General features: G+C 45.0%; 2 protein-coding genes across 2 annotated transcripts in view; one reads left to right on the top strand and one right to left on the bottom strand.

Annotated features, from left to right (window-relative positions):
* TCN1 (transcobalamin 1) overlaps window positions 1-11346 on the bottom strand; it is a 14755-nt gene extending 3409 nt beyond the window's left edge. Inside the window, exons 1-6 of the mRNA XM_065945478.1 lie at window positions 11236-11346; window positions 8620-8799; window positions 7509-7649; window positions 5427-5582; window positions 4024-4205; window positions 844-1027 (exon numbers count right to left, since the gene is read on the bottom strand). Coding sequence (XP_065801550.1) covers window positions 844-1027; window positions 4024-4205; window positions 5427-5582; window positions 7509-7649; window positions 8620-8799; window positions 11236-11314 — 922 coding nt within the window. The 5' untranslated portion in view covers window positions 11315-11346. The remainder of the gene's footprint in view (window positions 1-843; window positions 1028-4023; window positions 4206-5426; window positions 5583-7508; window positions 7650-8619; window positions 8800-11235) is intronic.
* A 42359-nt stretch (window positions 11347-53705) lies between these two features.
* Window positions 53706-61403, top strand: OOSP1 (oocyte secreted protein 1). The gene is made up of 5 exons (XM_065943827.1): window positions 53706-53781; window positions 57197-57378; window positions 59017-59123; window positions 60397-60483; window positions 61364-61403. Exons 1-5 carry the CDS (start codon window positions 53706-53708, stop codon window positions 61401-61403), a joined length of 492 nt encoding a protein of 163 aa, XP_065799899.1.
* The last annotated feature ends 10686 nt before the right edge of the window (window positions 61404-72089 follow it).

The following is a 72089-nucleotide window of genomic DNA, read 5'->3' as shown; positions in this document are numbered from 1 at the left end:
TCTTCAATCCTTACTAATGCCTGATACATACTATTATCATTTGCATTTCTTATAGTAGAAAACTTTTAAGCTTAAGTTTTTGTCCAAGCTCCCTAAACCTACATGTGGCTGAACCATAAATGACCAATACAGAAGGAAAAGTCTCCTTTCTTTATACCTTGTTGCAAATCAGTGGTTTGATTAATGGTTCAAGCTGTAATTTTCTTTTAACACTGCCACATTCTTTCCCCATTAACGGCACGTCTCTGGGTGTGCACGAATCAATCCTAATGAGAAGCCAGAGACGTTATACTTTTTAGGTTGGGAAATGATGCTCAGAAAATCTCTCTGTATCCAGAAATCAGAAAGCACCCCTTGAGAGGCTGACACCCTTTAGTCACTTCCCAGCTGGCTTCGTGGCAAAGAATCCTCCTGCCAGTGCAGGAGACCTGAGAGAGGCTGGTTTAATCCCTGGGCAGGGAAAATCCCCTGGAGCAGGAAACAGCAACTCACTCCAGCATTCTTGCCTGGGAAATCATGTAAACAGAGGAGCCTGGTGGGCTACAGTCCAGGGGGGTCCCAAAGAGTGGGACACGACTCAGCAAGCATGCTTATCCTTCAGTCAGCGCTACCTTGTTGTCAGTGTTTGAACCAAGAAGAGTGTCTACTACCTTGATAAGGACAAATCCTCTGGCAGTCATGGTCCCTGATGACATGGAGGACGGAGTTCTGTCTGGGATCTGTCTGGGAACTGTTATACTTTAGAGGTTTAACTGGTCCCTTTTGGTTCCCGAGGACGTCTCAGTCTTACACACTTTGGGTGTTACGCTGAAAGGCAGAACAGTCTGCTCATTAGTGCTATACCTGGATTGTGGCTGCAAGAAGTGTTGGTGACATCCAAATAGGTCTTTCCCATCAAGGCAGGTAAGATCTGGGCTGCAGCAATCGGCAGGGAAAATGCTTTCTGAGAAATGTTGTAAAATACTGTGCGTAGAGTTTCTTGACAATTTGTTTCACTTTTGTAATAGTCCGATGAGACAAAGAGAGCCTAGTGTGTGTGAGAGAGAGAGAAAGAGAGAAGGAGAGAGAATGAGAATGAATGGGAGAGACTTCACATCGTGGGAAAGCTTGAATCTAATTGAGTAAATCTATTTTGGACATTGACTACTGGGAACCACCTTAGACCATTAAGATACCTTTCAAGAAGCTTATGAGCTAGTTTGGGTGGGGAGGTGGGGATTGTTTAATCACTCAAACTTTCATAGTGTCCATGAGAACAGTCTTTCTCTACCGTATTTACTCTTTATTGCTGACACTGAAACCATATGAGATAGTGTTAACTATGAGATAGTGTTAACCGTATGAAATACTGTCAGATAGTGTTAACAGATTCTTGTAAAGGAGTCCCTAAGATAAAGGCCCTTAGACTGGTGTCTCCAACCCCCACCCCCACCCTGGGGACCGCGCAGCAGGGGGTGAGCGGCAGGCAAATCAGGGAAACTTCCCTTACCCCTCCCCATCGCCCACCTTACCTCCTGAACCTCTGCCTGCATAACTGTCTGAAACGTCCCCCCACCCCCTTCCACGGAAAAATGGAATTGTCTTCCATGAAACTGGGCCCTGGTGCCAAAAAGGCTGAGGCCCTCTGCCCTAAGAGAAGGGCTTCCCTGGTAGCTCAGCTGGTAAAGAATCTGCCTGCAATGCAGGAGACCCTGGTTCCATTCCTGGGTTGAGACGACCCCCTGGGGAAGGGATAGGCAACCCACCCCAGTATTCTTGGGCTTCCCCTGTGGCTCAGCTGGTGAAGAATCTGCCTGCCATGCGGGAGACCTGGGTTTGATCCCTGGGTTGGGAAGATCCCCTGGAGGAGGGAATGGCAACCCACTCTAGTATTCTGGCCTGGAGGATTCCGTGGACAGAGGAGCCTGGCGGGCTACAGTCCATGGGGTTGCAGAGTCAGACATGACTGAGCGACTAAGCACAGCGCAAGCCTAAGAGAGGCGCCGAGCGGCATGGTCCTCCTGAAGGGGAAGAGCTCCTAAACATTAGCGAGATGGAGGAAGGCTCGGCAGAGAAGGCGATACGGGAACAGGGCTCGGCGCCGTGGTGGTGTCTCAGTAGGCGACATGCGGAGATGAACAGGTGACTGAAGGGCGTAGGAACGGCCAGGGCCTGGCCTGTTTGTGGTGACAGTGTCTGAGTTTCAGGAAGCTCCCCAGAGGATTCCTCTTGGCTTCGGAGGACTGGTGTCGAGAGCACACGCAAAGCATCGCAGGAGGACAGCCTGGAGACAAGGGCTGGAGCCGGGTCGGCCGACCCTGAGTGTCAGGGGGTGATTGCTGGACAGTGGGGAGTCTGAGAGGTTCTTGAATGGAAACCCTCCAGGCAGCAGATGTAAAGTGGACTCAAGGGGCAAAATTACAGGGTAGGAAAATTTAAGAGGGTATTAATTAATTTCCTGGGAAATCCCATGGACGGAGGAGCCTGGGGGCTACAGTCCATGGGGTCCAAAAAGAGTTGGACAGGATTCAATGACTAAACAACAACAAGAGTAAGACAAGGACTAAGATGGACTGAGCTTGAAGATATTGTTCTGGAGTTTCTCGAGGAAGGACAGTTCCCCTTTTCATCTTTTCTTGAAGACTCTTAAAGATAACCAAGTGGTCAATCAGGGTTTTGTGTGTGTGTTTGTGTGAGTTATTAAAAACAACACAGAAAGAAAATTTATAAGGGACTTCTCTGGTGGTCCAGGGGTTAAAACTCCATGGGTGGAGTGGTTGAAACTCCATGCTCTCAATGCATGGGGCACAGGTTTGATCCCTGGTCTGGGAATTAAGATCCCACATGCTTTGGGACATGGCCAAAAAAATAAATAAAAATTAAAAAGGTCATCCTGAAAAAACTCATCACATTATATCTTCTTTTATAAACAATGTGGTGGGTAGGCAGCTCTTGATCCTGCCATGAATGAATACCACCTATAGGCTGATCAAGACCAAGCCCAGCTCCACACCTGAAATTGTGTATTAACTGATTAGTGTGGGGTGTAAACATGAGCACTTCCTGAAAGCTCCTCTCCTCTAGGGAAATCAGATGTGCACCCAGAATAGGAAACCACTGCTCTATATTAATTTCTAGCAGAGCAAGTGTAAAGAGGAACAGCAACATGGACAGTCTTTAAGACTGGACCCTGACTTACATCATCAGCCTCATCTTGTCGTTCTTTGCAGGAGCCCTGTGCTGACTGGGCTGCACGCTCTGATCTTCCTCAATTGCCGAAGGTGCCTCTGCACTTTTTTCCTCGATTCTGCTCTCCCTATGAAAGTCCTCTCATCTCGGGTCAGCCTGGCAGGCCCCAATTCATACCAAAGACTTGGTGAAATCCTTTTTTCCACCTATGTGCTTTTCCTCATCTCTTCTTGTATGTACCCCTTAGAGTTGAGCTGATCAGTGACTAAACTCAGGAATAAACTCTTGGTCTTCAAAGAACATATACAGGACTGTGTAAGCATTGAGTGTGAGTTTTGACACCAGTTATTTTGGTCCTATCCCCTCTCCATCACCCTTTGGCTTTGTTCTATTAGGCAATTTACTGGTACTCTGTGATTCATGCTCTTATTCTAGGAAACGGAGGTAAAAATTCTTTCTCCATTGGGTGGTTGTGCATTAGTGACAATGTCAATAATTATCAGCTGCTGTTACTGCCACTACTACTACTTATTTCCATAACAATAACCTAATTTGGGAGGTAAGATGAAACACTGAACAATGGTATGTGGTAAAGCGGGAAATGACGTGTTAAAGAAAAACAAAATAGATTGCAGTAGGCACTAGCATCTCTCAATGTAGTCAGGGAAAGCTGCGTAGAGACATCGGGTGTGGAGAGTGACAGAGAGGGGGTACATTTCAGGCAGGGGAGGGACACCACGTGACTAAAGCAAAGTCAGGTGGATAGTAAGTCCTCAGGAGACCAAGAGGGAGGGAGGAAGGGGCTGCTTCTGCTGTGACCCGGTTCTCTGGCTCCTGTTTTGCCTTCTGACTTACCTGCATAGCTTCTCCCGTGCTAAATATGTTTCCGAAGAGACCCTGTTTTCCCTCGGACTGGATCTTGCTTGCCAGTGTTGCTGTATAATTTCTGATTTTATCCTCTGTACTTGCTTCCATTTTCTTTTGTGTTTTATTCCCCTGCAGACAGGTCAGAGCAAGAACGGCCATCGCTCCAGTATCTGTCAGGAAGCAAAACGCTGGTGACTGTGTGAGTAATCCTCCCGGGTTCACCCTGGGCTAAGCAGTTTCCTGGTGTGTGGGGCTTTCAAAACTCACAGTAGGAGGACTCTGGGCAGAATGGGATGCTTGGTCATGCTGGTTAATGATGCAAGAGAAGACTTTCCAGATACAGTAGCCATCCTCTCGCCCTGACCTCTCAAGTATGTCAAGATTCCTTCCTTATGTGGGTAACCACGAGCCTTGCACTCAGGGACTCACATCTTGGTCATAGAAGCACTTATCAATTTGTCGGCGCAAACACACAAACAGTCTGCCTTTACATTGTGGTTGTTCTCATCTTTTTCATCTTTCAACCACATTGGCAAAGAAATTGAGAAAACCGAGGATGACATACCGAACAAAAATGTCTCTAAATTTCCAAGATTTTCATTAGACTGATTTGAAAATAGCACTTAGGAGAACTGTTTATTCAGTAAACACCCTTAATGGGGAGGATATGGCAAGAGATTAGAAGAATGGGATGAGATCTGTTTTTCTGGCTCATTTCTTGGTTCCTTCTGTTTTCTTTAGGCCTGGTGCTGTCTCTCTCATAGGAAAAGAAATATAAGAAATTCACATTCTCCTTGTTACTCTGAGACACTGAATGGTGGCTTCTTGGGGAAAAATGAGTTTGTGGATCTGTCTAAAGGGAACTTCTTTTTCGATGTGTAAGCTGATCCAGTGGGAAATTTCTGGTCCTTTTCCGTGATGGATACACACTTTATTGATCAAAATATTCCATCTTACCACTGGAGAGATTGTTTTGTTCAAGTAAGCCCATGCATCCAAATGATCCCAACGGGTTAGAGAATGATGCAGGGTTGAGATGAGTGAATTCCACCACACCCCCTTTCTCTAACATTTATGCTTCCTAAGATGCCTTATTGATCCTCATGATCTAGCCTCATTTTACAAGTGGGAAAATTAAAGTTGAGAGCTAACATCCATTGGCTACTCAGAGAAAAGGGGGAGAAGGAACTGGGTCCTTTCACTGTACTGCACACCTAGAAAGAGGCTTAAAAACCATCCCATATCCACTCTCCTAAAAAAAAATTCTCTTCTGAGAAGACTAGGGTAGTGAGGAAAGAAAAAATCAAGTACTTATTGTAGAAAAATATAAAAGACAAAGCCTCCTGGTGCCCATGTCCTTGAAACCAAGGGAGTTGGGTTCAATGACTTACCTACTGAGAACTGGTCCTCAAAATAATAGTTCTTATTTTCAGGAGTGAAGTAATAAGTAACACTGGTGATTGAATAGCTCCCATTGAACAGACACAAGGCCAACAGGGCCAGGCTGAGCTGGTAATAGTTAGTCAGTGGATTGCCATCGTGTGTTTCTGTCGGGGAGCAAAGGAATACCTTATTCACACGGGTGGTACTGGAATAGTACATTTTAAGCTTATTTCTACTTACTCTATCTCCATTTCTTTACATTTAAAGAGAGATGAATGAGAGAGGGGAGAGATTGGTCAGAGAAACAGCGAACTTGAGACATTTACAGGCTTTTAAGGTCCACCAAGGGCTCCCCTGGCAGCTCAGATAGTGCAGAATCTGCCTGCAGTGCAAGAGATCCAGGTTCAATACCTGGGTCAGGAAGGTCCCCTGGAGAAGGGAACAGTTACCCACTCCAGGATTCTTGCCTGGAGGATCCCATGGACGAGGAGCCTGGCGGGCTACAGTCCACGGGGTCTCAGAGTCAGACATGCCCGAACAACTAACACTTTCACTTTCCAGGGCCACCAAATTCAACTCAACTCCTTTTATTTTATGCCTGAGGCAATTCAGCATGAAAGAGATAAAAGTACTGTTCTCCCAGCAATCCCAATCCTGGGCATGTATCCTGAGAAAACACTAATTCAAAAAGACATGTGCACCGCAGTGTTCGTTGCAGCGCTGTTTACAATAGCAAGGACATAGCAGCAAGCTGACAGAGCAATGCGTAAAGATGTGGCGCATATATACAATGGAGTATTACTAAGCCATCAAAAGAACAGAGTAATGCCATTTGCAACCACGTGGATGGACCTAGAGATTATCATACTGAGTTAAGTCAGACACAGAGAGACAAGCAGCATATCATGTCACTTACACGTGGCATCTGAGGAAAAGGCACAAATGAACTTACTTACAGAGCAGAAGTAGAGACGTAGACGCAGAAAACAGACCTATGGCCGTACCACGGGGTGAGGCGGCGGGGAGGGGTAGACTGGAGACGGGTTGACTGGGGCAGTCACGCCCACTCCGTGCAGCCCCATGGGCTGCAGCCTCTGTCCGTGGGCTTCTCCAGGCAGCGCACTGGGGCGGCAGCAGCGAGACTGCACCCAGGCCTGGCACGTGGTGTGTGCCCAGTGCTCAGTCGTGTCCGACCCCTCATGACCCCCTGGACTGTAGCCCTCCAGGCTCCGCTGTCCTTGGATTTCCTAGGCAAGAATACTGGAGCAGGTTGCCATTTCCTTCTCCAAGATCAAGCCGGGTCTCCTGCATTGCAGGCAGATTCTTTGCCATGTGAGCTACCAGGGAAGCCCATATCCACACTACTGTATATAAAATGGATATCTAATATGAGCCTGCTGTATAGTACAGGAAAGCCTACTCAGCACTCTGTAATGGCATATATACGAAAAGAATCTGAAAAAAGAGTGGGCAGACGGCTGTTAATGTATAACCGATTCACTTTGCTGTACACCTGAAACGAATACAGTATTATAAATCAAACACCTTCCAGTAAAAATAAAAAAAATACTATCTTGATGTTCAGATGGTTACGGAGCTAGAACTAGAACCCAGAAATGTATCTCACTAGTAGCCGTGATGATCAACTTATTTTTCACTACTTTTGCCATCTTTGTTCTTGTACTAGAATCATTAAGTGTACACTTTGGTACTTATGACACAATGTCTCATCTTGATCAGCTATTTCTGGTGTAACTTGTCCAAAAGCCAAGCTTCTGAAGGACTAGAGAACTGTGACCTGTGTGTTTGCATGTGGGTGTGTGTATTTATCATCCAGTGTAAGGTAAGCTTGACATAGGGTCAATGCTTAACTGAAGATATTGGAAAAGAAAACTCAAGACACATTTGAAAGAAAAAAGGGAAAGTGGTCTTCAAAGGAACAGGGGGAGGTACAAAGGGAAGACCTTCATAGGTACACGTGGGATGAGTGGAGTGAAGAAGAGAAGGAACGAGTAGGTAGAAACTTCATGCAGTTCTGAATCAGTGGAGGAGACAAAGACATCCAGGGTCTCTGAGCATGTGATTCTCACCCATATTCTGAATTTCTGCTTGGAATTTGTCTCCAAGTTTGCTAACCAGATGAGCACCACGTATAAACTCTTCATCTGGATTTTCACATGCTCCCAAAGCCAGAATACCCAAGGCAAGCTGTCCCGAGGTCAACTCCATCTCTGAAAAGAAAAGTATTCAAGTTAAACAAGGCACATGCTTATGATTTTTTTGGCCTCCTGTCTTCCTTGTGATTTATATTGCTGTCACTTTTTTGTCCTGTTCTACTCTTTATTAATGTTTTATTGTCCTCCTCTTTATCTCCCCAAACAGAGCCTTTTCTAGCAGTACTGTGTAAATGCAGCCTAGATCTTAGTCTTTCCCATGAAATTGCGGGCTCTTTTTGGAATCAAGAAATCCTTGAACAAAGAATAGAAATAGATAAATAATAAAGCCTTGGGATCTTCCTCCTTGAGGGTGCCTTCTCGCCAGGATAGGAATAATTGACTTGTATTTAAAATATCCAAATTCTCAGGCTCCTCCTATCCTCACAATAATATTGTTGGGTAGGTAGCAGTGGCTATATTTTCCCCTTATACTCATTAGAAAGCTCAGTGTTGAAAGTTTCAGTATGGAATCTGGTCTCAATTCCAGTCCATATCTCCACAACTCTATGGTCACCTCTCTGCTGTCAGCTTTCTTGGTTGTGGCTCATGCTCTTGTCTGGTCGTGAACTCAACTTAATGATGTAAATCTCAATGGATGAGAGTGTATGATTTCTTTTGCTTTTCCTATTTTCAGGGCCCAAAGAAGGAAAGCTTCACTCTACAGTAAGTGGCAGGGGGTTGAGGATTTGAGGTACCTTTTTGTCACCTCAATTTTAAAAAATTTTATGTAAACTTTATTTAAAAAAAAAAACCCACTACATACTTGGACTACATTTTTAAAAAAAAATTTAGGTAACATTTATAACATTATATAAGTTTCACGTTTACAATATTTTATTTCTACTCCTGTTCATCTCAAGTTTTCTACAGCAAAGATGGATGTACCAGGGATGACTTGGACACACAATTTTTAGGACTCACTGGAGATGATCTTTATAGATGGGTAAGTCTTTCTGTAAATATTCTGGGGAATATAGGCACTCACCTTTGCTATTTATGTCTTCTTTGATTTGTTGACTCAGCTGTTGTTCTAGGCTTTGATTCTTAATCCCAGCAAGTCTGAGGGTCAACAGGACGTTGGCATTTTGGATCCCTTTGGTGTAGTTTGCCTTTAGCATTGTGTTTATCAGAGGTTCTAGACACCTGAAGTCTGCTGCATTTACCTCTGTGGAAGGGAGAGAGGAAATAAGAGGCACACACATAGAATATTAGGGCTAAGAACAGGAATGATATTAAAATATTTAGTAACATATGGCATAGACACAGACCCATTTGGTAGTCACTGGCAATGTTGCTGGAATGATGCAAGGGAAGTCTGGCGCCCCACTCTGCCATGTATTGTTTTTTTGCCAACCAGCATGGAAGTGTTAAATATTTAAACAAGTGGTTCAGCCTTACCATTGTGTCCTTCCTGTTAGCTCGTGTGTGTGTGTGTGTGTGTGTGTGTGTGTGTGTGTGTGTTAGCCGCTAAGGCCCAGAGGGAGTCCTTAAGGGGCCTTGGTAATTGGAGCTCTAACTGAGACTGCAATGCACATCTTCCAAGTCCCCGCCTGTAACCCAGTCTGCTTTCTGGATTTAGTCATTTTCTCCTCCATCTTCTTCTTATTCACCTGGGTTAATGCTGACAAGAAGGAGAGAGAAGAGAAGGCAGAAGTTCTACATGTCATTAGTGACTGACTGCAGTGACCCAGAGCTGCATTGTCTGATTGCTCAACTGCCCAGGCATCAAGATCAAGGCATTATTCAGCAGGGAGGACCCTTTGAAAACCTTCCAGTTTTAGCCTACAATGTGTCCAATTCCCAGGGGCAAGGATGGAGGGAGTCCTCCTATACTGTGGAATTAAAAAGAGAATCCAGAGCTCCCAATAAACCTGGAGGAGAAGAAGAGTTAACCATCACTGAAAATATTTCTCAGCATACCTTGACCATCACCTAAGAAAATCCTTCCCATCTCCAGATTATCTCATGGGCTTGGGGAATAGTGAAAAGAATGTGAACCTTGGGCTCAGGAAGATCTTTGCTGGGGTCTTTATTCTTTAACTTATAACTGGGGGTAAGTTATGCAACTTTCCTGACTTCAAGGAGTCAAGAAATAGCCAAAGATAATGGACAAGAAACCACCAAATAAGCTATAAGATACTGTATGTATTATTACTTCTAGCTCAACTCTAGTTTCTGTCACTATCCTTAGCGAGTCCAGGAAATATTATTTTTCTTGCCCACCTGCCTTTAATAGAGAGTCAGGAAGATCTGAACAGAGTGATTGAGAAAGGTCATGGCTTGTTAACAGGCATAACTGGACAATTGTGAGTCACCTCTGAGATTCAGTTCAGCAGAATTTTTGGGCACTGAAATAGACTTCTTTAGTTCCTGGTAAAGGAACAACTGCAGTCAACTTCCTTACCCACTAAAAGCAAAGTTAATTATTTTCTACTGTGAATGAAGCTTCCAAAGCTCGATGGAGAACCCCTGTTCTTCCGCCACAACTGAGGAAATAACAGGCCAGGAGAAAGAATTAAGAGCTGGCAGATTCTGAGCTTTCATCTTTCAGCTGTGGGATGGGTTTCCTCTTGTAGGCTAGAGAGACCAGGGAGATGTAGCCACAGCTGGTACCACATAGTGGCATCACCTTTGGCCTGGTTTGAAGCTCAATTCCACGGTAAAGAATTCCAATAGAGAAATCATACCTGTCAGCTATATAATGCTTTAACAAATCACCCGCTTCAACAACCTTCTCTGGTTATTCTTCATTTCTGGGTGAAGTTAAAATGATCCATGGGACTTCCCTGTCAGTCCAGTGGTTCAAATTCTGTGCTTCCAAAGCAGGGGGTCCAGGCTCAATTCCTGGCCAGGGAACTAGATCCCACATGCCACAGCTAAGACCCAGCACAGCCAAATAAACAAATAAACATTAAAAAGACACTGGTACATTCAGTTACTAAGGGGTCACACTAGACCTGAGACCAGCTTTTCTTTCTCTCAGTATTTTTTTAATAGAATCACATACTCTCTGGAGCCTATACCCAAAGGAGAGATGATGGGTTTTTACCCATGTCCTCTGGGGAAGAGTTGAAAAGAGGAAGATGTACCGCTTAGAATATCTAAACTCAGTAAGGACTAGAGAGCAATCTTCTTTATTTGAAAGACATGATTAACATTACTTTCTTCTGTGTAGTTACAAGGAGTTAACCCAAAACCTCTGGGTTGAACTTCTTAAAAATAGATTGTATCTCAAGGTCACAAGATATCTTTCCATGATCTGAAAACTTTCTGAGATCATGAGTTTTCTGTTCTTAAAAAGGAACGAGCAAAGACAGGTCCTTGACAGGGCTGTTGTGGGAGAAAGGATCTTAGTCTAGGAAGAAGAGTGAAACACGTAAATCCTGAAGCTCTGAGCCCACTTAGAACAGCACGCATCGTAGACCTGTCCCCATCACCTCCTGCCACCCTCCAGTCACGCAGAGTCCAGCGATGCCCAGCGCTGGAGTCGAGCCTTTCCTCAGGTAACGACACAGTAGCCTCCAGGAACTGTCGTGCTGTTTTTAGCTCATAGCTCAAAATGCTCAAAGTTTCGAGCAGTTTTAGCTCAAAGCATACTCACTACAGATCTGGCATAGTTGACCTGGAATAAGAGAAAAGAATAGCAGCCCCATTAGGGGCAGCTGGCGTGGTGGTATCATCTCTCCAGCTCGCTCAGGAGTGGTGAGGCTGGGCTGGCTCTTTATGGGTGATGGACAGAGGGTTCTGGGCACTCCTCCTTCCGTTTGCCTCAGTCTCTTTCACTCAAGCAAACATTGAGTAATGTCAGGAGGTGTGGTCATGTGCGCTTGCCCAAGTAACGTAATAAACCAGGAAGACTTGAAAGGTATGGCTAGGGAGAATGAGGAAATAATATTTCTTTGTTTCCCATCTTAAACCATTAGGGTTCAAATTCCCTTCAGTCCAATGAGAATAGAATATGTGAATTACTGTTTTCGGTACTGTTTCCTCCTTCCCATTTCACTCTGGATGTATAAGCAAATTACGTCTGCTGAGAGATTAAGTGTGGTGGGGCAGGGCTTACAACATGTGAAAATGGAAACAGAAGTTGTAATTCTGAAGTTGGAGCAGACAGGATGGGGCTTGGCATATGGGAAGATCTTTGGCATAGTTGTGTTTTTTTTTTTTTAAACATTTTAGGCACAGTGGTTTTTGACCTAAGATTCTTTTCCCTAAGAGTTTTCCCTGAGAGTTTTCTGGCCCAGGAGGAAAACACTGAGATATACATCAGATGTGGATTTGCAGGGTGCCAGGAAGAATGCTCCACACCACGTGTAAGAAATGTCCATCCTGGCTCTTCCAAAAGCAGCTAATGAATACTCTGGCTTTAAGAGGTTTGCTCAGGGTCAGCAAGGTGGCGGAATACAGAGTCTCTGATACAGCCCCCAGAGAAATAGCTATTTTAGCAGTCATTCGTGGACAAAAGTTCCAACCTGAAAGCTTCAGAACTGAGGGAAGAAGAAACTCCCTGATGTTTGCCTTGGCAATGGTTTTTTTGGATATGACACCAAGGGTGTAAATACTAAAAAGAAAAATAAACAAGCAGGACGATATCGAGCTGAAAAGCTTCTGCACAGCAAAGGAAATCATCAGCAAACCAAAGAGGCAACCTAGAGAATGGGAGAAAAAATATTTATTAGATACCTTATATCTGATAAGGTTGTTGTTGTCCCTCAGTCATGTTGTGTCTGACTCTTTGTGACCCCTTGAACTGCAGCACGCCAGGCTCCTCTGTCCTCCGCAACCTCCGGGAGTTTGCTCAAATTCATGTCCGTCGAGTCACTGATGCTATCTATATTATCCTCTGCTGCCCCCTTCTCCTTCTGCCCTCAATCTTTCTCAGCATCAGTCTTTTCTAATAAGTCAGCGCTTTGCATCACGTGGCCAAAGTATTATAGCTTCAACTTCAGCAATAGTTCTTCCAATGAACATTCAGTGTTGATTTCCTTCAGGATTGACTAGTTTGATCTCCTTTGCAGTCCAACGGACTCTCAAGAGTCTTCTCTAACACCATAGTTTGAAAGCATCAGTGTTTTGGCATTCAGCCTTCTTTATGGTCCAACTCTCACATCCATACTTGACTACAGGAAAAACCATAGCTTTGACTAGACTTTTGTCAGCAATGTAATGTCTGGTCTTTTTAAACCTAAACGCTGTTTAGGTTTGTCATAGCTTTTTGTTATGAAAAACAGCATGCATTTTCTTAAGAAATAAAAAATAGAACTATTGTTTGATTCAACAATCTCAGTTTGGGGTGTATATCCGAAGGAAATGAAATCAGTATTGTTGCAGAACTCAGACTCTGTTGCTTGCTCCTCAAGAAACCTTACTGAGAGACAAGTGCTGGGTAAACGAAAAGTAGCTTTATTTTAAGGAAGTTTGCAACCTGGGGAGAGGTGGACTACTGTCCGAAAGAACCAACTCCCAACGCCCCAGGTGTTATCCGGGATTTACACAAGAAGGGAAGCAGGAAATGGCTGCAGGTTGTGTGCTGGGGCTACGCTGCTCTTCTCATCACGAGATGCCTTGATGTTGGAACTTGATTGTGGTCATTACATCGTCCAGATCAGTATGTTTGTTCTACGGGCCAGTAGTCATATATTTCCCGAAAAACAGGAACAAAGGCAGAAAGAGAGCAAAAAGGTCTAAGTAAACAAGGAACCAGTCCACCAAACCCCTGAGCTTTAACCATGAGCAATTCTTTGGTTGTGAAACAAGCATGGTTACAGTACCTCAAAGTGGTATCTGTAGCCCCATGTTCTTTGCAGCATTGTTGACAATAGCCAGGATTATGGCATCAATCTAAGTGTCTGTCAACTGATGAATGAATAAAGAAGCTGGATACACACACACACACACACACACACACACACACACTGGGACATTTTTCAGCCATGAGAAAGAGGGAAATTCTGCCATTTGTAACAGAATGAATGGATCTTGAAGGCATGCTAAGTGAAATAAGTTAGAGAAAAACAAACACTGCATGATATCAGTTATATGTGGCATCTAAAAAGAGTCAGACTCATAGAAGTGGATGGTAGAATGGTAGTTGCCAGGGGCTGTGGCTTGGGGGAAACAGGGAAATGTTGGACAAAGGGTACAAGCTTTCAGCTATAAGATAAATACATTCTGGGGATCTAATGTACAGCGTAGTGCCTATAGTTAATAACATTATATTGTAAGCTTAAAATTTTGCTAAGAGTAGATCTTACATGTTCTCCCCCTCACATACAAAAAAATGGTAACCATATGAGATGATGGATATGTTAATTACTTGGTTATGGTGACCATTTAATAATATATGTGTATATTAAAATCATTTTGTTGATCACCTAAATGTATATATACAACTTTTGACAATTATATCTCAATAAAGTTAGGAGAAATAGAATCTATCAGCTTAGCTATGGACTTAATTATGTTGTCTTTTCCTCCATTTTTTTTCTTCTGCTAAGGCTAATATATTGATCATCTCTGGGTTTGCCTCATTTGCCCATTACAATGGACAGATTCACTTACTGGTAATATTCTACCACCTCTGTTTCATTTTGTCTGTATTACTTGTACAGTTCTCCAATCTCTTCAAAATATGGTTTTTAAAATGTGTCATGCTATCCTTGTTATTATATCAGAAACAATGTCCTACAGCTACCAACTACTTTCTCATTTCTGTCTTAAAGCTGTTCTGTTCAGACCTGAAATCCCCTACCCCTTCTCTGAACCTGGGGTGTGGTGGGGTGTTCAAGTCACAAGCACATGTCACTTCCACACTGCTGTGTTCAACATGGTTTTAAAATTCTCATTTACCTCACCTGAGAATTGGGTACTCTTTTTCTCGTTAAAGACTTACTCTAATAGTCTGGAACACCATCCTTTTGTGGAGCTTCCCCCCTAATTTTCTGACTGATCCTTTTTGGTTTTCTCTCACTGGTGTACCCTAAGGTGCCTGATTTTCTAAAAGTTATAACATTCTAGGGTTCAGTTCCTAGAATTCTTCTTTTTCCTTAGAGATCTCATTAAATCTCAAGGCTTTTTAAGATTTTTTTTTTTTTTTTTGATGTGGACCGTTTTTAAAGTCTTTATTGAACTTGTTACAATATCACTTCTGTTTTATGTTTTGGTGTTTTGGTCATGAGGCATGTGGGATCTCACGTCCCTGATTAAGAACGAATCTGCACACCCTCTGCTTTGGAAGGTGAAGTCTTAACCACTGGACTGCCAGGAAAGTCCCTAAATCTCAAGGCTTTAAGAGACACCTGGTTATGAATGTTTGTAAAATTTATATCTTCACACCAGAGACCTGCTTAATCCTAGACTTGAATTTGAGCTTCGTCATGTGAATCACTTGGATCCACAGGAAGTCAAAGCTATGGTTTTTCCAGTAGACATGTATGGATGTGAGAGTTGGACCATAAAGAAGGCTGAAGGTCAAAGAATTGATACTTTTGAACTGTGGTGTTGGAGAAGACTCTTGAGAGTCTCTTGTACAACAAGGAGACCAAACCAGTCAATGCTAAATGAAGTCAACCCTGAATATTCATTGGAAGGACTGATGCTGAAGCTGAAACTCCAATGCTCTGTGGCCACCTGATGAGATGAGTGCATAATTGCACTCATCTCACACGCTAGCAAAGTAATGCTCAAAATTCTCCAAGCCCAGCTTCAAAAGTCGTGCACTGTGAACTTTCAGATGTTCAAGCTGGATTTAGAAAAGGCAGAGAAGCCAGAGATCAAATTGCCAACATCCATTGGATCATCAAGAAAGCAAAAGACTTCCAGAAAAACATCTACTTCTGCTTTATTGACTACACCAAAGCCTTTGACTGTGTGGGTCACAACAAACTGGAAAATACTTAGAGAGATGAGAATACCAGACCACATGACCCACCTCCTGAGAAATCTGTATGCAGGTCAAGAAGCAACAGTTAGAACTGGACATGGAACAACAGACTGGTTCCAAATTGGGAAAGGACTATGTCAAGGCTATATATTGTCATCTTGCTTATTTAACTTCTATGCAGAGTACATCATGAGAAATGCTGGGCTGGATGAAGCACAAGCTGGAATCAAGATTCCTGGGAGAAATATCAATAACCCCAGATATGCAGATGACACTACCCTTATGGCAGAAAAGAAGAACTAAAGAGCCTCTTGATGAAAGTGAAAGAGGAGAGTGAAAAAGTTGGTTTAAAACTCAACATTCAGAAAACTAAGATCATGGCATCTGATCTCATCACTTCATGGCAAATAGATGGGGAAACAGTGGAAACAGTGGCAGACTTTATTTTTGGGGGCTCCCAAATCAGTGCAGATGGTGACTGCCGCCATAAAATTAAAAGACGCTTACTCCTTGGAAGGAAAGTTATGACCAACCTAGACAGCATATTAAAAAGCAGAGACATTACTTTGCCAACAAAGGTCCATCTAGTCAAAGCTATGGTTTCTCCAGTAGTCATGTATGGATGTGAGAGTTGGACTATAAAAAAAGCTGAGCACCAAAGAATTGATGCTTTTGAACTATGGTGTTCGAGAAGAGTCTTGAGAGTCCCTTGGGCTGCAAGGAGATCCAAGCATCCTAAAGGAAATCAGTCCTGAATATTCTTTGGAAGGACTGATGTTGAAGCTGAAACTCCAATACTTTGGCCACCTGATATGAAGAACCGACTCATTGGAAAAGACCCTGATGCTGGGAAAGATTGAGGGTGGGAGGAGAAGGGGACGACAGAGGATGAGATGGTTGGATGGCATCACCAATGCGATGGACATGAGTTTGAGTAAACTCCGGGAGTTGGTAATGGACAGGGAGGCCTGGCGTGCTGCAGTCCAGGGGTGGCAAAGAGTCAGACACGACTGAGCACCTGAACTGAACTGAACTGAACTGATGTGAAGAGCTGACTCATTGGGAAAACCCTGATGCTGGGAAAGACTGAGGGCCAGAGGAAATGGGGATGTGAGAGAGGATGAGCTGGCTTGAAGGCATCATCAGCTCAATGGACATGAATTTGGGCAGACTCCAGGAGATAGTGGAGGACAGAGGAGCCTGGTGTTGTGCTGTGGTCCATGGGGTTGCAAAGAGTCGGACATGACTGAGTGAACAATAACAAATTCTTAAGTCTTTATTGAACTTGTTACAAAAGTGCTTCTATTTTATGTTTGGTCTTTTAGCCTCAAGGCATATGGGAGCTTACCTCTTGGAGCAGGAATTGAGTCCACACCCTCTGCATTGGAAGGCAAAGTGTTAGCCACTGAACTGCCAGGAAAGTCCCTAAATCTCAAGGCTTTAAGTGACACCTGGATATGAATGTTTGTAAAATTTATGTCTCCCTACAGGAGATCTGCTTAATTCTAGGCTTGAATTTGAGCTTGGCAATGTGAATTACTTGGGTCCACAGGAAGTTAGAAAATGTGGTGCAACAGGAAGGTTGAAAAATTGCTTTCGCACTGAGTTCTGTTGTGCGAATCTGAAGACCTACTGCATGTGGATAAAGCTCGCCTACTGGAAGGACCACACAGTGAGGAGCCGAGACAGTCCAGCTGTCAGGCTGCCCACTCCTGACACGGAGAGAGGTGATTTTAGATCATACATCAGCTGAGCCACCAAATGAATCAAATAACATGAATAACTATTGAGCTCAACCCAGAGCAAATTGCTGACCCAGACGTTTAAGAAAGTGATTGTTAATCCACTAGGTCTAGGAGTAGTTAGCTATGCCACAGTATATAACTGATACCATGCTTAGATACCGTGCTTTTCCAGTTATATAGTTCAAGCAATACTTTTGTAAGCTGACCATCTATTTAATTTCTAGCTACTTCATTATTCGTTAAATAATGTCTATCAGGCAAAACACTCTCATTGTCACTCTGGTTCTGTTACTAATTATAGTAATTGCTCCAATCTTGTCTTTGATGGTTAAGTACTGTCATCTAATCTTGGCTAATTTAGGATCCCCTAAAGCTTTCACTTTTTTCCTAACTTGACCACTTTTTTAAAAAACCAGATTTTTGGTGGGGAGATATAATTTACATCCTATACAATTGAGCCATATAAGGTAGTTTCAATGGTTTTTGGTTCAGTGGTCTTCCATGTATTCAGACAGTGCAGCCATCACCACAATCAATTATAGAACATTTTCACCACTCCAAAAAGATCCTTTGCCCATGTTTAAATTGGATCACTTATCTCCTTGGTATTCTGTTGCAGAGTTCCTTGTTTATTCTAGATACAAGTCCCTTATATATGATTTGCAAATAAGTTCTCCCATTCTGTTGGCTGTCTTTTCTACCTGAACTCTAAAAGCCTTGAATATAGCTGATGCTCCAATTTGAGACACATTTCCCACATCATTTCTTTAGCAATAGCACCGACCTCCACCCCTGATTGTCCTCTGTATTCTTTTTGACTGCTCCTTCTTTGTCCTCACTGTATATATATTTAAACTTTACATGCTTTATGTTCTCAGGGCTTTGTATTAAACTATTGTTTTTTCTCAAGCTGCATATTCTAGGTGTTCTCACATCCAGGTCAAATCCTTCAAATATTCAAATATTTCCCAAATTTTTATTCCTGTCTTAGATCCTCTTCTGAGCCCCAACTTATAGTCAGTTGTTTTCTCCACATTTCTGCTTGCATAACTCAAAGAATTATAACTTAAGAATCTCAAAATTAGAGTACCTGGAGTTGAAATATTTTTCTTCTCCTGCTAACTTGCTCCTTCTTCAGTACTGCCATCTTTGCTGTGCTGCCCTGCTGGCTCAGACAGTAGAGAATCTGCCTGCAATGCGGGAAACCTGGGTTTGATCCCTGGGTTGGGAAGATCCCCTGGAGAAGGGAACAGCAGCCCAGTCCAGTGTTCCGGCCTGGAGAATCCCATGGACAGAGGACAGAGGAACCTGGTGGGCTACAGTCCATGGGGTCACAGAGAGACAGACACATGTGAGTGGCTTTTTTCATTTTACCATCTTTGCTATTTAGCAGCTGTGTGATCTTAGATATGTGCCTTAATCTCTTGGGATCTCAGTTTCCCTGTCAGTAAACTGTAGATACTAACAGCTCTTGTCTCCTAAGATTTGTAAAAATATGATTGGTTACCATAAGGGTGATTAGAATAGTACCTAGTACATAAAAGGCAGTGCATAATTGTTAACTCGTTTTCTCACTAATAACTATCAACTCAGTTGTATATACCTGACATCTCGTTGTCAAGCCTGATAACCTCTGTCTTCCTCAATCACTGATCTTACCAGTGTCAAACATTGTGCCTTTAGGAACCTGCATCTTTCAGCCTTTACTGCCATGACTCTAATCTAAATGACCATAATTTATGCACCCTCATCATAACTTCCAAATTTTTGTCTTAGCCACTTGTTCAGTTCAGTCACTCAGTCGTGTCCAACTCTTTGTGACCCCATGGACTGCAGCACTCCAGGCTTCCCTGTTCATCACCATCTCCCAGAGCTTGCTCAAACTCATGTCCATCGAGTCCATTGAGTCCAAACTCATGTCCACGAGTGATGCCATCCAACCATCTCATCCTCTGTCATCCCCTTCTCCTCCTGCCGTCAATCTTTCCCAGCATCAGGGTTTTTCCAATGTGTCGATTCTTCACATCAGCAGGCCAAAGTATTGGAGCTTCAGTTTCATCATCAGTCCTTCCAATCAACATTCAGTACTGATTTCCTTTAGAATGGACTGGTCTGATCTCCTTGCAGTCTGAGGGACTCTCAAGAGTCTTCTCCAACACCACAGTTCAAAAGCATCAATTCTTTGGCACTGAGCTTTCTTTTTAGTCCAACTCACATCCATACATGACCACTGGAAAAACCATAGCTTTGACTAGATGGACCTTTGTTGGCAAAGTAATGTCTTTGCTTTTTAATATGCTGTCTAGTTTGGTCATAGCTTTTCTTCCAAGGAGCAAGTATCTTTTCATTTCATAGCCACGTGTACACCCTTCCAATTCATTCTCCATCCACCTGCTAGAGCAGTAATTCTCAAACTTGGCTAATACATAGACACCATATAAAGGAAAGGAATTCTCAAGGAACACAGTTTGACATACACTCCCCTAAGATTTTAATGTATGAAAATGTCAGTTTTGAATTTTCCTTGCTGAAGAGATATTTTATCATTGTGCTGATCTAGTGTGAAAAAGTCCTTTAAATCCCCTTACAATTGAAAATATGTCTATGACTCTTTGGGCGTGGAGTGTTCAGTTTCACACCTAAAACCATAACTTTCCAGAACCATATTTATGATTAGTTGTTTCCTGGTTAAAATCTTGAAGGAGAAGAGGAGCCAAGATGGTGGAGGAATAGGATGGGGAGACGACTTTCTCCCCCACAAATTCATCGAAAGAACAATTAAATACAGAGCAAACTTCACAAAACAACTTCTGATCGCTAGCTGAGTAGCCCAGAAAAGCAGCCCATTGTCTTCAAAAGGAGGTAGGACAAAATATAAAAGATAAAAAGAGAGACAAAAGAGCTAGGGATGGAGACCTGTCCCGGGAAGGGAGTCTTAATAGAGGAAGTTTCCAAACACCAGGAAACCCTCGCACTGGAGGGTCTGGGGGAAGTTTTTGAATCTTGGAGGGCAACCTAACTGGGAGGGAAAAATAAATAAAACCCACAGATTACGTGCCTAAAAACAACTCCCAGCAGAAAAGTACCCCAGATGCCTGCGTCCGCCACCAGCAAGTGGGGGTGGAACGGAGAGGAGCGGGCAGCATTGCTTAGGGTAAGGACCGGGCTTGAGTGCCCTGAGGGCATTCGGAGGGAGCTTTTGTGAGACAGCAACTTAAACTGTGGGATAACAAAAGAGAGAGAGAAAATTAACCGGCCCAAACACACTGCTGGCCGTTCGCAGAACAAAGGGTCTGAGCAAGTCCAGAGAAGAACTAGCCTGCGGCAGACCGGCCCTTCCCCGCCGGAGGCAGGAGGCAGGTGGGAGGGGAAAGGGGCAAACTCGACCCCAAAGACGGCATCCCCTACCGCACTGCAAACAGGCCTCCAGTTTATATCCAAAGACCTCCTGAGATTCTGGATGATCGACATCCGCAGGGAGGGTCGCGGCTAAACTCAAGGCGTATGCACCCACCCGGTGCGGGTGGAAACTGAGGCTGGGACCGCGGAGGGGAGAAGGCGCCCCGCACCCGGGGAGAGTGCGCCTGACAAGCTCCTGGCTGCCTGAGCTGCTTGGGCCGGGGAGGGCACAAAACGCAGGCGCAACCGAGTCTGCACTTTTGTGGAATACCCGAAGACTGGAACCGCACACAACGCAGGGCCGGCTCCATATAGAGCAGTCAGGAGCCTGAGCAGTGTAGACGGGGAAAGCAGCGTCCCTCCCTCCCCGCAGCGCGACGGAACTAGCGAACCTGAACTAGAGACCACCTCCGCCCGCCTGTGTCAGGGCGAAAATTAGGCCCTGAAGAGACTGGCAAACAGAAGCCAAATAAACAAAGGGAACCGCTTCAGAAGGGACCGGTGCAACAGATTAAAATCCCTGTAGGTAACACCAACTACACTGGAAGGGGCCTGTAGATATCGAGAAGTGTAAGCTGGAATGAGGAGCAATCTGAAACTGAACCGAACCCACACTGATCGCAACAGTGCCAGAGAAATTCCTAGATATATTTTTACTTTTTTTTTTTAATTAAAAAATTTTTTTTCATTTCTTTTCTTTTTTATTTTTTCCTCTTTTATTTTCTTTGAAAATTCCCTATTACTCCCCCATTACTCCTTAACTTTCATTTTCATATATTTTTACGATTTTTTTAATTAGGAAAAAAATTTTTTTTCTTGTTTTTTTTCCTTTTTCTCTTATTTTCTTTTAAAGTCCTCTATTACTCCTCTACTACTCCTTAATTTTCATTTTCATTTCACTATAACCTTGCAAAAAAAAAAAAAGGAGAGAAGTCCTATTTTTAAACCGAACTTCATATATATCTCTAAAATTTTTTGTGTTTTTGTTTTTAATATTGTATCTTTAAGAGTCTAACCTCTACTCTAGATTTTTAAATTTTGTTTTTCAATATGTGATATAAACTTTGGACATTTAAGAATCCATATATTCAGTTCCCATTTTTATTCAGGAGTGTGTTGATTACTCTCTCCCACTTTTCACTCTCCGTTTTCTACCTCAGATGACCTCTTTTTCCTCCTTTCCCCTTCTCTTCCCAATTCAATTCTGTGAGTCTTTCTGGGTGTCTGGGCTACGGAGAACATTCTGGGAACAGACAACTGCGTAGATATGTCTCTCTCCTCTTGAGTCCCCCTTTTTTCCTCCTGCTCATCTCTCTCTCTCCCTCCTCCCTCTCCTCTTCTTCATGTAATTCTGTGAACCTCTCTGGGTGTCCCTCACGGTGGAGAATCTTTTCACCATTAACCTAGAAGTTTTATTATCAATGCTATATAGTTGGAGAAGCCTTGAGACTACTGGAAGAATAAAACTGAAATCCAGAGGCAAGAGACTTAAGCCCAGAAGCTGAGAACACCAGAAAACTCCTGACTACATGGAACATTAAGTAATAAGAGACCATCCAAAAGCCTCCATACCTACACTGAAACCAACCACCACCCAAGAGCCAGTAAGTTTCAGAGCAAGACATACCACGCAAATTCTCCAGCAACGCAGGAACATAGCCCTGAGCGTCAACATACAGGCTGCGCAAAGTCACACCTAACACATAGACCCATCTCAAAACTCATTACTGGACACTCCATTGCACTCCAGAGAGAAGAAATCCAGTTCCACACACCAGAACACCGACGCAAGCTTCCCTAACCAGGAAACGTTGACAAGCCAACCATCCAACCCCACCCACTGGGTGAAACCTCCACAATAAAAGGGAACCACAGACCTCCAGAATACAGAAAACCCACTCCAGACACAGCAATCTAAACAAGGTGAAAAGGCAGAGAAATACCCAACAGGCAAAGGAACATGAAAAATGCCCACCAAGTCAAACAAAAGAGGAGGAGATAGGGAATCTACCAGAAAAAGAATTTAGAATAATGATAATAAAAGTGATCCAAAATCTTGAAAACAAAATGGAGTTACAGATAAATAGCCTGGAGACAAAGATTGAGAAGATGCAAGAAATTTTTAATAAAGACCTAGAAGAAATAAAAAATAGTCAATTAAAAATGAATAATGCAGTAAATGAGATCAGAAACACTCTGGAGGGAACCAAGAGTAGAATAACGGAGAGAGAAGATAGGATAAGTGAGGTAGAAGACAAAATGGTGGAAAAATGAAGCAGAGAGGAAAAAGGAAAAAAGAATCAAAAGAAATGAGGACAACCTCAGGGACCTCTGGGACAATATGAAATGCCCCAACATTCGAATCATAGGAGTCCCAGAATAACAAGACAAAAAGAAAGGCCATGAGAAAATACTCGAGGAGATAATAGCTGAAAACTTCCCTAAAATGGGGAAGGAAATAGCCACCCAAGTCCAAGAAACCCAGAGTCCCAAACAGGATAAACCCAAGGCGAAACACCCCAAGACACATATTAATCAAATTAACAAAGATCAAACACAAAGAACAAATATTAAAAGCAGTAAGGGAGAAACAATAAATAACACACAAAGGGATTCCTATAAGGATAACAGCTGATCTATCAATAGAAACCCTCCAGGTCAGAAGGGAATGGCAGGACATGCTTAAAGTAATGAAAGAGAATAACCTACAACCTAGATTACTGTACCCAGCAGGATCTCATTCAGATATGAAGGAGAATTCAAAAGCTTTACAGACAAGCAAAAGCTGAGAGAATTCAGCACCATCAAACCAGCTCTTCAACAAATGCTAAAGGATATTCTCTAGACAGGAAACACGGAAAGGTTGTATAAACGTGAACCCAAAACAACAAATGGCAATGGGACCATACCTGTCAATAATTACCTTAAACGTAAATGGGTTGAATGCCCCAACCAAAAAACAAAGATTGGCTGAATGGATACAAAAACAAGACCCCTATATATGCTGTCTACAAGAGACCCACCTCAAAACAAGAGAGACATACAGACTAAAAGTGAAGGGCTGGAAAAAAATATTTCATGCAAACGGAGACCAAAAGAAAGCAGGAATTGCAATACTCATATCAGATATAATAGACTTTCAAATAAAGGCTGTGAAAAGAGACAAAGCAGGACACTACATAATGATCAGAGGATCAATCCAAGAAGAAGATATAACAATTATAAATATATATGCACCCAGCATAGGAGCACCGCAATATGTACGGCAAACGCTAATGAGTATGAAAGAGGAAATTAATAGTAACACAATAATAGTGGGAGACTTTAATACCCCACTCACAACTATGGATAGATCCGCTAAACAGAAAATTAACAAGGAAACACAAAATTTAAATGACACAATGGACCAGTTAGACCTAATTGATATCTATAGGACATTTCACCTTTTTCTTTCAACTTCACCTTTTTCTCAAGTGCACACAGAACCTTCTCCAGAATAGATCACATCCTGGGCCATAAGTCTAGTCTTGGTAAATTCAAAAAAATTGAAATCATTCCAGTCATCTTTTCTGACCACAGTGCAGTAAGATTAGATCTCAATTACAGGAAAAAAAATTGTTAAAAATTCAAACATATGGAGGCTAAATAACACGCTTCTGAATAACCAACAAGTCATAGAAGAAATCAAAAAAGAAATCAAAATATGCATAGAAATGAATGAAAATGAAAACACAACAACCAAAAACCTATGGGACACTGTAAAAGCAGTGCTAAGGGGAAGGTTCATAGCATTACAGGCTTACCTCAAGAAACAAGAAAAAAGCCAAATAAATAACCTAACTCTACACCTAAAGCAATTAGAGAAGGAAGAAATGAAGAACCCCAGGGTTAGCAGAAGGAAAGAAATCTTAAAAATTAGGGCAGAAATAAATGCAAAAAAACTAAAGAGACCATAGCAAAAGTCAACAAAGCTAAAAGCTGGTTTTTTGAAAAAATAAACAAAATTGACAAACCATTAGCAAGACTCATTAAGAAACAAAGGGGGAAGAACAAAATTAACAAAATTAGAAATGAAAATGGAGAGATCACAACAGACAACACTGAAATACAAAGGATCATAAGAGACTACTACCAGCAGCTCTATGCTAATAAAATGGACAACTTGGAAGAAATGGACAAATTCTTAGAAAAGTATAACTTTCCAAAACTGAACCAGGAAGAAATAGAAGATCTTAAAAGACCCATCACAAGCAAGGAAATTGAAACTGCAATCAGAAATCTTCCAGCAAACAAAAGCCCAGGCCCAGATGGCTTCACAGTGGAATTCTACCAAAAATTTAGAGAAGAGCTAACACCTGTCTTACTCAAACTCTTCCAGAAAATTGCAGAAGAAGGTAAACTTCCAAACTCATTCTATGAGGCCACCATTACCCTAATTCCAAAACCGGACAAAGATGCCACAAAAAAAGAAAACTACAGGCCAATATCACTGATGAACATAGATGCAAAAATCCTTAACAAAATTCTAGCAAACAGAATCCAACAACATGTTTAAAAAATCATACATCATGACCAAGTGGGCTTTATCCCAGGGATGCAAGGATTCTTCAATATCCACAAATCAATCAATGTAATACACCACATTAACAAATTGAAAGATAAAAACCATATGATTATCTCAATAGATGCAGAGAAAGCCTTTGACAAAATTCAACACCCATTTATCATTAAACTCTCCAGAAAGCAGGAATAGAGGGAACATACTTCAACATAATAAAAGCTATATATGACAAACCCACAGCAAGCATTACCCTCAATGGTGAAAAATTGAAAACATTTCCCCTAAAATCAGGAACAAGACAAGGGCCCCCACTCTTACCACTACTATTCAACATAGTTTTGGAAGTTTTGGCCACAGCAATCAGAGCAGAAAAAGAAGTAAAAGGAATCCAGATAGGAAAAGAAGAAGTGAAACTCTCGCTGTTTGCAGATGACATGATCCTCTACATAGAAAACCCTAAAGACTCTTCCAGAAAATTACTAGAGCTAATCAATGAATATAGTAAAGTTGCAGGATATAAATTAACACACAGAAATCCCTTGCATTCTTATACACTAACAATGAGAAAACAGAAAGAGAAATTAAGGAAACAATACCATTCACCATTGCAACACAACGAATAAAATACTTAGGAGTATATCTACCTAAAGAAACAAAAGACCTATACATAGAAAACTATAAAACACTGATGAAAGAAATCAAAGAGGACACAAACAGATGGAGAAACATACCGTGTTCATGGATTGGAAGAATCAATATTGTCAAACTGGCTATACTACCCAAAGCAACCTATAGATTCAATGCAATCCCTATCAAGCTACCAATGGTATTTTTCACAGAACTAGAACAAATAATTTCACAATTTGTATGGAACTACAAAAAACCTCGAATAACCAAAGTAATCTTGAGAAAGAAGAATGGAACTGGAGGAATCAACCTGCCTGACTTTAGACTCTACTACAAAGCCACAGTCATCAAGACAGTATGGTACTGGCACAAAGACAGAAACATAGATCAATGGAACAGAATAGAAAGCCCAGAGATAAATCCACGAACCTATGGACACCTTATCTTCGACAAAGGAAGCAAGGATATACAATGGAAAAAAGACAACCTCTTTAACAAATGGTGCTGGCAAAACTGGTCAACCACTTGTAAAAGAATGAAACTAGAACACTTTCTAACACCATACACAAAAATAAACTCAAAATGGATTAAAGATCTAAATGTAAGACGAGAAACTATAAAACTCCTAGAGGAGAACATAGGCAAAACACTCTCCGACATAAATCACAGCAGGATCCTCTATGACCCACCTCCCAGAATATTGGAAATAAAAGCAAAAATAAACACATGGGACCTAATTAAACTTAAAAGCTTTTGCACAAAGAATAAAACTATAAGCAAGGTGAAAAGACAGCCCTCAGATTGGGAGAAAATATTAGTAAACGAAGCAACAGACAAAGGATTAATCTCAAAAATATACGAGCAACTCCTGCAGCTCAATTCTAGAAAAATAAATGACCCAATCAAAAAATGGGCCAAAGAACTAAACAGACATTTCTCCAAAGAAGACTCACAGTTGGCTAACAAACACATGAAAAGATGCTCAGCATCACTCATCATCAGAGAAATGCAAATCAAAACCACAATGAGGTACCATTGCACGCCAGTCAGGATGGCTACTATCCAAAAGTCTACAAGTAATAAATGCCGGAGAGGGTGTGGAGAAAAGGGAACCCTCTTACACTGTTGGTGGGAATGCAAACTAGTACAGCCGCTATGGAGAATCGTGTGGAGATTTCTTAAAAAACTGGAAATAGAACTGCCATATGACCCAGCAATCCCACTTCTGGGCATACACACTGAGGAAACCAGATCTGAAAGAGACACGTGCACCCCAATGTTCATCACAGCACTGTTTATAATAGCCAGGACATGGAAGCAACCTAGATGCCCATCAGCAGACGAATGGATAAGAAAGCTGTGGTACATATACACCATGGAATATTACTCAGCCATTAAAAAGAATTCATTTGAATCAGTTCTAATGAGATGGATGAAACTGGAGCCCATTATACAGAGTGAAGTAAGGCAGAAAGATAAAGAACATTACAGCATACTAACACATATATATGGAATTTAGAAAGATGGTAATGAGAACCCTATATGGGAAACAGAAAAAGAGACACAGATCTACAGAACAGACTTTTGGACTCTGTGGGAGAAGGCGAGGGTGGGATGTTTTGAGAGAACAGCATGGAAACATGTTTACTATCTAGGGTGGAACAGATCACCAGCCCAGGTTGAATGCATGAGACAAGTGCTCGGACCTGGTGCACCTGGAAGACCCAGAGGGAGCGGGTAGAGAGGGAGGTGGGAGGGGGGGATCGGGATGGGGAATACGTGTAAATCCATGGCTGATTGATGTCAATATATGACAAAACCCACTATAATATCGTAAAGTAATTAGCCTTCAACTAATAAAAATAAATGAAAAAAAAAAACTTGAAGGCTTCTGTTGCTCTTTGAATAAAATCCCATATTTTACTTTTTCATTTTGAATCTTTTTATTGAAATACAGTTGTTTACAATGTTGTATTAATTTCTGCTGAGCAAAGTGACTCAGTTTATATACAGACAGACATTTTTTATGTCCTTTTCCATTGTAGTTTATCCCAGGATATTTAATATACTTCCCTGCGCTATACAGTAGGCCCTGTTGTTTATTCCATATATAATAATTGGCTTCTACTAAACCAGACTCCCACTCCGTCTCTCCCCCGTCCCCTCCCCCCTGGCAAGCACAAGTCTCTTCTCTGTATCTGTGAAAACTCCATAGTTTACACGTGGTCTCCAAAGACGTGTCCCGTCTGACCTTGGCCTCTCTCTCCGGCGTTCCCGAGCCCTCCGGTATGTTAGGTCCCAGCCTTGCTCTCTCCGGTTTTTCTATTGAGCCAGGTTTCTTCCTGCCTCAGGCGTATTTGCACTTGCGCCTTCCTCCTTAGGATGCTGGCTTTCACGCGGTGATGCTTCCTGGTCTCTCTTGGCCAGCTCCTGTGCGAGTGCCTGGTTGCTCAGCCGTGTCCCACGCTTTGGGACCCCATGGACTGTAGCCCGCCAGACTCCTCTGTCCGTGAGATTTTCCAGGCAAGGATTCTGGAGTGGGTTGCCATGTCCTGCTCCAGGAGAACTTCCTGACCAGGGATCAAACCCCCATCTCCTGCATTTCCTGCTTTGGCAGGCTGATTCTTTACCACTGAGCCCCCTGGGAAGCCCAACCTTCAGCTTAAATACCACAGTATTTAAACCCCCTGCGGTTTCAGTTGTGTCTGACTGTTTGTGAGCCCATGGACTGTAGCCTGCCAGGCCCCTCTGTTCATGGAATGTCCCAGGTAATAACACTGGAATGAGTAGCCACTCCCTTCTCCAGGTGATCTAACTAGGGTCTGCTGCATTGCCGGTGGATTCTTTAATGTCTGAACTACCAGTATTTTTAGTTACCTGTGAGCCCATGGTATAAAAATGTTAAATGGAAAATTCCAGAAATAAACAATTCATAAGTTTAAAATTGTGTGCACTTCTTTGTAGCATGATGAACTCTCACACCAATGGCTACATCTAGCCTGGGACCTGACTCACCCCTTTGTCAGGTGTATCTGGCCCATCAGCCAGCAGCTGCCAGGTTCCCAGACTGACTGTTACGGTATCATGGTGCTCCTGCTCAGGGAGCTCTTAGTTTATTTAATGGTGGCCCCAAAGCGCCAGGGTAGTGATGCTGGCCATTCCCGAATGCCAAAGGGAAGCAGTAAGTGCTTCCTTTAAGTGAACAGATGAAAGTTCTCGGCTTAATAAGGAAAGAAAAAAAAATCATATGCTGAAGCTGCTAAGACTGACAGTAGGAACAAATCTTTTACCTGTGAAATAGTGAAGAAGGAAAAAGAAATTCGTGCTAGTTTGCCTGTCACACTTCAAACTGCCAAAAAGGTTAAGGTCACAGTGCATGAAAAGTGCTTAGTTAAAATGGCAAGGGCATAATATTGGCACAAGATGTCTTGGAACAGAGAGACCACATTCACATACTTCTTACTATAGTATGTTGTTATAGTTGTTCTATTTTATTATTTCTTTTCTTAGTTGTTTACTGTGCCTAACCTGCACATTTATCTTTATCTGCGTGCTGTGCTTAGTGGCTCAGTCGTGTCCGACTCTTTGCGACCCACGGACTGTAGCGCCCCAGGCTCCTCTGTCCATGGGGTTCTCCCAGCAAGAATACTGGGGTGGGTAGCTGGTCCCTCCTCCAGGGAATCTTCCCGACCCAAGGATCCAACCCATGTCTCCCGCATTGCAGGCAGATTCTTTACCATCTGAGCCCACCAGGGAAGTCAAACTTTACTCCAGCAATGTACCTATAGGGAAAAACAATATACGCAAAGTTTGATATATTCTCAGTTTCGGTCCTCCACTGGGGGCTTGGAACACATCCCCACTGGCTAAGGGGACTGCACTTCCTCAGGGTCGCTCTCTCTGCATCCCGAGACTTGGTTATGTTCCCCTGTTATCTACTGTCTGGGTAGTCTGTACTTTCCTTTGCAGCACTTATGAGAATTACTATTAGTTATCTGCAGAATTATTTAACTGTGTTTATTTAATGTGTATCTCTCTGCCAGACTGTGAGTTCCTCAAAGGCAAGGTTATATCTTTCTTTTAATTTTATTTTTAATTGGAGTATAATCACTTTCCATTGCTGTGCTGGTTTCCGTCATACAGCCGTGTGACTCAGCCACCAGTACACATATGTCCCTTGCCTCTTGAAACTCCCTCCCACCTCGCACCCCATCCCACCCCTCCAGGTTTTCACAGAGCGCCGGATTCGAGCCTCTGTGCCACACAGCAGCTTCAGATTAGCGATCTGTTTTACACATGGTAATGTGTGTGTCTCAGTGCTCCTGTCTCAGTGCATCCAAGCCCCTCCCCCCCCCCGTGCCCACAAATCTGTTCTCTACATCTGCATCTCTATTTCTGCCCTGCAAACAGGTTCAAAATCCTTCTTGTTCACACTGTATCTCCTATTGCACCATGCAAAATACTTGCCATGTGAGAGGTTGTCAAATATTTGCTGAAAGGAACTGCCCCGGATGCTTAAGCCAAATAATAAATTAATAATGTGTATTAGCTGATAATCACATTAGAATAAATGTTGTATGTTTACTAGAAAATAAAAGATTGAGGTGGATTCCAGCAAGATTGAGAGAGAATTCAGACTTTAAGCATCTGAGGTTTGGAGTCAAGGTCACCCATTATTCAGAGTCATCTATTACTTGGTATTTGTTTATCTAATCAAGCAGATCCATTTGAGATAATCTGTACTCTGTATTCCTTTTGTTCTGCTTCTGTACACGTTGATAAACAGGACTTATGTAATTCTGGTTATTTGCTTAATTGACTAGAGGTGAACACTGAGGAGTGAACCAAGATACCTAGTAAAACCCAGATCCTTCAAGGTCATTGGCTGAGCTACACAAGATCTTAGGAGCTTCCAGGTTCAGCTTGGGTCAGTTCAGTCGCTCAGTCATTTCTGACTCTTTGTGACCCCATGGACTGCAGCATGCCAGGCCTCCCTGTCCATCACCAACTCCTGGAACTTGTTCTAACTCATGTCTGTCAAGTCGGTGATGCCATCCAACCATTTCATCCTCTGTCATCCCCTTCTTCTCCCACCTTCAATCTTGCCCAGCATCCGGATCTATTCAAATGAGTCAGCTCTCCATATCAGGTGGCCAAAAGTGCTGAAGTTTCAGTTTCAGCATCAGTCCTTCCAATGAACACCCAGGACTGATTTCCTTTAGGATAGACTGGTTGGATCTCCTTGCAGTCCAAGGGACTCTCAAGAGTCTTCTCCAACACCACAGTTCAAAAGCATCAATTCTTCAGCACTCAGCTTTTTTTATAGTCCAACTCGTAACATCCATACAATGAATACTGGAAAAGCCATAGTTTTGCTGAAGAAGCTGAAGTTGAATGGATCTATGAAGACCTACAAGACCTTATAGAACTAATGAGAGAGTCAGTTCCTAGGTAGGTTGATGAGTAGTCCAGGGGTCCCCAAGGAGAGAGGGGAACTGGGGTTCTCAAGATGGAGGAAAGGGACAAACGTCTTTGTTTTCTCTGCATTCTTTATTTTTAGTCACATAAAATGGCTTTTTCCTTTAAATCTGAATCTGATGATTACCCAACAAACAACTCAGTTTAAGCTCTGTACTAGGGGTTATCCCACAACAATAACAATGTGTCCTGCTTGAGGACAGTTTCTCCTTCCTGAAAACCTTCTCACTAAACCTGATATCTTAGAACGTATATTATGGGAGTGGGTCTGGTAGGATCTTTCTACTGTTAAGTTCTAATCCTAAAGTGTAAACTGTGGGAGCGGGTCTGGTAAAATTTTCACAAACTTGAGACATTCTTTTGATTTATTGTAATAACTAATTAAAAAGTATGTAGCTCCATTGCTAACTCTAGTGAGGGGGCACTCCCGTCCCCCTTCTGATGTCTACGTCAGAAGCTTTCTCTGTCCTTCTTATGCTTTAATAAAACTCTGCTACGCAAAAGCTCTCGAGTGATCAAGCCTGGTCCCTGGTCCCGAAGCTAAATCTTCTTCCTTGGAGATCAAGAATCCAACACTGTTCACTGTAAACTAACACCAAAAAAAATGTCCTTTTCCTTACAGGGGGCTGGAGTGCAAAAGTAGGAAGTCAAGAAACACCTGGAGTAGCAGGCAAGTTTGGCCTTGGAGTACAGAATGAAGCAGGGCAAAGGTGAACGGAGCTTTGCCAAGAGAAGGCACTGGTCACAGCGAGACCTTCCAGGTAGATCAGCGTATATGACCTGGAAAGAGCTACTCTGAGCTGAGCCCAAACGGCCCAGAGTCTGTTCCTGTTCAGCTTGTACGGAGACAGCAGCAGGCGGAGGCACCATTATGAACCAGTCATAGCAACCATTACCCAGGATACATTCTGCCCTCTTACTTTTTAGAAAATGGTTCACTTTATTATTAATTTTTGGCTGCACTGGGTCTTGCCTGCCGAGCCGGGCTTCCCACTGCAGAGCCTGGGCTCTTGGGCACGCAAGCTCAGTAGTCGTGCTGTGTGGGCTGAGTTGTCCAGTGGCAATCGTCCTGAACCAGGTATTGAACCTGTGTCCTCTGCATTGGCAGATGGGTTTTTAATCACCAGACCAGCAGGGAAGTCCTGCACTCATGTTTTGACAAACCAGCTCTCATAATTTGGAATTTTCGGAGTCCTCGTGAAATTGTGATTCAGACTGGGACTTGCACCCACAAGGCAGGGACTCGAGCCCGGCCAAACCCTCCCTGGGGCTGGAGCCTACTCTTTCAGCTGAGATCACACAGTTGGTTTCAAGCCTTGATGAAGTTCAAGTTCTTGCTGTCTCATCACAGAAAGAATTCAGTGAGAGACAAAGTGACAGGTAAAAAGTGGATTTACTTAGAGATACACAGAAATACGGCATGGTTAGTTTTCGTAGTACTGGAGAAGACTCTTAAGAGTACCTTGGACTGCAGGAAGATCAAACCGGTCCGTCCTAAAGGAAATCAACCCAGGATAGTCATTGGAAGGACTGACGCTGAAGCTGAAGCTCCAGTACTTTGGCCACTTGATGTGAAGAGCTGATTCATTGGAAAAGACCCAGATGCTGGAAAAGACTGAGGCAGGAGGAGAAGGGGCCAACAGAGGATGAGATGGTTGGATGGCATCACTGATTCAATGGACATGAATCTGAGGAAACTCCGGGAGTTGGTGAAGGACAGGGAAGCCTGGCGTGCTGCAGTCCATGGGGTTGCAAAGAGTCAGACATGACCGAGCGACCGAACAACAAAAATATATTGACAAGTTGCTTCAGTCACATCCAACTCTGTGACGCTTTGTGAACCGATAGTCTGTAGCCCACCAGGTTCCTCTGTCCAAGGAATTCTCCAGGCAGGAGCAGTGGAATGGGTTGCCATTTCCTACTTCAGGGGATCTTCCCTACTCCAGGGTCGAACCCACCACTCTTATGCCTCCTGTATGGCAGGCGGGGTCTTTACCACTAGCAGCACCTGGGAAGCTTAATATACTAACTGAGTGCATACAGAGGCCCAAGGTCTAGTGAAAGCCGACGCATCCGCCATCTGGGACCCATCTGATTCTGATCAGTTTGTGTCATGTTTTCGGGCTGTGTCTTCTTTTAGAGTTTGTGCCGCCCCTTCCCTCCCGGTTCACTCAGAGTTCCACGTCAGGGCACTGCAGCGAGGCCAGGCCCACCACCCACTCCCGCCCCGCTCTCCCCGCCTCCCCCGGGGACTCGCTGCCCCTCTCTCCCCTCCCCTCCGCTCTCCCCGCCTCCCCCGGGGACTCTCTGCCCCTCTCTCCCCTCCTCTCTCCCCCCCTCCCCCGGGACTCACTGCCCCTCTCTCCCCTCCCCTCCGCTCTCCCCGCATCCCCCGGGGACTCTCTGCCCCTCTCTCCCCTCCTCTCTCCCCCCCTCCCCCGGGGACTCACTGCCCCTCTCTCCCCTCCGCTCTCCCCGCATCCCCCGGGGACTCACTGCCCCTCTCTCCCCTCCGCTCTCCCCGCCTCCCCCGGGACTCACTGCCCCTCTCTCCCCTCCGCTCTCCCCGCATCCCCCGGGACTCACTGCCCCTCTCTCCCCTCCCCTCCGCTCTCCCCGCCTCCCCCGAGCACTCACCGCCCCTCTCTCCCCTCCGCTCTCCCCGCCTCTCCCGGGACTCGCTGCCCCTCTCTCCCCTCCCCTCCGCTCTCCCCGCCTCCCCCGGGACTCACCGCCCCTCTCTCCCCTCCTCTCTCCCCCCCTCCCCCGGGGACTCACTGCCCCTCTCTCCCCTCCCCTCCGCTCTCCCCGCCTCCCCCGGGACTCACTGCCCCCTCTCCCCTCCGCTCTCCCCGCATCCCCCGGGGACTCACTGCCCCTCTCTCCCCTCCCCTCCGCTCTCCCCGCCTCCCCCCGGGACTCACTGCCCCCTCTCCCCTCCGCTCTCCCCGCATCCCCCGGGGACTCACTGCCCCTCTCTCCCCTCCCCTCCGCTCTCCCCGCCTCCCCCCGGGACTCACTGCCCCCTCTCCCCTCCGCTCTCCCCGCATCCCCCGGGGACTCACTGCCCCTCTCTCCCCTCCCCTCCGCTCTCCCCGCCTCCCCCCGGGACTCACTGCCCCTCTCTCCCCTCCGCTCTCCCCGCATCCCCCGGGCACTCACTGCCCCTCTCTCCCCTCCCCTCCGCTCTCCCCGCCTCCCCCGGGACTCACTGCCCCTCTCTCCCCTCCCCTCCGCTCTCCCCGCCTTCCCCGGGACTCACCGCCCCTCTCTCCCCTCCGCTCTACCCGCCTCCCCCGGGACTCACTGCCCCTCTCTCCCCTCCGCTCTCCCCGCCTCCCCCGGGACTCACTGCCCCTCTCTCCCCTCCGCTCTCCCCGCATCCCCCGGGACTCACTGCCCCTCTCTCCCCTCCGCTCTCCCCGCCTCCCCCGGGGACTCGCTGCCCCTCTCTCCCCTCCCCTCCGCTCTCCCCGCCTCCCCCGGGACTCACTGCCCCTCTCTCCCCTCCCCTCCGCTCTCCCCGCCTCCCCCGGGACTCACCGCCCCTCTCTCCCCTCCGCTCTCCCCGCCTCTCCCGGGACTCGCTGCCCCTCTCTCCCCTCCCCTCCGCTCTCCCCGCCTCCCCCGGGACTCACCGCCCCTCTCTCCCCTCCTCTCTCCCCCCCTCCCCCGGGACTCACTGCCCCCTCTCCCCTCCGCTCTCCCCGCATCCCCCGGGGACTCACTGCCCCTCTCTCCCCTCCCCTCCGCTCTCCCCGCCTCCCCCCGGGACTCACTGCCCCCTCTCCCCTCCGCTCTCCCCGCATCCCCCGGGACTCACTGCCCCTCTCTCCTCTCCGCTCTCCCCGCATCCCCCGGGGACTCACTGCCCCTCTCTCCCCTCCCCTCCGCTCTCCCCGCCTCCCCCGGGACTCACTGCCCCCTCTCCCCTCCGCTCTCCCCGCCTCCCCCGGGACTCACCGCCCCTCTCTCCCCTCCGCTCTCCCCGCATCCCCCGGGGACTCGCTGCCCCTCTCTCCCCTCCCCTCCGCTCTCCCCGCCTCCCCCGGGACTCACCGCCCCTCTCTCCCCTCCGCTCTCCCCGCCTCTCCCCCGGGACTCACTGCCCCTCTCTCCCCTCCACTCTCCCCGCCTCCCCCAGGGACTCACTGCCCCCCTCTCCCCTCCGCTCTCCCCGCCTCCCCCGGGCACTCACTGCCCCCTCTCCCCTCCGCTCTCCCCGCCTCCCCCGGGGACTCGCTGCCCCTCTCTCCCCTCCCCTCCGCTCTCCCCGCCTCCCCCGGGACTCACTGCCCCCTCTCCCCTCCCCTCCGCTCTCCCCGCCTTCCCCGGGGACTCACTGCCCCTCTCTCCCCTCCCCTCCGCTCTCCCCGCCTCCCCCGGGCACTCACTGCCCCCTCTCCCCTCCGCTCTCCCCGCCTCCCCCGGGGACTCGCTGCCCCTCTCTCCCCTCCCCTCCGCTCTCCCCGCCTCCCCCGGGACTCACTGCCCCCTCTCCCCTCCCCTCCGCTCTCCCCGCCTCCCCCGGGACTCACTGCCCCTCTCTCCCCTCCCCTCCGCTCTCCCCGCCTTCCCCGGGACTCACCGCCCCTCTCTCCCCTCCGCTCTCCCCGCCTCCCCCGGGACTCACTGCCCCCTCTCCCCTCCCCTCCGCTCTCCCCGCCTCCCCCGGGCACTCACTGCCCCCTCTCCCCTCCGCTCTCCCCGCCTCCCCCGGGGACTCGCTGCCCCTCTCTCCCCTCCCCTCCGCTCTCCCCGCCTCCCCCGGGACTCACTGCCCCCTCTCCCCTCCCCTCCGCTCTCCCCGCCTCCCCCGGGACTCACTGCCCCTCTCTCCCCTCCCCTCCGCTCTCCCCGCCTCCCCCCGGGACTCACTGCCCCCTCTCCCCTCCGCTCTCCCCGCATCCCCCGGGACTCACTGCCCCTCTCTCCTCTCCGCTCTCCCCGCATCCCCCGGGGACTCACTGCCCCTCTCTCCCCTCCCCTCCGCTCTCCCCGCCTCCCCCGGGACTCACTGCCCCCTCTCCCCTCCGCTCTCCCCGCCTCCCCCGGGACTCACCGCCCCTCTCTCCCCTCCGCTCTCCCCGCATCCCCCGGGGACTCGCTGCCCCTCTCTCCCCTCCCCTCTGCTCTCCCCGCCTCCCCCGGGACTCACCGCCCCTCTCTCCCCTCCGCTCTCCCCGCCTCTCCCCCGGGACTCACTGCCCCTCTCTCCCCTCCACTCTCCCCGCCTCCCCCAGGGACTCACTGCCCCCCTCTCCCCTCCGCTCTCCCCGCCTCCCCCGGGCACTCACTGCCCCCTCTCCCCTCCGCTCTCCCCGCCTCCCCCGGGGACTCGCTGCCCCTCTCTCCCCTCCCCTCCGCTCTCCCCGCCTCCCCCGGGACTCACTGCCCCCTCTCCCCTCCCCTCCGCTCTCCCCGCCTTCCCCGGGGACTCACTGCCCCTCTCTCCCCTCCCCTCCGCTCTCCCCGCCTCCCCCGGGCACTCACTGCCCCCTCTCCCCTCCGCTCTCCCCGCCTCCCCCGGGGACTCGCTGCCCCTCTCTCCCCTCCCCTCCGCTCTCCCCGCCTCCCCCGGGACTCACTGCCCCCTCTCCCCTCCCCTCCGCTCTCCCCGCCTCCCCCGGGACTCACTGCCCCTCTCTCCCCTCCCCTCCGCTCTCCCCGCCTTCCCCGGGACTCACCGCCCCTCTCTCCCCTCCGCTCTCCCCGCCTCCCCCGGGACTCACTGCCCCTCTCTCCCCTCCGCTCTCCCCGCCTCCCCCGGGACTCACTGCCCCTCTCTCCCCTCCGCTCTCCCCGCATCCCCCGGGACTCACTGCCCCTCTCTCCCCTCCGCTCTCCCCGCCTCCCCCGGGGACTCGCTGCCCCTCTCTCCCCTCCCCTCCGCTCTCCCCGCCTCCCCCGGGACTCACTGCCCCTCTCTCCCCTCCCCTCCGCTCTCCCCGCCTCCCCCGGGACTCACCGCCCCTCTCTCCCCTCCGCTCTCCCCGCCTCTCCCGGGACTCGCTGCCCCTCTCTCCCCTCCCCTCCGCTCTCCCCGCCTCCCCCGGGACTCACCGCCCCTCTCTCCCCTCCTCTCTCCCCCCCTCCCCCGGGGACTCACTGCCCCTCTCTCCCCTCCGCTCTCCCCGCCTCCCCCGGGGACTCACTGCCCCTCTCTCCCCTCCGCTCTCCCCGCCTCCCCCGGGACTCACTGCCCCCTCTCCCCTCCGCTCTCCCCGCATCCCCCGGGGACTCACTGCCCCTCTCTCCCCTCCCCTCCGCTCTCCCCGCCTCCCCCCGGGACTCACTGCCCCCTCTCCCCTCCGCTCTCCCCGCATCCCCCGGGACTCACTGCCCCTCTCTCCTCTCCGCTCTCCCCGCATCCCCCGGGGACTCACTGCCCCTCTCTCCCCTCCCCTCCGCTCTCCCCGCCTCCCCCGGGACTCACTGCCCCCTCTCCCCTCCGCTCTCCCCGCCTCCCCCGGGACTCACCGCCCCTCTCTCCCCTCCGCTCTCCCCGCATCCCCCGGGGACTCGCTGCCCCTCTCTCCCCTCCCCTCCGCTCTCCCCGCCTCCCCCGGGACTCACCGCCCCTCTCTCCCCTCCGCTCTCCCCGCCTCTCCCCCGGGACTCACTGCCCCTCTCTCCCCTCCACTCTCCCCGCCTCCCCCAGGGACTCACTGCCCCCCTCTCCCCTCCGCTCTCCCCGCCTCCCCCGGGCACTCACTGCCCCCTCTCCCCTCCGCTCTCCCCGCCTCCCCCGGGGACTCGCTGCCCCTCTCTCCCCTCCCCTCCGCTCTCCCCCCCTCCCCCGGGGACTCTCTGCCCCTCTCTCCCCTCCGCTCTCCCCGCCTCCCCCGGGGACTCGCTGCCCCTCTCTCCCCTCCCCTCCGCTCTCCCCGCCTCCTCCGGGGACTCACTGCCCCCTCTCTCCCCTCCGCTCTCCCCGCCTCCCCCGGAGACTCGCTGCCCCTCTCTCCTCTGCTCTCCCCCCCTCCCCCGGGGACTCACTGCCCCCTCTCTCCCCTCCGCTCTCCCCGCCTCCCCCGGGGACTCGCTGCCCCTCTCTCCTCTGCTCTCCCCCCCTCCCCCGGGGACTCACCGCCCCTCTCTCCCCTCCGCTCTCCCCCGCCTTCCCCGGGGACTCACTGCCCCCTCTCCCCTCCGCTCTCCCCGCCTCCCCCGGGGACTCACTGCCCCCTCTCTCCCCTCCGCTCTCCCCGCCTCCCCCGGGGACTCACTGCCCCCTCTCCCCTCCGCTCTCCCCGCCTCCCCCGGGGACTCACTGCCCCTCTCTCCCCTCCCCTCTGCTCTCCCCGCCTCACCTGGTGACTCACTGCTCCTCTCTCCCCTCCCCTCCGCTCTCCCCCCCTCCCCCGGGGACTCTCTGCCCCTCTCTCCCCTCCGCTCTCCCCGCCTCCCCCCCGGGGACTCGCTGCCCCTCTCTCCCCTCCCCTCCGCTCTCCCCGCCTCCTCCGGGGACTCACTGCCCCCTCTCTCCCCTCCGCTCTCCCCGCCTCCCCCGGAGACTCGCTGCCCCTCTCTCCTCTGCTCTCCCCCCCTCCCCCGGGGACTCACTGCCCCCTCTCTCCCCTCCGCTCTCCCCGCCTCCCCCGGGGACTCGCTGCCCCTCTCTCCTCTGCTCTCCCCCCCTCCCCCGGGGACTCACTGCCCCCTCTCTCCCCTCCGCTCTCCCCCGCCTTCCCCGGGGACTCACTGCCCCCTCTCCCCTCCGCTCTCCCTGCCTCCCCCGGGGACTCACTGCCCCCTCTCTCCCCTCCGCTCTCCCCGCCTCCCCCGGGGACTCACTGCCCCCTCTCCCCTCCGCTCTCCCCCCCTCCCCCGGGCACTCACTGCCCCTCTCTCCCCTCCGCTCTCCCCCCCTCCCCCGGGGACTCGCTGCCCCTCTCTCCGCGCCCTGCCCCACTCCACTCCAGTCTGCATTGGAAGGGGCCCCCAGACATGGAGTGAAGCAGTGTGGGCACTGCAGATGGCGTGTCCAAGCTCTGGCCATCTTCCTAGTAGGCAGATGCCCCTTCGTGACCTCCTGGCCCAGGAGTACACACACTGGGGGGGATAGACTCAGGGGAGAGCCTCATGTAGGCCTTGGGTGTGAGCCCAGTGCCATTTTGGTAGAAAGTTCTACAGGTTTGGTGTCTTGGCGGCTTGTCCTCTGGGTCCAGCACATCTTCTCCCTGAGGGGAGGGACACGGTAGGGAAGGCCAGCCTCTGGCCCTCTAAAGCCCGAGTTCCTGAGCAAAGGCCCTTCCTTCCCACATCCGGGTGTGACAGAAAAGGGCCTGGTGGCACGCTGACTTACATGCGTGCTCAGCCACTCAGTCACCTCCGACTCTGCAGCCCCGTGGACTGTAACCCCCCAGGCTCCTCTGTCCATGGAATTTTCCAGGCAAGAATACTGGGGTGCGTTGTCATCTCCTACTTGAGGGGATCTTCCAACCCAGGGATCGAACCTGTGTCTCCTGTGTCTCCAGCATTGGCAGGCAGACTCTTTACCAATGCACCACCTGGAGACATGTGTGCTGATTTATCCCATCCCTTTTCTTCCTTTATAACTTGTGGATGTCTAGAAGAACCTACAGATGGAAGGGAGAAGGGAATTGGGTGAAAGTCCCCCCCCCCCCCTTTTGGAAAGACTTTGTTCAGATTGTTGATTCTGGAATTTGGTCCAACATCACCCTAGTTGGACTGGTCTCTCTGATTTCTTTTAGGTCATTCCAGATCCTTAAAAGATCATAACTACTAGCACAAATAACATACATGTTCTATAGTGTTTAAATTATATAGATGTTGGAAATACCAGGAGAACACCTGAAGGGAAGTAGCACTAGGAATCAGTTTTTAATTCCTCATTGATTTATCAAAATGACATTTATAGAGCCATCCTTAATGACATCTAGTTTTTAATTTAAAATTAAGATCTTCACTTCAACATACAGATGGCCAGAAGACACATGAAAAGGTACCCTACATAGCTAATTATTCAAGAAATGCAAATCAAAACTACAATGAGGTATTACCTCATATCAGTCAGAATGGCCATCATCAAAAAGTCCACAAATAATAAATGCCAGAGAAGGTGTGGAAAAAAGGGAACCCTTTTACTCTATTGGTAGGAATGTACATTCATGTAGCTGCTATGGAGAACAGTAAGCAGGTTCCTTAAAAAGCTAAAAAGAGAACTACTGTATGAACTAGCAAACCCACTCCCAGGCATATATTCAGAGAAAATCATAATTGAGAAAGACATATGTACCCGAATGTTCATTGCAGTGCTATTTACAATAGCCAAGACATGGAAGCGACTTTGACGTCCACTGATAGATGAATGGATAAAGAAGATGTGTGCTACACACACAGAGACACACACTGGAGCCACAAGAAAGAGTGAATAATGCCCAATGCAACCACGTGGATGGACCTAGAGATTTTCATATTAAGTGAAGTAAACCAGATAAAAACAAATAGCATATGATATCACTTATATGTGGGATCTACAAAAAATGATACAAATGAACTTATATACAAACAAGAGATAGACCCACATACATAGAAAATAAACTAGTGGTTGCCAAATGGAAAGGGAGGGGAAGAGATAAAGAGTTTGGGATTAACATGTACACTCTACTGTATATAAAATAAACAGTAAGAACCTAGTGTATGCTACAGGAAGCTATACTCAGTATTCTTGAATAACCTACCACGGAAAGGAATCTGAAAAAATAGACGTATATGCATGAATAACTGAATCACTTTGTGGTACACTTGAAGCTAACACCATGTTGTAAATCAACTTCACTTCAGTAAAAGTAAATTTAACAAATCTTACACTTCAAAGAATACTGAGGATTTACCTTTTTTGGCATTTAAAAAGTTGGGGGCTCTAACATGAAACAGATGAAAGTGAAATGGAAATAACTGAATGAGGTGGACCGGAGGCCTCCCTCTCCCTCATCAGTGAGGATTCTGAGGATCTCTTCTCCAGGTTTCTCCAAGTATGAGCCTTCCTGAATCACCTGGGTCAGTTGTTACAAATACAGATTTCCAGGCCCCGTTCCTCTTGTTTAGACCCTGGAAATTGATATTTTTTTGAGAGGAGCCTGAAATGATTCAGATATACTCTAAAGCTTTTAGCTACAAGAGACCCAATTGTCCTGAAGTGGAACTGAGACCTCTGTATTTTAAATTAATGTTCCAGATAATTTTGATAATTAACCTAAAGTTTGCCAGCCATTGAACTACGTGGCTCGCTAAAGTGATATTATCTGAGTCAGTGGTTCTCAAAGTGTGGTCCTGGGGCCAGCACAACAGTGTCACCTGGAACTTCCAGAAACACAGGCTCTTGGGGCCCATGGCAGCCCTGAATCAGAGTCCTGGGCACAGCAGAGCAATCTGTGCTTTAACAAGCCCTGTGTTAAAACAAGCCCAAGGTGATTCTGACGCTGGTAAGTTTTGAAAACCCCTGGCTTAAAATATCTTTAAATAACTTGTTGTTAGTTGCTCAGTCATGTCCTACTCTTTGCATCCTAAGGACTGAAGTCTGCCAGGCTACTCTATCCATGGACTAACTCCAGGCCAGAATACTGGCGTGGGTAGCCTTTCCCTTCCCCAGGGGATCTTCCCAACCCTGGGATCAAATCCAGGTCTCCTGCACCGCAGGCAGATTCTTTACTGCTTAGCCACCAGGGGAGCTATCTTAAATATCTTAAGATATCTCCCTTAATGCCATCCCCCAATAATTCACGCATTGACACTCTCTGAACATCTTCTCCCAGGAGCTTCAGAAGGCCTAGAGTTCGCTAACATTTGCTGGTGGCACTTTCTTTGTATTCCTGATTTTGGTACTGAGGTGATTAGGAGAATGTCAAGTTTCAGGTGGTAGAAAGAAGTCTTTGACTGAATATTAAAAAGGGTGGCTTTTATAAAGAGTCTTAATTTCATTCTTTGTGCTTTCCATATTTTCCAGATATTAATCAGTTTGGACCAGCAAAAACAAACAAACAAACAAACAAAACCAAAAAACAACAACAAAACGTCTTCCTGGAGAATCAGAGCAATCAGCACCATGATTTGTAAATGCACTCAGTTGGGTGCGGTGTTGGCTATAAAATTACCTAAAGCAGGCCAGATGCTACCAGTTTCCTGTGTTTTTTCCCACGGTCTTTGGTTGTCAGCTGACTCCGTGAAGGATTTTGTGGGATTACCACTGTCTTTATTCTTCTGCATGATTTTGGCTTTTTCTGAGCAAGAGTCAGGCCCAAGAGCAATGCCTGTGTTTTGTTGAAGGGGTAGAGATTGCTGGGCCTTTTGTTGTCACTATTTTGAGTAGAAGTGGCTTGCTATTTTACTTTCCTGACTTCTGTAGTGGGGTTGCTTTCTCTCTTTCCCCCCCTCTATCTCCACCCTCCTGAAGCAAGTGATTTATCCTTTATTTATTCTTTTTTCTCTCATTTGTTTTTCCTAAGTCATAAAGCTATCTTTTAATACCATTTGGACTGCACTGCAAAGAGACCCAACCAGTCCATCCTAAAGGAAATCAGTTCTGAGTATTCACTGGAAGGACTGATGCTGAAGCTGAAACTCCAAATCTTTGGCCACCTGATGTGAAGAACTGACTCATTGGAAAAGACCCTGATGCTGGAAAAGATTGAAGGCGGGCGGAGAAGGGGACAACAGAGGATGAGATGGTTGGGTGGCATCACCAACTCAATGGACATGAGTTTGAGTAACTCTAGGAGTTGTTGAGGACAGAGAGGCCTGGTGTGCTGCAGTTCATGGGGTTGCAAAGAGTCGGACATGACTGAGCGACTGAACTGAATATGATATATTAGTAATCCACCTGCAATGCGGGAGACCTGGGTTCGATCCCAGAGTTGAGATGATCCCCTGGAGGAGGGCATGGCAACCCACTCCAGTAATCTGGCCTGGAGAATACCCATGGACAGAGGAGCCTGGCGGGCTGCAGTCCATGGAGTCACAAAGAGTCAGACACAAATGAGTGACTAAACACAGCACAGCACAATGTGATTGTTATTGTAATTTTTATTGTAATTATGTAATTTTTATTGTCCGTATCCCTTCACTGTGGTATCAGTTCCAGGAGATTCTTACCACTACTTGTGCATCTCCAGTACCTAGAACAGACCCTGGCATATAACCTGGCATATAACACATAACCTGGCATATAACATATATAACGCAACAACATATAAACTGGCATATAATGTATTTCATTCATTCTAACAAGCACATTTCCCCCCCATATACTAAAAGTGACAGTGAAGTCACTCAGTCATGTCCGACTCTATTGTGACCCCATGGACTGTAGCCCTACCAGGCTCCTCCATCCATGGAATTTTCCAGGCAAGGATACTGAAGTGGGTTGCCATTTTCTTCTCCAGGGGATCCTCCCAACCCAGGGGTTAAACCCGGGTCTCCCGCACTGCAGGCAGACGTTTTACCCTCTGAGCTACCAGGGAAACCCATATACTAAGACTCATCTAAGTATTAGGGGCTTTATAGTAACATTACAGGCGACTGTCCAACAGGTGCGCTCTAGCCGAGATCACTTGCACATGAATAAGCTGGTCTGGGGACATCCCTGGTGGCCCAGTGGCTAGGACTCCATGCTCCCAATGCAGGGGGTCTGGGTTCAGTCCCTGACTGGGGTCTAGATCCCACATGCCACAACTATTACGACTCTGTGCAGCCAAACTAAAAAACAAAAAAAAGAATTTGGTCTGAAATTTTCTGTTGATACCTCCTGGTAAGATCAGAGTGGGTCAGCAAGAAAACTTGAGAACTAAGGTGTACCAATGGGCAGGCAATTCTGGAGATAAGAATGGAGTTTTTTTTTTTTTTTTTTTTTTTTTTAAGAGATATTGCATTATTAATGCTTGTAATGGCTCGAAGGATGATAAATGTGTGACAATGATGATTCTGAGCCAAGAAGTGATTTTAAAAGAGTCAGACTCACTGAAAGTATTTTAGGATTACTTTAACCAGTTAATTTTATTTATATTTGCTTTTGTATGCAGTCTGTGAGTGATAAGATTAAAATGTCCACAAAGGAAAGTGAAGTCACTCAGTTGTGTCCAACTCTTTGTGACCTCATGGACTGTAGCCCTACCCGGCTCCTCCATCCATGGGATTTTTCAGGCAAGAATACTGGAGTGGGTTGCCATTTCCTTCTCCAAAAAGTCCGCAAGAACTCTTAATTTGCCTAGAATAACTCTTAAGTGAGGAAATGGGTCAGATTAGTTGGTAGTTTTTTTATCTTAGTGGTCCATAAAATAATGTTGTATCTATAGTTGGAAGAGTCTTAGCTTCAAGGAAGAACACTGGAACAGGTGCTAACTTTGCTAAATGAGTGAATGAAAGTTCACCCAACTTTTTTCCCCTCCAAAGGCCCTCATGGCTCCTTCTAAAGCTTTGAAACAGTGCCACCAGCAGGAAAGACAGCTCACGATATCTGGTTTGCTTGTGAAGTACCAGCCCCGCCCTCCACCCCCAGACAAATCAGTATTTGCTTTCTTTCCCCATGTGCATGCCTGTGTGTTTGGGGAGGAGGCAGGCAAGGGTCTCTGTCTGTGTGAGATGGGCGGTGGTGGCCAGGATGAAGATCTAGAGTATAAAGGTCCCAGCCTTGGGGTATTTTCAGTCTAGTGTGTTGTTCAGTTACTCAGTCGTGTCCAGCTCTTTGTGACCCCATGGACTGCAGCACATCACGCTTCCCTGTCCTTCATTATCTCGAGAGTTTGCTCAAACTCAAGTCCATTGAGTCAGTGAGGCCATCCAGCCATCTCATCCTCTGCCACCCTCTTCTCCTTTTGCCTTCAATCTTTTCCAGCATCAGGCTAGTGCGAGAGGCTCTTTTTTCCAGCCATAGATAATACGTAAATGAATGAGAATGTCTGTGCTTCAGTAACACTTTTAAAAATCGACACTGAAATTTGAGTTTCATATAATTTTCACTGTGGGGCTTCCCTGGTGGCTCAGAGATAAAGAATCCTCCTGCAATGCAGGAGACATGAGTTTGATTCCTGGGTCGGGAAGGTCCCCTGGAGGAGGGCATAGCAACCCACTCCAGGATTCTTGCCTGGAGAACCCCATGGACAGGGGAGCCTGGGGGGCTACAGTCCATGGGGTGGCAAAGAGTCAGCCAGACTGAAGTGACTGAGCACGCGTCATTTTCCTCTGTCATGAAATCTTCTTCTTATGGTTTGGTTTCACCCACTTAGCTTACAGTTCTCCTCTCTGCATAGGCTAGTGCTATATTTTACACAGTACATTTTTATAGGGTGAGCATTTGGCAGGTTTATTTTATTTTATTTTATTATAATGCAAGTGCATTAAGCTTTTGATAACACAGGTATCCTCTTCAAATACGGAGATCTCGAATAAACACATTGCAAATGGAGTCAGTCCTCATCTGTGGTTGACTTAAATAACTGATCATCTGGCCACTTTAATTCCTGCCCTTATGCTATAAATTTATCATTAAAGGGTGTGTCTAAAGAAAACCCTAGGTCCCCCATCAGGGATTCCCTAAAAAGCAGAACCCCAGGTCCGAGCTCTCTTTCCACTTCAACTAGATATGCTGAATATCCTCCAGGACCTGTGAGTATCTTTCAAACTCTCCTGATGGTTATTGCTGAGGGAAACTCGCAGTCCTAAGAAAGACCGCAGAGGTGGGCCAGCTTCCACCTCGGTTCTGCAAGGGGAGACGTCTATGGGGAGGCACATCTAGCCACATCCTCACTATTCCTGGGATGAGGGCAGGAGACAAGCTGGCTGCAGGTCTCATACCTCAGAACTAATTAAAGACTTATTTTTATCCCCACAAGAAAAGAGTAGATGGATATATTTGTGTACCAAAATGGGGAAATGTTAAAAATTGAAAGTGCAATAAATACTTTACAGTAAGACTTTTCACATTACTATTTCTCTTCTCTCAGGTCACACCCAAAATACTCAATTCAAACAATAGTTGGACTTTGACCAACCATATTGCGGCAGTGTTTTATCTGGCATCTCTAAGCTCAGTCTTTTTTTTTTTTTAAGGTCCTTCTTCATAGCATTTTATAACAGCTATTTCCATTCTAAACTGATTCTTGGAAAGTTGCCGCTGTTCAGGCACTCAGTCGCGTCTGACTCTCTGCAACTCGACCGACTGCAGCACGCCAGGCCTCCCTGTCCCTCACCGTCTCCCAGAGCTTGCTCAAACTCATCTCCATTGAGTCGGTGATGCCATCCAACCATCTCATCCTCTGCCTTCCCCTTCTCCTCCCACCCTCAATCTTTCCCAGCATCAGGGTCTTTGCCAGTGAGTTGGTTCTTCACATCAGGTGACCAAAGTATTGGAGCTTCAGCTTTTAATGAATATTCAGGGTTGATGTCCTTTAGGACGGACTGGTTGGATCTCCTTGCAGACCAATGAACTCTCTAGAGTCTTCTCCAGCACCACAGTTTGAAAGCATCCATTCTTCAGCGCTCAGCCTTCTTTATGGTCCAGCTCTCACATCCATACATGACCACTGGAAAAACCACAGCTTACACTAGACGGACCTTTGTCTTTCCTTTTTAACGTGCTGTCTGGGTTTGTCATAACTTTCCTTCCAAGGAGCAAGTGTCTTTCAATCTCATGGCTGCAGTCACCATCTGCAGTGATTTTGGAGCCCAAGAAAATAAACTTTGTCACTGCTTCCACTTTTTCCCCTTCTGTGTGCCATGAAGTGATGGGACCAGATGTCATGATCTTAGTTTTTTGAATGCTGAGTTTTAAGCCAAATTTTTTTACTCTCTTCTTTCACCCTCATCAAGACCTGATTCATGTTGATGTTTGACAGAAAGCAACAAAATTCTGTAAAGCAGTTATCCTTCAATTGAAAAATTAACAAATTTAAAAAATTTAAAAAGAAGCCTTTTAGTTCTTCTTCGTTTTCTGCCATTAGAGTGGTATCATTTGCACATCTAAGGTGGTTAATGTTTCTCCCTGTAATCTTGATTCCAGCTAGTGCTTCATCCAGCCTGGCATTTCACATGATGTACTCTGCATATACGTTGAATTAGCAGGGTGACAATATACAGCCTTGATGTACTCCTTTCTCAAATTTTAACCAGTCCATTGTTCCATGCTTGGTTTAAACTGTTGCTTCTTGACCCACAGGTTTCTCAGCAGACAGGCAAGGTGGTCTGGTATTCCCATCTCTTGAAGAATTTTCCACAGTTTGTTGTGATCCACACAAAGGCTTTAAAGTAGTCAAAGAAGCAGAAGGAGACATTTTTCTGGAATTCCCTTGCTTTCTCTATGAGACGAGGAATGTTGGCAGTTTGATCACCAGTTCCTTTGCCTTTTCTAAATCCAGCTTGTACATCTAGAAGTTCTCAGTTCCTGTACTGCTGAAGCCTAGCTTGAAGGAATTTAAGCGTAATCTTACCAGTATGTGAAAGGAAAGCAATTGTCCGGTAGATTGAACATTCTTTGGCGTTACTCTTCTTTGGGACTGGAATGAAAACTGACCTTTTCTAGTCCAGTGGCCACAGCTGTTTCCAAATTTGCTGACATATTGAATGCAGCACTTTAACAGCACCATCTTTTAGAATTTTACATAGCTCAGCTGGAATTCCATCACCTCCACTCGCTTTGTACATAGTAATGCTTCCTAAGGCCCACTTGACTTCACACTCCAAGATATCTGGCTCTACGTGAGTGACCACACCATCATGGATATCCCAATCATTAGGACATTTTTGGTATAATTCTTCTGTGTATTCTTGCCAGCTCTTTATCTCTTCTGCTTCTGTTAGGTCCTTACTGTCTCTGCCCTTTATTGTGCACAGTCTTGCATGAAATGTTCCCTTGATCTCTCCAGTTTTCTCAAAGAGATCTCTAGTCTTTTCCATTCTATTGTTTTCCTCTACTTCTTTGCATTGTTCATTGAAGAAGGCCTTCTATCACTCCTTGCTGTTCTCTGGAACTCTGCATTCAGATGGCTAAATCTTTCCCTTTCTCCCTTGCTTTTCACATCTCTTCTTTCTTCAGCTACTTTTAAAGCCTCCTCAGACAACCACTTTGCCTTCTTGCACTTCTTTTTCTTTGGGATGGTTTTGGTCACTGCCTCCTGTACGATGCTATGGACCTCTGTCTTTAGTTCTTCAGGCACTCTGTCTACCAGATCTAAGCTCTTGAATCTATTCATCGCCTCTACTGTATAATCATAAGGGACTTGATTTTGGTCATACCTGAATGACCTAATTGTTTTCCCTAATTTCTTCAATTTAAGCCTGAATTTTGCAATAAGGAGCTGCAGTAAAGATCCATCCCTTTCATGGATCGCAGCCCTCTAAAGGGGCTTACGTAACTCAATGGAGCTATGAGCCATGCCGCGTAGGGCTACACTGGGTGAACGGGCCATAGTGGAGAGTTATGACAAATCATGGTCCACTGGAGGAGTGAATGGCAAACCTCTCCAGTGTTCTTGCTGTGAGTACCCCATGAACAGTATGAAAAGGCAAAAAGAAGTTCATAGACCCTTTAAAAAAAAGACTGAGAATCCATAGACATGATGATCAGTTCAAAGAACATTCATGTGTGATCAATCTATTGGTCTAAATATGCAGAAACTTCTCATGACACATGAAATGACTTCCATTCAGCATTTCTGTGTTCTATCAGGTGTCTGCAGATAGACGTTTTTAACTGTCCTGCAGTACATTCCAAGGAACTAAACGTGGATTTTTAAGTTGTATCTGATATGTAAGACTTCCTAGTGAGTCTCACAGAAATTAGCTTCTTCCTTAACTATTGGCAGCCTCTGGTTAAATGTCAAATCTCAGAGATTGCCGTGTTTCAGCTGCCGATGGTGTGTAACAGAGCAGACTGCACATCTCTCTAGTTTTTCCCGACTGGAGTCGAGTTGATCTACAACGCTGTGTTAGCCCCAGGAGTACAGCAAAGTGATTCAGTTACACACACATGAGTGTACGGATAACTTTTTCAGATTCTTTTCCCTTATAGATTATTATGAAATATTGAGTATAACTCCCCTGTGCTATACAGTCAGTTCAGTTCAGCCGCTCCGTTGTGTCTGACTCTTTGCGACCCCATGGACTGCAGCACACCAGGCCTCCCTGTCCATCACCAACTCCGGGAGTTTGCACAAACTCATGTCCATCAAGTCGGTGATGCCATCGAGCCATCTCATCCTCTGTCGTCCCCTTCTCCTGCCTTCAACCTTTCCCAGCATCAGGGTCTTTTCCAATGAGTCAGTCATGTGCTATACAGTAGGTCCTTCTTCTACTGTTCTATATACTAGATATGTACTACTCTATACCTAATGTGCACAGCCTCATCCACTGGTAGGCAGGATGCCTCAAGACCCCTGAACCCATAACCTCCCCTGGACATGGCGCTGTCCCCCAGAGAGCCAGGACCTGGCCTCAGACACCAGTGTGCAGGCACTAGACCCAGAAATCATACCTATGAAAATCAGCTGATAAAACAGACTAATCAAAGGGTTTTGGAGGAGGGAGTGAGAAAGGCAGAAAAGGCACAGATGTACAATATGAGGAATAAAAGGAGTATGATAGAATAAAAATGAAGACACTACTTTGATGTCTATACTTCCAAGATGATTAGCATGAGAAGCAAATGTTTCCTAGAAAATATTGCTACAACTAACATAAGGAAGTATAGAAAATCTGAACCTGTAACACAACAGTCCCACCGAAGAGAAATGAAAGTACTGTGTCTATACGAGAAAAGATGCAGAAATGTTTATAGCTTTATTCATAATAACCTCAAACTGGAAACAGCTTAAATGTCTACCAACTCATAAATGGTAAAACACCTAGAGGTGCAGCCATTCCATGGAGACCGCTCAGCTGCAATGAGAAACCTCTGTCACCCTTCACAGTCCAGACTCAACGCACCCCAAAAGCATTGTGCTGAGTGAAGAAAAGGAGACAAAAGAGCACAAGCGCTGTGATTCTGTTTAAATGACGTTTGGAGAGGGCAAGTTATAGAGATGGGAAATAGGGATTGGCTGTGGCCAGGAGATCAGCTGCGGAGAAGGCAATGGCACCCCACTCCAGCGTTCTTGCCTGGAGAATCCCGTGGACGGAGGAGCCTGGTGGGCTGCAGTCCATGGGGACTCGAAGAGTTGGACACGACTGAGCGACTTCACTTTCACTTTTCACTTTCATGCATTGGAGAAGGACATGGCACCCCACTCCAGCGTTCTTGCCTGGAAAATCCTATGGACAGAGGGGCCTGGTGGGCTGCCGTCTATGGGGTCGCGAAGAGTTGGACATGACTGAGCGACTTCACTTTCACGTTTCACTTTCATGCATTGGAGAGGGACATGGCAACCCACTCCAGTGTTCTTGCCTGGAGACTCCCAGGGACGGGGGAGCCTGGTGGGCTGCAGTCCATGGGGACTCGAAGAGTTGGACACAACTGAGTGACTTCACTTTCACTTTTCACTTTCATGCATTGGAGAAGGAAATGGCAACCCACTCCAGTGTTCTTGCCTGGAAAATCCTATGGACAGAGGGGCCTGGTGGGCTGCCGTCTATGGGGTTGCAGAGTCGGACACGACTGAAGCGACTTAGCAGCAGCAGCAGCAGGAGATCACCTTATGGCAGAGAGGTATTGATACCTGGGAACATTTGGGGTGATGGAAATGTTCTGTATCTTGATTGTTGTGGCGTTAACATGAGTATATCCATTTGTCAAGGTTCTTGGAACTGTGCACTTTTTCAAGGGTGAGTTTCATTATTTGTGAATTTTACCTTAATTTTTAAAAAGTAAAAAAATTATAATTAATATTTAAACTGAAAAATAAAGCTGAGGGCCAAACTTTAGTGCCTACTAGAAGAGTAAAGGGTTATAATAACCAAAGCGATGCATCAATATTTACTGTATTCAGAATATCATGCATAGTAATAAGGAGCTATAAAAAGACATACTGCGGACAAGTGGAAAACCTTAAACTTGTCCTGTATTCTCCACGGTCACTCTAATGAGTCTGCAGGGTTCTAGGGCTCGAACGTAGTAGATAAGGAGGAGAAGGTCTTGTTTCACCTTCCTGCTATTTCCTGTGCTGCCTCTTGAACTATTTCATGCCCCAAATTGAAATATATTCTCACTAACACATCCATATTAATGTACCTATTTTTTTAAGTACTTAAAATGTAGTTTAAATGGTTTTTTTTTTTTTTTCCCAAAGTACTTTGGACTTCTCTGGTGGTCCAGTGGTTGAGAATCCATCTTCAATGCATGGGATGTGGGTTAGATCCCTGGTCTGGGAAATGAGACCCCACATGCCTTGGAGCAGCTAAGTCCATGAGCCACAACAACTGAACCTGCGCATTCTGGAGCCCGTGTGCACAACCAAAGATTCTGCGTGACACAAGTGTAGAGCTTGCATGTTGCAACTGAGATCTGAAGTCAAATAGACAAATAAATGAACATTAAACATACCTAGAATAGAAAAGGGAGATTGTTTTCAGGGTATGGAAAGTAGTTAGGGATTTATTACAAATTAAAAAAAAGAGAGAAGAGGTCATGAAAACCTGAAGATAAAGGCTCAAGGGCAGGAATAAGAAAAATTATCTAGAGATCAAGGAAGCCACTTTTGAATGCCTCCATCCTCACCTGGAAGTGACTGCTCTCCTAGAGATTTAATCACATGGCTTTAAGATTTAAAGCACGTGTTCCTCTACTAGTTTGCGAACAATTTGCTAACTGTTTTTGCAGGTTGGCAGATAGGAAAACTGGAGACAGTGACCTACCCGTGCACAGGCCTTGGTCTTCATTTACACTGTCCTTCAGCACTGCCGAGCTGGTTGGCAATATCTAGGAAATGATGTTTTAATGTGCTTTTTATCCTATTGTACATAAAATTTCACAAGCATAATTATTAAAATTGTAGATATTTGTCTCCATTAATACTCTCAAGTGGAACATAAGTATTTGGTAAACTCTTAATTTGAAAAAATGTTAAAGAGTCATATTTCTTTTTTATTTCTCTCCCCATCCCTACTCCATTTCTGTTATAAGGTACCAGGTCTGCCAAGTTCTGGAGGTATAGAAACAGAGGGACATGGTCCTGCTCTTGAAGATCTCATCATTAAGTGGTCTTTACTTTTAGCAGAGATGGTGAATGTAGTGACAAAATCAACATAATATCAAGGACAGTTAAATGCACTTATCTATTCATTTCTAATCTCTGTAAATTTCTGCTTGCCATGTTCTAGTAAAACAGCACAAAAAATCACTGAACTTGAGGAACCAGTGTTCTAGAGAGAAAAAAAAATAGCATTTGAAACAAATATTCATCCAGCCTCCTTTTCTTAGCAACATTTGAATTTCTTAATTTCATTTGCATCTTCTCTTTTGAAGAAAGGAACTTGAATGCCATCTTCAAGCCTTGCTAAAAATTGTTTACAAAATAGTATCACTCGTAATACCCAAGAGTTTGTTAGAACTGCAGACTTTCAGCTGTACCTCAGACCTTCTAAATCATTATATGCGTTGTAACATGATCTCCAGGTGATGTGTTCGCTCTTTAAAGTTTGAGAAGCGCTGCTGATGGGCATCAACTCAGCATGTGCTCTGAAGGCAAACCTTCAGAGCAGCGACTCTTAAAGTATGGTCCCTGCGCAGTATCAGTATCATCTGAGAACTTGTTAGAAATGCAAGTTCTTATGTCTTACCAAATCAGTCAGGTGGGGCTCAGCCAGCTGTGTGGAGCTTCAGTAAGCTCTGCAGGTGAGTCTGAAGTCTGCTCGTTTGCAGGACCGTTGCTCAGAAGTTGGGCGGTAGATTAGGTGAAAGTAGGAGACACCAGCTTGTCAATCCTCAAGCTTGATTCCTCAGGGCTTCCGCTTCTCAGGTGCACGGGGTGACTGAATTCTCTTACAGTTGTTATTTTAGTGCTCAAACATGGAGATAGATGTTATAGGATCACAGGGAGTTTTAATAAAGTAAACGTTAGTGCATAAAAACAACTCCGTCATTGAAAATTTAGACTCTAAAGAAAATGAAATAGAGCCTTCTACCGATCTTCCAATCACATCTAAAAGGATTGCCTCCTAAGCTTTGATAGTCATCATTACAATTTGTGCATGAGTTTTACAGGCATTAATGTAGGCTTTCAAAATTCACTGTTCCAGGGGAAGAAAATATTTGAATAAAAAGTGCTAGGTTTCAGGCAATGAACCAATGATATATTTATGGCATGCGTGTGCTGCCCAGAGTTGTTAGTTGATTTTTCACACCTGAGCGTGGCTTCAGTCATTTTGGTATATAAGTCCGCTGCTCCTAACTTCCCACTTCTTGAGCAGGATTTCATTTCCAGTCTCAGCCAATGAAGCCTTCCTTGGGATTAATAGGACTCTTTGTCCTTTTTTCTTTGACATGGACTTGTGCTGGGGATTGGTCAGGTATAACATATCATTTGCTGAGGAGGATTTTTTTAAGTGTTGAAAGATGGAGCTTTCAATGTGACTTTTGGATTATTCATAATTTTGGTCTCATTGAATCCTAGCGATAGCTGAGGATACATACAGTGAAGGAGGTTTATTTCAGATGCTTGATCTTTTGATGTTTTCTACTTGAGAGTTACTTTTCTCAACTCCCCTTCTCTTCTGACCCCTGTCAGAGCATGTCAGATTCCCGGGGCTCAAATACTTGAAGTGGGTTGAATATAGGGAGTGCGGGGTGTCCTGGGCTGTGGCAGGACCTCAGAACTCTGTGAGTGTGACATGCTGGGAGGAAACTTTATCAAGGACTCCATTGTCCTTGACATTATTCTTCATAAACCCATTGTGTCTGAGAGGAAGAATTCAGATCAGTTGGGTGATCAATTGTCTTGGTTTACCTTATGCTTTTCCAGTTTTAGCACTAAAAATACTCCTTCCTGAGCAGATGGGATGGATGCTTGCTCTATGCATGAACTGTGGTTTGTCAGTTTCTGATGTCGAAATTTCAGAGTTTCCGTAAGAATTTCCTTGTTCTTATCAAGTTGCCTGTTCACAAGGCCACCCAGACCTGCTGTGTGAATACTTCTAAGGATCAAAGTGTGTTTATCGTGTGCCTTTCTTTCCTTTCCTTAGGAAATATTTTAAAAGACAACAATAAAATCACATAAATATCCATTGGCCCACTCTCCAGCTTTATTAAATCCACAATAATCAGCTATGTTTGTTTATATTTTAATTTCTGGTAGGATCAAAGTTCAGGTAAAGTTGAAGTCCCCATGGCCATCCTTGATTCTATTCTATTCCCTCTTTGCCCAGATGGAAGCTTGGTAATTTTGCATTTCTATATGCATTTTATAATTTTATGTCAAACTGATGGATCCATAAACCTATGTTTTGCAGGCATTCAAAACTGCTATTTCTGTTTCATCCTGCAGCTTTTGTTGTTGTTCCGCACTGTTTGGAGATTTGTAAGTGTGGGCTTGGTTTAACTCTTCTCTGGTACGCTATTGAGTGCATCCATCCTAAGTCGTTTTCATTTTTCTGTTGACAGGTAGAACATTTCCATGTTTGTCTGTTACGCGTGGTTTGTACTCGAGTGTTTTTTGCGCGCCACGGGTGTGCAGGTCGGAAAACCGTCTCTCTCTGGCCCCACTGTTCCCTAACATGGTGTGACAGCTTAGTTCTCCTAGCAGAATGATAGCTGTTCTCATTTTCACCAGCACTTGGTGCTTGCAGATATCTTACTTTTTGACAATCTGAGGGGAAGATAAGGATAACTCAGGCTTAGTTTTTTTCTGAACTTTTACATTTTTAGATGATAATAGATTCATATGTAACTGTGTAATACTTGGCAGTCGTATAAGATGTGATACAGACAGATAAGTGTACCTTTTACTCAATTCCATCCAATGGTAACATCTTGCAAAACTAGAGTACAATTTTACATTAGGATATTGACATCGATTCAGCCAAGTTACAGAACATTTCTATCACAACAAAGACCCCTCAGGTTGCCCTTTGACAGCCCTGTCTACTCGCCTGAATTCCTCATGCCCCCTCTCTTCCCTCCCACCTCAGTCCTCTTATCTTTGGCAAGTATACATCTCTTCTCCATTTCTCTGATCTCGTCATCTCAAGATGTTCCCTAAATGGAGTCATGCAGTATGTTAGTCCCAGGGACTGGCTTTTCCCATTCAGAAGATTCCCTGGAGATCCGTCTACATTGTTGTGTGTATCAACACTTCATTCTCTTTTGTTGATGAGTAGTATTCCGTGGCGTGGTTATATCATCGTTTAACCTTTCACCCATTGAAAAGCATCTGGGATGCTTCTAGATTTTTGTTATTATGAACAAAACTGCTACAAGCATTTGTATATATTTGGTGTGAATATAAATTTTTATTTTCCTGGGATAAATGTCAAAGAGTTCGATTTCTGGATCATATGGTTCTTGTTGTTTAGTTGCTCAGTCGTGTCTGGCTCTTTTGTGACCCCATGGACTGTAGCCCGCCAGGCTCCTCTGTCCTTGGGATTTCCCAGGCAAGAATCCTGGAGTGGGTTGCCATTTCCTTCTCATCTTCCCAACCCAGGGATCAAACCCACGCCTCCTGCACTGGCAGGCAGATTCTTTACCAGTGAGCTGCCAGGGAACCCTGGGTCACATGTAGTCATATGTTTAGGCTTTAAAGAAATCGAGAGGCTAATTTCCAGGGTGGTAATATTTTACATTGACACCAGCAATGTACGAATGGTTCAGTTTCTCCACAGCCTTGTTAACTTTCGATGTCATATTTTTATTTTAGCTACTCTGATAGGTATATAGTAATATCTCCTTGTGATTTTGTTTTATTTTATTTTTTATTTATTTTCCATTTATTTTTATTAGTTGGGGGCTAATTACTTTACAATATTGTAGTGGTTTTTGCCATACATTGACATGAATCAGCCATGTTTTAAATTTATATTTAAATGATGGCTAATGATGTTGGCTAATATCTTTTCACGTGCTTATTTGCAATCTGTGCATTCTCTCAGTGAAAAGACTGCAAGTTATATCATCTTCATTTGGTTGGTGAGTTTTCAGTATTCTCTGAGGCTCCTTTTAGTATTCCAAGTCGGCTAAGAAGAGTTATGCTTAGTGAAGATCACATAAATAGTCAACTTAACTCTATATCTCATGTCCTACCCAATCCAGTAATTTTAGGGTATTGTGATATTCTTCTAGAACCTAGCCCACATAGAAAATTATATTAGAAAATGATTCCTTTTCTCATATACAAAAATTACTGTCCAGTTATATTTAGAGGGGAAAAGAGAAAGCACTCAGACACTCAATTTCTATAAAAGCATAGTTGCTAGGTTTTAGTTTTTTGGACGAGTCTTTATTGCTTCATCAGCCCTTAGTTCATCCTTTTACACATCACGAAGCTGTGCATACAAATGTAGAAACAAAGGCTTGCTTAGAGGAACTTCAGTTGAACACGGGAGATCAAAGATGCTCTATACTTCATAGCAAAAATGGTATAACATACTGATAGTTACAGTCTTAAAGTGCCAGCTCTACAATGACTTTGGAGAACTGGATCAGAAGATTTTATTTTGTATTGAAGGATGTATGTTTGTATAGGTATTTTCAGAGGATGAAGTAATATGCCGAGACCATCTTTAGCAGACTTGCTCATCTCTAAGACTTTTTTTTTTTAAACTTAGCAGAAGAATGATGCTGCAGTTCATGGGGTTGCAAAGAATCAGTCATAATTTTGTGACTGAACAACAGAAGGGTGTTCTCTTTGTTTATGTTAACTGTGCTAAAATTTTCCAGGCTGATCTATGTAACAGCAACACTAACAGAAAGTTTTTCTTTTCTACTTCTTAGCTGTGAAAGTACGCTGCAGCTACTTTTGGTTCTATGCCAAGATTAAACCCACACTATTTCAAAATTTGTACATGAATCCTGATGAAGCATTTTTAGGAGATGACTGCCCTGTAACCTACATTCCACCAGATGGTCATTATGAATTTTTCTACTATTCTAATAAATGTGGCATCATAACCAAAGTAAGAGGAATGGCTCTTTTACCTAAAGTCTGAATGTTGTATGGTTCCTTCAACAGCCCTCAAACCAGAAGTCATTAAGTTTTTATCTATAATATGGCTGGACTGATTTCTCTAATAGTCACATTCAGGACAGAGGAAATTAATGAAGGAGACGATAAATACTTACTTTCTTGTTGGGTAATAACTTCAAAGTCTAATGTGAACCTTGTAAATATAAAATTCAATTAGTGACAGAAAAGTCAGGAAGAAGACAAGTTAGAAAGTTTCCACATCTCAACAGTTTATCATGTTACATTGCAGTTTATAAAGTGATATATTACAGTTTATAACGTTTGGCCTGGTGCAGTCAGAAGGAGGAAATAACATAGTTAAGCATCAGAAGATTTTTCAAAGTGAATGTTTCACATCCTCCAGCCCCACCCAGTCCTGCTCACCAGAGACTTTGACGGGCCTTACTGCACACAGTGAATGATCAACTGTACGAACTGCTAAAAAAAGTTTGATTGGCATTTTGGCTTAATTTAAAAAAATGTTAGCAGCCTACAAAAGTTTGTTGTAAAAATTACTTGCTATTTTGCTCCCTATCCCAAATGGAATATTAAATAGAATTTTTCCAGTCTAGCTGAAAGTCAAATATTGGGTTCCACAGAAAGCAAAATTTAAGGTGGAGTTGAGCATGCAGGATGTTTTATTAAGAAGTGTCTATTTTTATGCCAGTACCATAATGTTTTGACTAATATAGCTTTGTAGGATAGGCTTTTTCCCAAGAGGAAACAGTTCCGTTGATACAGCTATGGATTCAGTGCGTCTGTGGGAGGGACTACGTTTAGGATGGCCTTAACACTGCCCCTCTGAACCAGATGGAGTGCAACTCGTGATGCCCCCCGCTGTGATTGCTTTGATTGCTTTGACGATTCAAGGTTTCTGCCTTCACCACAACTTTAGGGTAGTTTCTTTGCTGTGAACAGTATCGCTGGGGTTTGGACAGGGGCTGTCCTGACTCTGGATGGATTTGGGTAGCATGGGTGTTTGAACAATGCTGACCCCTCTGATCCAGATCGTGGGAGAGCTTTCCATTGTTTGCCTTCACTTCCTTCACCAAAGCCTTGTGATTTTCCGTGTTAGATACTCTACTTCTTAGTTAAATTTATCACTAAGGATCTTATTTTTTGATGCTATTGAAAAGATGGGACTTTTTTCTTTATTTTTTCCATGTATTTTGTTGTTATTGAACAGAAACACAACTAATTTCCCTGGGATTTATAGTGAGTAGGGGCAGCTCCCAGGTTCCAAAGTGCACTCGCAGGGGCTTAGAGCTCAACTCGCTGCGACTGAGCCGCATTCCAGTTACAGCAGTGTTTCTCAAAAGGAGGTATAACCAATCTTTCTCGAATCTGAATCACAAAGATCTTTTTTCTTTCCGTTAACGAGTACTGACTGCCTCTTTTACACAAGCGCTGTGCCAGATTTTAATGCTTGTGTCCATTTAGAAGATAAGGTAGTTTCCCATGAACAGAGGTTGACTGTGGCCACTTTTAGACAGCTTGAAGGATCCACAGCTTCCTATTCAAATAATTATCAAGTTTCCTGAGGCTCTTGAGACAAACGTCCGCTTAAAATCTTTCTTTGTCCCTTTAGACTTTCCAGGAGACTCTTCTGCTTCAGACTAAAGTCAAGTACATCTCAAGTAACTCCGGAGACGCCGCTGAAATGCCGCTGTCCTGTGTTGTCACAAGACAAGCAAGGTGTGCCAGGCTCCTCCCCTGGTTCCCGGCTCCCTCCTCGTTTTCAAGCTAAGACACCGACCCTGAAAGGTTAAAAGGCATAACTAGGGGGAAGCAAAGACACAACCCTATTGGTAACATCAGTTTGTTGATTCCTGGCCCTATATATTTCAGAAGTTATTTCAATTGTCTTCTAGGAAAACGAGTAGCCTGCCAGGCTCCTCTGTCCATGGGATTCTCCAGGCAAGAATGCTGGAATGGGTGGCCATTCCCTTCTCCAGGGGACCTTCCCGACTCAGGGCTTAAACCGGGTCTCCTGTCTTGCAGGCAGACTCTTTACCATCTGAACCACCAGGGAAGCCCTGTATATAATAATACCAGGGATACTGAAAAAGTGGAATGACGATTTTTTTTATATACAACTGTCAGAGTCACTGAAAATCTGATACATCTTAACCAGATCTTAATCAAATCTAGCTATTTTGAAGTTTGAACCCGCATTCAAGGTTCCTGAAAGAAATAAGAAAGTCTAAATGATAGTATATGAACTCACTAAAGATTCAAGGTCAGCATGCTGGACTCAAGATATAGGGAGAGAGATGGAACATACTAGAACAGAATCCATAGGTTAAGATTAATTTTTTTGATATCTTACCAACTTTTAAGAAAGCCTGTAATAATCAAGCTTTTTAGATCATAGCAACTTTGATCAGGTCTTGGCAAACTTCTGATTGTTGGTAGGACTTTATTTGGATAATTTTTCTGTTAGGTTCTTCTGGTTAAAATCTTGATCTGAGTTTCCTTTCTCCCAGTGATTACAGAAGAGCCTCACTACATAGTGTTCTTCTCATAGATGATAATAATAATAATAAATAACAATTAGCATTTATTAATCACCACACTCCTGCACTGTTCCAACACTTGTATAAATGGATTTGTTCTTCATGACAGCTCAGTGAGATAGATACTATTATGCCAATTTAGGGGTAAGGAGGTTGAGGCACAGTGAAATTATTTACCTAAGATCATTTTCTGGTAGATGGTAGAACCAGGAAGTAAACCCAGAGTTTGGTTTCTGAGCCCATGTTACTCAACACCACAAACACCGCCTGCGATGTTCTGGAATAATAAGCAGAAATCAATCCATCTATTAGTCATAGGAATTTGGTCTGAAGTTCAGTCTTGGAAACAGTAAGGTCTGAATAGGTCTTAGATTCATATGATATTTCTATATTTTCTTCCCTCACTTTAGTATGTACCCTTTTAATCTTTTTTTTTTTTTTTTTTTTTGTAGCATGTACCGTTTGTCCAATGAAGCTGAAAGTGGAGATGATGAAACCAGCTCTGCAGACATAGAAGTTGCTTATATAATGCAGTCACAGTAAGGGTCCTCAGAACTGGCGTTTTGTGATTTTGTCCATGCATGCCCTAGATAAGAGCCAATACAGTTGGCAAGGAAATGTCCCCTAATTGTATTAAGGCGTTTTGTACCTAAAAGCTTCCGATTCAGGAATGGGCAGTTCACACCTTCTTTCCTGTGTTTGTTGGAGGTGTTGCTGACTATGTGCTTTTGTTAATATGTCACTAACTTCCAGGGATCCCATCTAAGTAAGCGCTGTCCTTCTGGGGTATCGCATGAAATTCCATGATAAATGCAAAGATGAAAGAAATATCCATCAATTCCAACATCAATGGAGTTCTGAATCTTAAAAAAAAAAAAAAAAGCGTCAAACTGAACCTACAAAGTGGAGGCTTAGATACGTTGGTAATCCTGGTGAAGTGAACTCAGAAATGCCATAATGCTTGCTGGTTACTTCTTCCAGGAAGGACCGAATATCTTCAGGCAGTACAGTTCTGCGCCCTCGAGCCACATCTGAAGGGATATTAAGATAAATCCACATGCATGTTAATTCTGGGTTATCAATAAAGAGGTGGAGCTATGCTATAGAAAGTATTGGGATAGTCTTAGAATATTTCGGTTGTACCTCATAGTTTAACAAGGTCAAAGTATCCTTGTTCACTTAAACATGCACTGCATTTGAATCATTACACACTTAAGGATATTGTCCCAAGGGTAAAATGTTTTCCTTTCTCTTGAATTCTCCTCTTTCACTTTTAATCTACACCCTCTCTCCCATCCACCCCCACAAAAAAAAAAAAAAACAAAACAAAAAACCTGCTTTTCTGATGAATAGCAAGCTCATTGAAATAGTTAAATAATGTTTATATTGGAACTAATTTTAAACTTTCTTCTATTTCAGGAACGATCTGAATACGATATTCTCTCTGTGTGCCAAATGATGTAACTTACTGGAAGAGAAGAAACGAGATCTATGTTCAAAGGCAACTTCTACAATGACTGTTTAGGACTGAAGATTTATTGGGCTGTTTTATAGAAATCAGAGCAGCTGGCATGGAACTGAATGATACCCAATTGTCTATTTCAAAAGCTAATTTTTGATTTTAAATCAAATGGCATGTTGCCTTCTTATCTTTTTTTTCCTTAAAAAGACAGTACTCCAGCTTTTAACTCTATGGAGACTTATTTATGAATAAAGTGTGTTCTATTACCTGTCTGTAATTATTGAACGCCTGTGTCATTTTAAACTTTGATGCTCACTATAAAGAGGTTTTTAAAGGCAAAATGACTAATTCTTCCCTGCTTGGTGGCTGATTCATAAGCTTAGCTAAGGTTTAGTACTAGTTGGATCATTTATTCATTTCATGAACATGCCCTCCTGGAATTTACATTTTGGTAGGGCCCAGACTATTAAAAAACACATATTCTATAATATTCCAGGAATGGGGTAAATGCTACTTAGGAGAAGCGTGTGGCAGAGAAGCGAGACTGGTAACATCCGGGTGAGGGTGGCCGTTCTGCACGTGGCGTCAGGGAATGCCTGCTGGAAGGCGGCTGGCAGAAGACCTGAAGGGTGCGAGGGAGTGACCTCAGAGGCCCGGGAGGGAAGGCTCCGCAAGAAGCATCCCCGAGGGCCCCAGGCCCAGAGCGCTCGCAGCATCAGGCAGGTGCGGTCGGCGGGGGAGGGTGCTAACACACGAGGTGAGACCCCCTCCCCAGAGCAAGGGCAGTGGGGAGGGGTGGGCCAAACGGCCTCTCAAAGCTGACCTGCCAGCCTCGGTTTTATTTGAAACAGCAGGGAGAGCCACTGGAAACTCTCAAGTTGAGCGACGACCTCGGACTTGGGCTTGTGTTTCGCCCCGCATCGCCCCGGCCGCTGTGCGCAGAACAGACACAGGCGGGCGCAAAGGCGGAGGGCTGGGTCGCTCAGTCGCGTCCGACTCTGACCCCGCGGACGGCAGCCGCCAGGCTCCCCTGTCCATGGGCTCTCCAGGCGAGAACACGGAGTGGGCTGTCATTTCCTCCTCCAGGAGAGGCTGAGGCGGGACACCATATTAATGGCCGTGCTCTCGAGAGGGAGGGTAGGAGGGCTTGGTGACCAGCTCTCAGAGCTCTCTTCGCTGGGTGGTCTGTCCCTGCAGGGGTCTAAGCAGGCTGGAGAGTCTTCTCCTTTTTGCAGAGGGCGCTGGTGGTGGTGCGGGTGTGTTACTCACGGCCACGGGGGCCGGCCAGGGATGGCACCCAACATCCTGCAGCGAGAAAGACAGCACTCGCTGCCTCCGCCCGCCCAGCATGCACGGCAGAGAATGACCTGGGCGGAAGTTAACCCTGGGTTAGATGGAGCAGTGGGATAAACAAAGTGCTCAGGTTTGGAAGAGCTATATACCCGTATAGATATACCAACATAATCTGAGAAAGATTTGCAAACAGTTGGATATGGGGGTATAGGAGAGGAATCCGGGAGACTTTACGATATTTGAGCTCCTGTAAAGTGGGAGGTGCCACTAACTTGGTAAGAATGTGGGAGATCCTGGTTTAGAAGCTCTGTTTGGGAAATGTTAAGTGTGAGATGTTCATTAGATCTCTAAGTGGAGAGAGCAAGTGGGTCTTGAACAGACAGGCCTGTGTTCAGAGGAGGTGGTCCAGGCTGGATGTAGAAAATTTGTATTCATCAGCAAAAATTTAAAGCTGATAAGACTGGATGGGTTCAAGCAAAAAAAGCGAGGAAAAGAAGATAACTGGTTCAAGGCTCAGGTCTTGGGTTTCCGATAGTAAGAAGTAGCTGAGAGTAGGCAGAAACTTCAAAGGAGGAAACCAGTAAGGCAGACTGGAAGCAAACCTAGCAGAGACTGACGTCCTGGAAACCACACAGATGGAGGCAATAATCACATCACTTCTTCTTGAAAGGTTAAGTAGGATGGGTGAGAACCAAGAATTGACTCTTCACTCTAGCAACAGGCAGAGCACTGATGACTCTGGAAAAAGTGGTTTTGGTGGAGAGGCTATGCCCGAAAGTCTGTTGGATCAGGTTTAGGAGAGGATGGATAAGAAGTTGGAGAAAGCAGAAATCCTAATTTGAGAAGATATATGCACAACAATGTTCATAGCAGCATTTTTTACAATTGCCAACCAATGGAAACAACGTATCGACAGATGAATGGATAAAGATGTGATACAGAGACACACACACACACACACATATACACACATACACACACAGACACACACACACAAATACACACACACACAGACACACACACATACACCCAGCCACACACACAGACACATACACACAGAGACACACACATACACATACACACATACACACACAGAGACACACACACATACACACACACATACACACATACACACATACAATGAAATACTACTCAGCCATGAAAAGAACAAAATCTTTCCATCTGCAGCAATGTGGATGGTTTCAGAGGGCATTATGCTAAAGTGAAATGTCAGACAGAAAATGACAATTGTCATACAATATAACTTATATGTGAAATTTAAGAAATATGACCAACTAGTGAATATCACAAAGAAGCAGACTCACAGAAAGAACAAACTAGTGGTTATCAGTGGGGAGAGGGAAGAGGGGAGGGGTGAGCCTACAGTGAGGGTTAAGAGATATAAACTAGTAGGTGTAAAATAAGCTACAAGCATATATTGTACAACCTGGGGAATACAGTGAATATTTTATAACTATAAATGGAGTATAGCCTTTAAAAATTGTGAACCACTACATTGTACACCTGTAATTGATATAATAGTTTATAGCAACTGTCAGTTCAGTTCAGTTCAGTCACTCAGTGGTGTCCCACTCTGTGAACCCATGAATCGCAGCACGCCAGGCCTCCCTGTCCATCACCAACTCCCAGAGTTTACTCAAACTCATGTCCATCGAGTCGGTGATGCCATCCAGCCATCTCATCCTCTGTCGTCCCCTTCTCCTCCTGCCCCCAATCCCTTCCAGCATCAGAGTCTTTTCCAATGAGTCAGTTCTTCGCATGAGGTGGCCAAAGTATTGGAGTTTCAGCTTCAGCATCAGTCCTTCCAATGAAGACCCAGGACTGATCTCCTTTAGGATGGACTGGTTGGATCTCCCTGCAGTCCACAAGACTCTCAACAGTCTTCTCCAACACCACAGTTCAAAAGCATCAATTTTTCAGCACTCAGCTTTCTTCACAGTCCAACTCTCACATCCATACATGACCACTGGAAAAACCATAGCCTTGACCAGACGGACCTTTGTTGGTAAAGTAATGTCTCTGCTTTTTAATATGCTCTCTAGGTTGGTCGTAACTTTCCTTCCATACTTCAATTTAAAAAGAGAGAGGATAAGAAAGCACCTGAAAGAGTGTAAATGACTTCTCCTAGGAGTGAGGCTTTCAAGAGAAGAAGAGAAATTGGCTTTCTCACAAACACCCGTCAGTGTAACTTGCTTAACTTCCCTGTGATGATACAATTGCTTCCTCAAATGAATACGTGATTTCTTAGATTTTCCATTTCAGTCTCAGGCCCCTCCGCTTCCCCCAACCATCCCTGCAGCCACCTCAGAATATAAGTAACCTCTCCAGTCTTTCAAATACAAGAGTGATCCATAGACCAGCGAGGTTATGACTTGGGGGCTTGTTAGAATGACGTGTTACATATCAAGTCTAATTCAAGCCCTACTCAATCGAACTCTGTCTTTTAACAAGATCCTTGCAAGACTTAAAAGCAAAGTGCAAATTTTTTTTTTAAAGTAAATTGAGGGTAAGAGTGAGTCTACATGTTTACTTGGACCCTAAGAGATGAAGCTGAATCTCTTCTATCATAAGGGAAAGGATTTCAGGTGGATTCATGGTATTCTTTTCTCTCCCACTCCAATACCCTATAGAGCTGGAATCCTTTCAGTATCTTCAGTCAACGAGATACTTATTTCACTGTCCTTTTGTGGAGAAGCTAAGATACAAGATGTAAATAGCTAGCTAAAATTGATTCCATTGCCCTCCCCAACTCATGTAGATAGTTCTGCACGGGGTGCTTCTGCATCTGGTTTCCTTTTACCTCGCTAAGTGAGAAGCTATTAGCAGAGCATTCTCCACTTTAGGTAACCCTTCAATTTCCTGATAAAAAAGAACGTTGAATTTTCCCTGTGCCATGTGGTATGATAAATTGTGAAAAGGTTAAAGCACCTGGAAATACCCTTGATTTATCTAAAACGTCTAGACAGCTGAAGTGGCCCAATCTTTTCTGGAGGAAAGCCTCTTCCCCCTGCATACAGAGTCTGCAGATACCTTCCTTGAGGCAGGATCTTCATAAAATGACACTTGTCTCCTTAAAAAGATGCTCTGACTATCCTTAATCCCATCAGGGTGATAATAAGGTCAGGTCTCAGCAGAGCAAGAGAGGAAATAGAGTCTCTAGGGAGGAGATTGTTAGTTAATTGAAAAAGAGAAGACATAAATGTCCATCAGATTTTAGATATTTCATGGTTTTCATATGCAGTATGAAATTTTCATTTTCATGGTTGTCTAATGACTATGCTGCCATTAGAAAGGAAGTGTTAGATGCATAGGCAATGATATTTTTTAAAATAATTATTTATTTTTGGCCGTACTAGGGCTTCACTGGTGCACTCGGGCTTTCTCTAGTTGCAGCGAGCTGGAGCTAGACTGTAGTTGCGGTGCACGGGCTTTTCCCTGCGGTAGCTTCCTTGCTTCAGAGCACGGGCCCCAGGCGCATGGGGTTCAGGGGTTGCCACAAGTGGACTCACTAGCTGCTGCTCCCAGGTTCTAGGACACAGGCTCAATAGTTGTACTTGGGCTTAATTACTCCGTGGTGTGTGGGATCTTCCTGGACCAAGGATCGAACCCACGTCTCCTGCTTTGCCAGGCAGATTCTTTACCACTGAGCCACCAGGGAAGCCAAAAGCAATGATATTAAAATTCTCTGAGACAGTTTATATGAATAAACCTCAATACAGAACAATACAAATTCCATTTGTTATGAATACCTAGATAGAGATGCACCCATGAAATGAAATACTTTTAAAGAAAATTACCAAGATGTTCTACAATAAAATATTATTCAGCTTACCTGAGCATGGGGGAAAAGAACATGTGAGTTACTGGTCAGTAAGGAATTTCAGTGTTATTCTGCATACCTCCTTGCTGTTTCAATTGTTTGTCATACGTTCCTCTCTTGCATAATTAAGAATATTACCAACTGCAGTTCACTGCTACTGTCTTTGTAAATTTAAATCTACTGAAGTCCCCTCGTTTTTGGTTATTACTCAAACAACACACACTCCAAAATAAAAGCTCATTGATTTTACAAGACATAAAGTATAATTAAAATATTTAGTGGAAAGAGCTTTCACTTGTGGTCTCTCATGATCACAGGTATATCTTGCAGCTTGTTCTTTGCTACATCACAATTTTCACTAGTAATTATCCTATAATCAGAAGCCATCTATGAAACATGGTATATAATTTCTAAAGGTAACATTAAACTTTTGCTTTTGAGATGGAGCTTCTGTAATTGTTGTTTCTTGCTAAAGTACCGAGCTAGTTCAAACTGTTAGTTTCATCCACAATCTGTCCTCCTTTCAGGTTTTACATTCCTAGATTTTACTGTACAAGAATGCTCTCATAAACTTTTCTTCAGCAACCTGGAAATGTATGCATTTATGATAAAATACAGTTGGGAAGGCTAAATTAGAACAGAAAGCAGTGGGTTTTTTAAAGCTTTGACTACAGTTTTGCAAATTTGTTTACTTGAATCAGGATCTCCTGGAGCTCATTAGAAGGATTAGTAGACCAACTGGATCAGAATTGTTGACCATGAGGCCAAGGAACTGATGTTTTTCACATGACCCCAAAATGGTTTTGACAAACAGTATTATCAATCAAGTCATAAATACCTCCTTCTGCGTTAACCACCCGAATGTCCTCAGATCATCTTGTAAAGCTCTGTTTTTCATGTTCCAATAGACACGTATCAGATATTACTTAAGACACCATTTCAGACATGTCCTCAAGCTTGTAGGAGACACAGTTGGAGGGGTAGAGTCTAGAACTCCTTTTCTCATATTTACATTCTGATTTTCTGAATCACAACAGAACACTTTCAACGACTAAGGGAAAGGGACAGCAGTGTGTGTTCCGGGTGAAGGAGCATCACCTGCAGCTGAGCAGACATGGGGTCTATAAACAGTTCTGAACCCACTTTCTTCCATCTCCTGCTTCCTGAGAAGCATTGGCTCCAGGTCTAAAGCAATGAAGGCCTCTCTTGTGTTAGCAGGACTCCTTGTGCTTTTTCTGTTGATCCATGGCTTGGATAACTGTAAGAGAAAAAAGGGGTTCTGAAGGGTGTCATGTCAAGCAGTGGGGTGCTTTTTTTATACCGTTGGCTCTGGGTGGACATTTATAATTTGGTGATCATCTGCTAATATCTAACGGCTGTCTGTTTCATTGAGCTATGTAGCTACATCTGTACATCTTTACCGTTGTGTTTTCTCTTGAATCCATCAGTGGCTTCAGGATGCTGTTATCTTTTTCCTTACTTGCCAAATATTTCAAGGTTCTTATTTGCTTTTGTGTTGGACATGCTTGTCGCTTGTTAGAAATACGTGTGCTGAATGGATGAGTCAGGAGGCTGCCCGATGCCTCTGAGAGGAGGTTGCTTTGGTTCTTAGCACTTGGACCGTGCTCTTTGAGGGCTGGACAGAGTAGTCTGCTACTTAGCGATTCCTTTTTAGACCAGAGGCTCTCAACAGATTCCACCTGTGCCTTGTTCCTGCTCAGCCACTTAGCAGCATGACTCACACGTAGTCATCTGAAGTGTGGGAAACTAATCAACTGACGTTAAATGGGTATAATGAGTCCATGCTTAAAGACAATCTTAAATATTCTTTGATCCACATTATTATGCTTATCTAATCCTATTGGACAATAACCAAATTAGCCCATAGAACTCAGTAATATTTTATTTAAATGAAGATACTATTTGTGGTCAAACTTATGATGCTTAATTTTTATAACTGTTTCATAGCCATTAAAAGGGTTATTCTAATTTGAATATTATACTATGTATGTGATTGCTTCCTTTATTAACAGTGAATTTCATACTAGAATTATGAATCATAACTAAAACTGATGCCTATTTTATTTTTAAGCTGTGTTATAGAGTCTTAGTAATAAGGCACCATTTTGCTGAGTAGAAAATTGAAAATTAACCTGAAGTAGAATGTGAGTATAAGTGACTTACCTTACCAGATATCAGAAAATATAAGCCATAGTAATCAAATCATTATGATCTATGCAATTGCAGGACTGAATGTGTATAAATCACATTAAATAATGCACTATTGCTCGAAAACACAGTAGTGGTGTTAGTCACTCAGTCGTGTCTTACTCTTTGTGACCCATGGACTGAAGCCCGCCAGGCTCCTCTGTCCACGGGATTCTCCAGGCAAGAATACTGGAGTGGGTTGCCATGCCCTTCTCCAGGGGATCTTCCCCACTCAGGGATGGAATGTGGGTCTCCAGCATTGCAGGCAGATTCTTTACCATCTGGGCCACGGGGAGGATTGGTTGAAAATATAGAGGAAATATATTTATTTTGAAGAGGGCAATATATGTCCTACTTAGTGCTATTAATGCTTAAAAGAGATACCATTTCAACTTAAAGGAAGATGTTCATTTGTTTCTCTAGACAGTGAGTACAAATTGGAGAACGATATTAATATGTTAAAAAAATTAGCAGATAAAGGGCACTTTTTCAGTGCCCCACGGTCCCGTGTCCCAGTGAAAAACTATCAGAGCCCCTTGTCTAATTTAATGTTTGATTCCCAGGAAGTAGCTCCTATGACTTCCCCCAATCCAGAAAAGGAAACTGAGGCATGTAAAAATTAAGTCATTCACCCACGATTTCACAGTAGAATAAACAGAAATGGAACCAAGGCATTTTTCATTCTGGAACTAGGCATGTCACCTAAGAGGTTGAAAGTTTTCTGAGCTACTGTTCAGAGATGGAGTATGTAATCTGAACTGTTCCCTCTTTTCCTTCCAGCGGTGTCTGTAACCTGTGCTAAAAACTGGCTCCAGGTCACAGTGAGACGAATGCCGTTTGTGGATAAGCTGCTACCCCAGGTTCATGAGCTCTTTCTTGGAAATGGTTGCCCCGTCACCACAGAGCTGCCTGAGTCCTTTGAGTTCCTTTATGGTCTTACTACTTGTGGCATCAGGACTCACGTAAGATTAGTCATTATTTTAGTAAGAAACAGTCTTTTCTTATTTGAGGGTATAACCCCAATTATTAACACCGTGTAACTATTTTTGTCCATTGATTTTATAGCTCAAGTAATACTGTGTGTTAGATGCTCAGTCACCTTGGACTCTTTCTGACACCATGGACTATAACCCGCCAGGCTCCTTTTTCCATGGGATTTGCCAGGCAAGAATACTGGAGTGGGTGCTCATTCCCTATTCCAGGGGATCTTCCCAACCCAGGAATCAAACCTGGGTCTCCTGCATTGCAGGCAGATTCTTTACCATTTGAGCCACCAAGGAAGCCCAACCCTCTGTCTTAAATTTTTGGGTAATCCCACAATAGGAAAAAAAATCAGATAAAATGAGGGATTTAAAAAACCAGGCATTCATTGTTGTCTGCCTTTTTCTAATACCTCTCCCCTCTTTTTGATGGAGAGATTTCATAGTCTCTAGGGAAAAATCAAACTTGGAGAAAATATTTTCCTTTGAAACAGCTCCACAATTTCCCACCCTTTTGTTGTGTTGATTTAAATATTCACCTAAAATAGGGGATATCGGGATACTAACTGCTGTATAATTAAGAAAGAATTCAGTCTTCACAAGCCAAAATACTTGAGATTTCATGAATTATTTTGAATAAAACGGATCCTGATGTGAGAAAGTGAGTGAACAGTTTGGTGTCAATTGTGCAGATGAGCATTTTAGAGGCTTTAGTTCTTTCATGGTGTTTACTGGTTAAATAAACAGTCATGGTCACGCACCAGACAGCTTGCTTATTTAACCGTCACGTAACCCTGCCGGAAGATGGTGTCACACAGAGTGGGGCGTCTGGGATCTGGACTGGGCACCCGTGCTCTTAACCCGTTAATTATACTGTCTCATGTTTACCGATCTGTGCTTTATCTCCTTGCTGTCTTTGCAGATGGCATCTTCCTTTTCCTTTTTGAGCCCACATCTGCCCTGGTTCAGTACCTGTGACTTATGTGGCATCATTTTACTCCTGGCTCCAGATACAGGGGCCAGTCATCTATTGCATGCTGTGTTCCCAATACCTAGAATAATGCCCAGCATTTCGCAGGCACATGGGGTCATGAAGAGTTGGAATGACTGAGTAACTAACACACATGCACACATACAGGTGTTCATTAAATGAAATGTAGGCATTCAAATATTTATGAAATAAAAAGGTCATGCCAGTTATCAGTTTGGATAACTATAGTAGGGCAAATGTAAACTACTAAGGAGCTTTTATGGGATTTATAGGGAGGGGGTACACACTTTTTCATTGAGATAATAAATGGTTAATCTTTAAGCAGGTAAGTGCTGAGATTTCCATTTGTCATTCATGAAGAGAGGTTCCTTCCAGAGGAAGGAAAAGATAGGAAGCTGTCGGGGAGGGAGCAAAATGGGTATTTGACAGTGTGATTGCGTTTCTATTATCCAGCTATTTCTGAAGCAAAGTTACCTGGGGACTCCTCAAGTATATGAACAAATAAGTACCATTTGTGCTAAATTCAAATTAAGCTGAATGTTCCTCGTATATGAATCTGTGCCATACAGTGCCCAACCCTATGAACTCTTACCATAGCCATGGAATATTAAAAAGCTTAGTCCTCGTTATTTCTTGCCACATGGACATTAAGTGCCAAAAATGGTGTTTGAACTTGAGCAATCTGAATTACTAGCAAGCAATCCTGAAGACTATACTTCCAACATGTTAAATCGGTGTAACTAAAGTTGAAACATACACCTAAATATTGATCGAGACGGACTGCATCAGAGAGTTGAGTACACTGATACTGGTGGTGCTTTCTAACTCTGTAATATAAATATTTGAAATTGTAATGTATGATGAAATGCATGCCTAGTGGTTTGCACATACATGTAATTCACCTTTATGAACATATACCTGTATACATAGTTTAATTACTTTTCTTTAGAAATATGTGTTAGTTGCTATTTATGACGGATGTACCATACTCTCTCTTTTACAAACAATAGCTCATAATTGGAGTTGTCAAACATGCCCTGTGGCCCAACAAATCCAGCCAACATCTTAATGCCTGTGAATTAACTCTTACTGGAACATAAGTACATTCATTTAGGCAATGTCTGACAGCTCTCACACTACAATGTCAGAAACGAGAGTTTGTGAGAAAATATGATTCACAAAGAAGAAAATATTTACTCTCTGCCCAGGTTTTGAAAATTTACCAATCCCTGGTATGTATTGAGTGGTGGTAGTGGTTTAATCACTAAGTTGTATCTGACTCTTTGCAACCCCATGGACTGTAGCCCACCAGGCCTCTCTGAGGGATTTCCCAGATGAGAATACTGGAGTGGGTTGCCATGTACTCCTCA

The sequence above is a fragment of the Muntiacus reevesi genome, chromosome 9 (assembly GCF_963930625.1).
Source record: "Muntiacus reevesi chromosome 9, mMunRee1.1, whole genome shotgun sequence".
In the NCBI taxonomy this organism is placed as follows: domain Eukaryota; kingdom Metazoa; phylum Chordata; class Mammalia; order Artiodactyla; family Cervidae; genus Muntiacus; species Muntiacus reevesi.
The sequence above is the reverse complement of the archived record's forward strand: the minus strand, read 5'-3'. Positions and strand labels throughout refer to the sequence as shown.

Excerpts from the sequence above, each read along its gene's own strand:
- OOSP1 (XM_065943827.1), top strand. The coding sequence starts at position 53,706 with ATGAAGCCTTCCTTGGGATTAATAGGACTCTTTGTCCTTTTTTCTTTG. Across the intron at positions 59,124-60,396 it reads GTTGTCACAAGACAAGCAAG|CATGTACCGTTTGTCCAATG; the intron begins GTGTGCCAGGCT and ends TTTTTTTTGTAG. Across the intron at positions 60,484-61,363 it reads GCTTATATAATGCAGTCACA|GAACGATCTGAATACGATAT; the intron begins GTAAGGGTCCTC and ends CTTCTATTTCAG.